The 66,680-nt window shown below is 61.1% G+C and overlaps 1 protein-coding gene and 1 long non-coding RNA gene across 4 annotated transcripts; both read right to left on the minus strand.

Annotated features, from left to right (window-relative positions):
* Window positions 1-19,215: 19,215 nt before the first annotated feature.
* Trim56 (tripartite motif containing 56) lies at window positions 19,216-33,625 on the minus strand. 3 transcript variants are annotated; one of them, XR_009586340.1, is made up of 5 exons: window positions 33,525-33,625; window positions 28,579-28,664; window positions 28,118-28,236; window positions 19,643-27,920; window positions 19,216-19,367 (listed from the first exon to the last, which is right to left on the minus strand). XR_009586340.1 is itself a non-coding variant. In XM_060367905.1 (5 exons), the coding sequence occupies exons 4-5, from the start codon at window positions 27,917-27,919 to the stop codon at window positions 19,302-19,304; spliced, it is 1,809 nt and encodes a 602-aa protein (XP_060223888.1). In that variant the 5' UTR covers window position 27,920; window positions 28,118-28,236; window positions 28,579-28,664; window positions 33,525-33,625; the 3' UTR covers window positions 19,216-19,301. The 3 variants fall into 3 exon arrangements, 2 of the variants coding, with proteins under 2 accessions (XP_060223888.1, XP_060223887.1); XM_060367905.1 differs by having other exon boundaries at window positions 26,177-27,920; XM_060367904.1 differs by having other exon boundaries at window positions 19,216-27,920.
* Window positions 33,626-38,830: 5,205 nt separating this feature from the next.
* LOC110544796 (uncharacterized) lies at window positions 38,831-39,734 on the minus strand. The gene is made up of 2 exons (XR_009586341.1): window positions 39,570-39,734; window positions 38,831-38,986 (listed from the first exon to the last, which is right to left on the minus strand). It is a non-coding gene; the product is annotated as an uncharacterized LOC110544796 (long non-coding RNA).
* Window positions 39,735-66,680: the final 26,946 nt, after the last annotated feature.

Raw genomic sequence — 66,680 nt, forward strand, 5'->3', positions numbered from 1 at the left:
TTCCGGGGTCATCGCCCAGGACTGAGGCTCCATCTGGCCTGTCTGCAGGGGTTCCGATCCCAGATTCATGTTTTCCACGCCTGCCCCTCCCCCAGCTCCCACCCTGACTCCGGGGCGGCGGGGGGTGGGGGGAGGGGAGGGTCCTTCTCTGAGCTTTGCGTGTTCAGGTCAGAGGACACTGACCGGGCCGCTCGCTCCCTCCACAGCGTAGAGGGGGATCGAACTCACCGCTGAGCTGCCCGGCCCGGCCTGCTCCTCTCCCCAGAGACTGCTTGCTCACTGCTTGTGCCGCTGAAGAGAAAGCATTTCCTCACTTCCTCTCTGGCTTCTCTCTTCAGTCCGGTCCCCTCGGTCTCCTCGTCCTCTGACTCAGCCCCCTTTCCTCCCTCTGTCTCCCGATCCTTTTACAGTCAAGCTCCTCGAATTCCCCTGGGAGGGGGTCAGCCCCCGGCTTACACAGGCTCCTCGGAATGCTGGGCCTCCCCCCATGGCCTCCCCCCATGGCCTCCCCCCATGGCCTCCCCCCATCACCTCCCCCCATGGCCTCCCCCCATGGCCTCCCCCCATGGCCTCCCCCCATCACCTCCCCCCATGGCCTCCCCCCATCACCTCCCCCCATGGCCTCCCCCCATGGCCTCCCCCCATCACCTCCCCCCATGGCCTCCCCCCATCACCTCCCCCCATGGCCTCCCCCCATGGCCTCCCCCCCATTACCTCCCCCCATCACCTCCCCCCATGGCCTCCCCCCATCGCCTCCCCCCATGGCCTCCCCCCATCACCTCCCCCCATGGCCTCCCCCCATGGCCTCCCCCCATCGCCTCCCCCCATGGCCTCCCCCCATCACCTCCCCCCATGGCCTCCCCCCATGGCCTCCCCCCATCACCTCCCCCCATGGCCTCCCCCATCACCTCCCCCCATTACCTCCCCCCATGGCCTCCCCCCATCACCTCCCCCCATGGCCTCCCCCCATCACCTCCCCCCATGGCCTCCCCCCATCACCTCCCCCCATGGCCTCCCCCCATGGCCTCCCCCATCACCTCCCCCCATCACCTCCCCCCATGGCCTCCCCCCATGGCCTCCCCCCATCACCTCCCCCCATGGCCTCCCCCCATGGCCTCCCCCCATCACCTCCCCCCATTACCTCCCCCCATGGCCTCCCCCCATCACCTCCCCCCATGGCCTCCCCCCATGGCCTCCCCCCATTACCTCCCCCCATCACCTCCCCCCATGGCCTCCCCCCATCACCTCCCCCCATGGCCTCCCCCCATCACCTCCCCCCATGGCCTCCCCCCATGGCCTCCCCCCATCACCTCCCCCCATGGCCTCCCCCCATGGCCTCCCCCCATCACCTCCCCCCATTACCTCCCCCCATGGCCTCCCCCCATCACCTCCCCCCATGGCCTCCCCCCATGGCCTCCCCCCATTACCTCCCCCCATCACCTCCCCCCATGGCCTCCCCCCATCACCTCCCCCCATGGCCTCCCCCCATCACCTCCCCCCATGGCCTCCCCCTATGGCCTCCCCCCATCACCTCCCCCCATTGCCTCCCCCCATGGCCTCCCCCCATCACCTCCCCCCATGGCCTCCCCCCATGGCCTCCCCCCATCACCTCCCCCCATGGCCTCCCCCCATGGCCTCCCCCCATGGCCTCCCCCCATCGCCTCCCCGCATGGCCTCCCCCCATGGCCATTGGCCTCCCCCCATCACCTCCCCCCATGGCCTCCCCCCATGGCCTCCCCCCATGGCCTCCCCCCATCACCTCCCCCCATGGCCTCCCCCCATGGCCTCCCCCCATGGCCTCCCCCCATCGCCTCCCCCCATGGCCTCCCCCCATCGCCTCCCCCCATGGCCTCCCCCCATCACCTCCCCCCATGGCCTCCCCCCATGGCCTCCCCCCATTACCTCCCCCCATCACCTCCCCCCATGGCCTCCCCCCATGGCCTCCCCCCATGGCCTCCCCCCATGGCCTCCCCCCATGGCCTCCCCCCATGGCCTCCCCCCATCACCTCCCCCCATGGCCTCCCCCCATGGCCTCCCCCCATGGCCTCCCCCCATCGCCTCCCCCCATGGCCTCCCCCCATCACCTCCCCCCATGGCCTCCCCCCATCACCTCCCCCCATGGCCTCCCCCCATCACCTCCCCCCATGGCCTCCCCCCATCACCTCCCCCCATGGCCTCCCCCCATTACCTCCCCCCATCACCTCCCCCCATGGCCTCCCCCCATCACCTCCCCCCATGGCCTCCCCCCATCACCTCCCCCCATGGCCTCCCCCCATCACCTCCCCCCATGGCCTCCCCCCATGGCCTCCCCCCATCACCTCCCCCCATCACCTCCCCCCATGGCCTCCCCCCATGGCCTCCCCCCATGGCCTCCCCCCATCACCTCCCCCCATCACCTTCCCCCATGGCCTCCCCCCATCACCTCCCCCCATGGCCTCCCCCCATGGCCTCCCCCCATCACCTCCCCCCATGGCCTCCCCCCATGGCCTCCCCCCATCACCTCCCCCCATGGCCTCCCCCCATCACCTCCCCCCATGGCCTCCCCCCATGGCCTCCCCCCATGGCCTCCCCCCATCACCTCCCCCCATGGCCTCCCCCCATCACCTCCCCCCATGGCCTCCCCCCATGGCCTCCCCCCATCACCTCCCCCCATGGCCTCCCCCCATCACCTCCCCCCATCACCTCCCCCCATGGCCTCCCCCCATCACCTCCCCCCATGGCCTCCCCCCATCACCTCCCCCCATGGCCTCCCCCCATCACCTCCCCCCATGGCCTCCCCCCATGGCCTCCCCCCATGGCCTGGTGACTTCACTGGGAGAGCCGGGGGTGGGAGAGGGCCTCGCTGCACTATTTCTGGCCTGGTGGCGCTCCTAAACCACACAGCTCTGAAAATAGCTCGCTGGGCGGCCCTGATGGTGAGCAGGCGGAGGGTCGGGCGGGCGCTGCCCTCTGCAGTCACGGCTCCGGCAGAGGGGGGGGGCCCGGGGTTCCCGCCGTCTGTCCACACCCTCCTGCCCTCCCCTGAGCTCTCAGCTCAGAGTCAACTCTGCTCCGGCCCCTACTATGTAGCTGTGCTTGTGGGAACAGACTTTAACAAAAGTGTGCGTGTGCGTGTGCGCTCGCGCGCGTGTGTGATGCGTGTACGTGTGGGCTGTGTTTCGAGGCACGTGTGCTCAGAGAACAACCTCAAAGTTGGTTCTCTCATTCACCCTGGGGATCAAACTCAGATCACCAGCCTCGTGAAGCTTCTAACCACTGAGCCATCTTGCCAGCCTCTGACAAACACACATGCGCACCCACACGTGCACACCCATGCACGTGTGTATGGACCTATAGCGTTTCAAAATGTGTCCATAAAAGTAAATCGACTCAGCGAGGCCACGAGGTGAACTGTAGTCACGCAGCAACTGCTCTATAAATGGAAGATGGCTGCGTCCCTCGGCCTGACGCAAGGGCAGCCCAGAGCGGATGACCAGGGTCACACAGCAACCAGCCACCAGCCACCGTAATGGGGGAATCCGACAATGACGTCAGCCGCCCGCAGGCCACGCCTGGGGCTGGACCTTGGGTCAGTCAGTCTGTCTGTCTGCTTTCAGGTCAGTCTTTCTGAGGACTTCAGGCTGGCCTGGGCTCTCGAGGTAGCTCAGGCTGGCCTTGAACTCTCCATCTTCCTGCCTCGGCCTCCCAAGTGCGTAGACTGAGGGTCCCACATCCAGCATAACGTCATCCTTCCGAGCGTCCGCTTTAAATACTTCTAATTCAGGCGGAGCTGAGTGTGAGCCCGGCCTGGTCTACAGAGCAGGGCAGGACGGTTAAGGCTACCCAGAGAAACCCTGATTTGTAAAACCCAAAGAAAATGAACAAATAAATAAAAGTTAAGAAGACGCGCTCGGGGCCTGGTGTTCACGCGCGAACACCTCCCGAGCCCTCCTCTCTCGCACGCTTACCACGGAGTGCCTGTGTCAGTGCGTGTCCTGTGTGGCTGAGCGTCCTCATCCCGTGTGGGCCCTGGGAGGGTCCCTGCGTCTCCGACAGGCTCCTGCTTTGCCGCTGCAGCCAGACTGGCCTTGAACCCACTGGCCCCCGTGCAGGACACCCCGGCCTGCCCCCAGGACCAGGCTCCAGCGCGAGGCCTCTCCTGGCTCCCTGCCTGGCCCCCAAGACCTCAGGTGGCCGAGGCCTCCGCCCGCCTCTAGAGTCCTGCTCCCTGCTCTGTGAGGTGCTGAGGCCTGAACGCAGCCTTCGCAAGGCTCTACCGACTGAGCCTCATCCCAGCCCCTGGGGCCTTTCTTCCTCCTTCTCTTCCTCCTCCTCCTCCTCTTCTTCAGAACGTTCTGCCCTGTTTGCGAACCCCAAAAGGCCAGGAATAAATGGACTCCGCTGTAAATGCATGAGGTTCTTTTTATTATAAATCATTACAAAGAAATAGTGTTGCTCGTCATGCTCCTGCCTCCTCTCCTGGGCCTGTCTGGCCTCTGTCCCCTGAGGGTGGCTCCTCTGGCCTCTGGGAGCCATGTAAACGAGCGTGAGCCCCTCCGCCCGGAAGGAGCCGCCGGGGGAGGGAGGGGCCTCCAGGCCCGGCTGTGAGCACAGACGCCACGTCAGCCGGCTGCCCCGGCGTCCGTCCGTCCCTCCGTCCATCTCTTCCCTGGAGTCTGGATGGCCTGGCCCTGACTCACCCTCCCCGGAGAGCCCGGGTTCCGCATTCCCCGCGTTCCCCGCGTTCCCAGGCTCCTTCCCTTCACCGGCTGAGGGATGACTCCCGGCTCCCCGGAATAAGCAAGACCTAGTTACCACGCAGGCTCCGGGCCATGACACGAGTCCCTTCCCGGCAGCAGTGGCCCGGGGTGCTGGGGCAGAGGCTGCCGGGCCCAGCCGTTACAGCGCGAGTGGGTGCGCGCGCGCGCGCGCGTGTGTGTGTGGTGTGTGTGTGTGTGTGTGTGTGTGTGTGCGCGTGCGCGCATGCGTAAGTGTGCGTGTGTGCGTGGCTCAGGGCAGTGTGCTCGCCGCAGGCACAGAGCTCTGGGCTCGGGTCCCTGCGTGTAGGAGCCATGTCTGCAGTCCCAGCTCTCAGCAGCCACCCGGGAGGGGCAGTTCAGCGTCCTTCTCAGCTACGTAGTGAGTTCAAGGCCAACCTGGGCCAGATGAGACCCTACCACAATAATCAGGAAAGAGAAGGAGAGGGAGCAGAGACAAAGAGAGAGAGAAAGAGAGAGAGAGAGAGAGAGGGAAAGGAAGGAAGGAGGAAGGAGGGGAAAAGAGGGAAGGAAGGAAGAAAGGAAAGGAAGGAAGGACAGCTGGGCGTAAGGACACACCCTTGATCCCAACACTATGGAGGCAGGTGAGTGTCTGTGAGTTCAAAGCCAGCGGTAACAGACCGGAGTGAGAGGCACAGGGAGAGGGGTCATGGCAGCCAAGGTGGCAGATTCCAAGCTGGGGGTCCTCCCTCAGCCTCCCAGCTCCGGCTGAGGGCTCCACAGGTGGCCAGGCCAGGGCTGCTCACTCCACCAATCACCATCCTGCCTTCAGACCCCGAGGGAGGGGAAGGCCTTTTCTCTGAGCGGGCAGCGGGCATGGTTCCTCAGGTCCAGAGCAGCCCCTCCTTAACTGTTGGCTCTGCCTCAGGCTTCAGCGGCCTCTGCTGCTGCCTGCGCTTGTTTTCCCTGCCCAGTCAAGACCCCTAGATAGATCACATCAGTGTGAGACCACACCAGCCTGGTCTACAGAGTGAGTTCCAGGACTGTGGAGACAGAGATAGAGAGAGAGGGAGAGACAGAGACAGAGAGAGACATGGAGAGAGAGGGAGAGAGACAGAGAGAGAGAGGGAGGGACACAGAGAGATGGAGAGGGAGAGAAACAGAGGGAGAGACAGACAGAGGAAGAGACACAGACACAGACAGAGAGACAGAGAGAAAGAGACAGAGGGAGATAGACAGAGAGACAGAGACAGAGAGAGAGACAGAGACAGAGAGAAGCAGGGAGAGACACAGAAAGGGAGTGAGACAGAGAGAGACAGAGAGGGAGAGGTAGAAAAACAGACAGAGAGACAGAGAGAGGGAAAGAGACGAAGAGAGGAAGAGGGAGGGAGAGAGACACAGACAACAGAGACAGAGAGAAAGAGACAGAGAGACACACACAGAGACACTGTCTCAAAAAACCAACAACAAACAGGCAAAGCTAATGGCACGCCCCCAGGACAAGGAAAGAGCGGAACTCTAAGGCCGCGCCTTGCGCCTTATCCTGAGGTCTGTCACGGCGTGAGCTCCCCGACCCAGCTAAGAAGCCGCTCAGGGCTGGGGTTACAGGCGTGAGGATTACACCGGGGCTGGGGATGTGAACTCAGGTCCTCATGTTTGTGTGTCAGTGACTGAGCGAGTCCCCGCTCCTTAAGTCACACTGTGAGGCCTGGGGCCGAGGAGAAAGGTCTGAGGAAGGCGTGGAAAGGGGGACTCCATGAGGGGCTGAGGCGGGAGCGCGGAGGGGAAGGAGCAGGAGGGCACTGGGATGCCTCAGGCGACAGTGAACAGAGAAGGCTGTGAGGGAGGGCGGCCCCGCGGGCGCCCTGGAGCCTCAGTCACCCGGTGGGGGCCCGGCCTTGCTGGAGGAAATGTGTCCCTGCGGGCGGGCGAGCCCGGGCACACCCACGCGCTGTGGTGACCACTGGGCTAACCCAATTAAATGCTTTTTTTTCTTTTTCAAATGAGAGCTGCCTCGGCCATGCTGTCTCCGCAGCAGCACCTGCACAACAGAGAGCGGCCGTTCTCTCGGGGCTGGAGCTCAGGGCAGATTGGCTGGCGAGCGGGCGAGCAGGTCCTCCGCGCAGCCTGGGTCCAGGGCCTCTGCTCCTCCCAGCCTCCCGCCCGCCCGCTGCCTCGGTCGCCCCGCTCTCTTCCAGCCGGGTGATGGGCGCAGAGACAGGGCAATCTCTGAGTTCAGGGCCAGTCTGGTCTCCTAGTGAGCTCCGCCGTAGCTGGAGCCACATCCAGAGACTTTGCCTTAGGAAAAGGAAGATTTGTTTTTCTGGTGTGGGCTGCGTGTGTGTGTGTGTGTGTGTGTGTGTGTGTGTGTGTGTGTGACATGATGGAAGGTGCCAGCAGGGGCCTGGAGACGGCACAGGAAGCCCCGGCTGGAGTTATGGGCAGCTCAGAGCCGTGGCCGCACGCCGTCACACCCGGGTCCTGACCACGGGGCTGTCTGTCTAGCTCACACCCCACTGTGTGTGTTTCCTGACGCCTCAGACCCTCTCTCTGCCCGAGGGCAGCGGAGCGGCCGGCCTCCTGCCACGCGCTGGCTCGCAGGCCTGCACCCTCACGTCGGGTTCGGGGTCCTTGGGCCGGGCCCCACGCCTGGCGTGAGCTCAGTGATGAGCGCACACCCTCCTGGACGCGCCTTTTTCTGAGGCCCCACGGAGCACATGCTGGGCGACCAGGGTCGGTGGGGTCAGGAGCTGTGGACATGCTCCAGAGCCGAACTCAGGCCATCGTGAGCCTCCCCTGCTCGCGGGGTCCGGCCTGCGCCCTCTGCAAGGCCGGTCTCCAGGTCCGCAGCCCCTGCGGGATGGAGGCCGAGGAAGGGCTGCCCGAGTCCTCCCGTGCTCCTCCCTGTTCCCTGCCCTGTGTCCCTCCCTGTCTCTTCCCCTGCCCCCTCCCGTGCCCTCCCGTGCTCCCGTTCCGTGCTCCTCCCTGTGCCCCTCCCCATGCCCCTGCCCTGTGCCCCTCCCCGTGCCCCTTTCCATGCCCCTCCCTGTGCCCCCGCTAACTCTGCCTGCGTCCAGCCACCCCGTCCCAGACCCCTCCCTTCCAGGGTCCTGCCCCGGCAGAGGCCGCCTCGTGTGAAGGGGGGGCACGGTGGCCGCCCTGGCCGTGGGGACTGGAGGCAGGAGGAGAAGCTCGAGGCTGTCCTGGCGGCGTGGGGACCGAGCGCAGGCTGGGCTGGCCACGTGTGTGCACGCGTGCTCCCGGAGAGGAGTGTGGACGGAGGGCAGAAGACAGCCTGGAGGAGTGGGCTCTCCTCCACGCGGGGGGACACGCCTGTAGCTGAGCCGCCCTCGCCCCTTCTCTTCTTCCTTTCTGAGGCTCTGGCGGGGCCCCTCCCAAGACGGAGATCCTCCTGCCTCCGCGTCCCGGTGGCACCTGACAGGATCCGCTCAGGGCTTCATGCGTGCACGCGGGTCCTCATGTGTGCATAGTGGGTGTGCACAGAAGGTGTGCATAGAGGGTCCTCATGCGTGCATAGTGGGTGTGCACAGAAGGTGTGCATAGAGGGTCCTCATGCGTGCTCGGCAGGCGCCTTGCCAATGCTCTCCTCAGCCCCGCCCGCTGGGCTCCGGCCCTGAAGAGACTGAGGCCGGTGGTGGTGGTCGGAGACCCCTAGTCTAGCTGGGTGCGAGAGTGAGGCGGAGCTGTGCGTCAGCGCAGCCGGGGAGGAGCCGTGTCCTGCCAGGAGGCCGCGCAGGCAGGTGTCCTGCCAGGAGGGCGCCGCGAACCACCCTTCGCCCCACCCTGTGGCTCGGCCGGCGGCCTCACCTGGAGGGGACTTGGCGAGAGGCTGAGGCGGCTGCACCCCGCGGGCCCGGGGCAGACAGGGTGAGTAAGGGCTGAGGAGGGAGCCAGCAACCGTTATTCACGTGGGAGCGGGGCCTCCGGGAGGGCGTGAGCTGGCGCTGAGGCAGCTCCGCCAGGGCTGGAGAGTGGGTTAGCCTGGGGTGCCCCCGGGCCAGGAGCCACCCTGGGATCCTCCTGAGATTAGCGTGTGAGAAGTGAGCGCAGGAGCCCAGAGGCTTGAGCACCCCACCCCCGTGGCCTTCACCCATGTCCCGAACACCCCAGGCTGAGGCAGGAACACGCAGGTTCAAGGCCAGCGAGGCCACAAAGCTCAACCTTGATCCACAAACTGAGAGGGAATGGAGCCGGGACGAGCTTTAGCACAGAGAATGGGGGTGGGGAGGAATGTCTGTAATCCTTGTGCTTAGAAGGCAGAGGCAGGGGATCAAGAGTCCAAGGGGTTAGAGCGCTGTCTGCTCTTCCAGACCCAGGTTCAATTCCCAGCTCCCACATGGCAGCTCACAACTGTCTGTAACGCCAGTTCCAGGGGATCTGACTCCCTCACACTAACACACAGAAAATAAAATTAAATAAATTAAAAATGCAAAGAGTTCAAGGTCATTCTCAGTTCTCTACAGAGGTGGAGGCCAGCCTGGGCTACGTGAGGCCATGTCTCAAATAAAGAGGACACCAGGGTCGGAGGGAGAAAGAGAGAAAGAAAAGGAGAGAGATGGAGAGAGGAAGGAGAGGGAGAGAGAGGGAGGGAGAAAGGGGGCAGAGGGGGAGAGGAAAAGAGATAGAGATGGAGGGAGAGCGGAAAGAGATGGAGAGAGATGGAGAGAGGAGAGAGAGAGAGACGGAGGGAGAGGAAAGGAAGAGGGGGGAGGAAGAGAGAGGGAGAGAGGGGAGGGGGAAGGGAAGCAGGAGAACAGGAAACACGGAGATTTGGAGCAGGGCCTGACACGCCCCGTCTGCCCGCCGGTGCCCTGGGTGCGGTCTGTGTTTGTCTGAGTGTGTGTCCTTCCGCTCAGGGTTCTTTAAATTAAGCACCAAACCAGCGGGAGGCTGGATCTGCGGGGGTGTGTGTGTGTGCTTGCCCTGTGTGTGTGTGTGTGTGTGCCCTGTGTGTGTGTGTGTGTGTGTGTGTGTGCGCGCGCACCCCCGCACTCCCCTGCTGCAGAGGGGTGGCTCTCTGTCCGTGGGCACACACCAGCCATGAACACACACCAGCCATGAACACACACCAGCCATGAACACACACCAGCCGTGGGCACACACCAGCCATGAACACACACCAGCCATGAACACACACCAGCCATGAACACACACCAGCTGTGGGCACACACCAGCCGTGGGCACACACCAGCCGTGGGCACACACCAGCCATGAACACACACCAGCCATGAACACACACCAGCCATGAACACACACCAGCCACCGTGGGCACACACCGGCCATGAACACACACCAGCCGTGAACACACACCAGCCGTGGGCACACACCAGCCATGAACACACACCAGCCACCGTGGGCACACACCAGCCATGAACACACACCAGCCATGAACACACACCGGCCGTGAACACACACCAGCCATGAACACACACCAGCCACCGTGGGCACACACCAGCCGTGAACACACACCAGCCATGAACACACACCAGCCATGAACACACACCAGCCATGAACACACACCAGCCGTGGGCACACACCAGCCATGAACACACACCAGCCACCGTGGGCACACACCAGCCATGAACACACACCAGCCATGAACACACACCAGCCATGAACACACACCGGCCGTGAACACACACCAGCCGTGAACACACACCAGCCATGAACACACACCAGCCATGAACACACACCAGCCATGAACACACACCAGCCATGAACACACACCAGCCATGAACACACACCAGCTGTGGGCACACACCAGCCATGAACACACACCAGCCATGAACACACACCAGCCATGAACACACACCAGCCATGAACACACACCAGCCATGAACACACACCAGCCGTGAACACACACCAGCCATGAACACACACCAGCCATGAACACACACCAGCCATGAACACACACCAGCTGTGGGCACACACCAGCCGTGGGCACACACCAGCTATGAACACACACCAGCTGTGGGCACACACCAGCCGTGGGCACACACCAGCCGTGGGCACACACCAGCCGTGGGCACACACCAGCCATGAACACACACCAGCCATGAACACACACCAGCCATGAACACACACCAGCTGTGGGCACACACCAGCCGTGGGCACACACCAGCCATGAACACACACCAGCTGTGGGCACACACCAGCCGTGGGCACACACCAGCCATGAACACACACCAGCCATGAACACACACCAGCCATGAACACACACCAGCTGTGGGCACACACCAGCCGTGGGCACACACCAGCCACCGTGGGCACACACCAGCCATGAACACACACCAGCTGTGGGCACACACCAGCCGTGGGCACACACCAGCTATGAACACACACCAGCTGTGGGCACACACCAGCCGTGGGCACACACCAGCCGTGGGCACACACCAGCTGTGGGCACACACCAGCCACCGTGGGCACACACCGGCCACCGTGACTCGAGGACGAGCCTGGAGGAAGTGCCGCTTGGCCGGCCAGCCCTGGCCCGGGGCCACTGCTGTCTGGGCAGCAGGAAAGCGGAGGAGCCCCACTCGCGTCCTCCGGAGCAGAAATTCCCCCGGAAACGAAACAATGCGGCGGGTCGGGAGACAGGCAGGGCCTTCCTGCCCTGGCGGTAAACAGCGCCGGGGCAGCCCAGCCACGCTCTGTCCCGCTGCCCTCCACGTGTGCAAACGGGAGCCTGAGCTGCGGCGGGCCGGCCTCCCACCCCCTGGGAACTCCCTCCTGCCCCTGTCCTGGCCGAGGCAACGCCAGCCAGGGAAGGAGCTGCCAGGCCTGAAACCCGGCACCCACTCCCCCTCTGACGCCTGCGCAAACGGCCCATCGCCAGGAGACAGTAAATACACCTACAGACACACGCACAGGGTGGAGGCGCAGAGGGGGAGCCGGCCACAGGAGTGCATGTGCGGAAGCCAGGACGGCCATGGACCCCGGCGGCTTCTAGGGACCAAGAAGACAGTTCCAGGCTTTAGGGCACGGTGGGTAGAGGAGGCTAGCCCAGAGTCTGCGGAACTAAGTGAGACGGCCATGAAATCTGGTCTCCGCCCTCCTCCTCTATCTCTCCCTTCCAGACAAGGTGAAGCATGGAGGCCAGGTAGACCATGAGCTCCTCTGATCCTCCTGCTTCGTCCTCCCCAGGGACAGCTGTGTCACAGGCCACCTCTTCTTCCTTCTCGGCTCAGACCAGCTTCCTTCAGGAAAGTGCAGAGTGAAGGAGGGAGAAGAGCCTCGAAGCTGAAGGAGGAATGGAGGAGGCTGCAGGCCACAGTGCCCGGGGTTCTGAACCAAGACTGCAAGGGGCTGGGTGTGGCTCAGTGGTAGAGCCCCTGCTTAGAATCCCCCAGTGAGGGGCTGGGGTGTGGCTCAGTGGTGGAGCCCCTGCCTAGAGCCCCCCAGTAAGGGGCTGGAGTGTGGCTCAGTGGTAGAGCACCTGCCTAGAATCCCCCAGTGAGGGGCTGGGTGTGGCTCGGTGGTCACTTGCCTAGAATCCCCCAGTGAGGGGCTGGGGTGTGACTCAGTGGTCACCTGCCTAGAGTGCCCCAGTGAGGGGCTGGCTGTGGCTCAGGGGCAGAGCCCACCTCACATTAATGGCGGAGGATGCAAAAGCTGAAGCAAGCACTGATCCCCAGAGTGAGAAAACTTGGGTTCCAAGTCTGCAGTGGTGTTTGGCCCTTTCGTTAGTGTGACCATTTTTAAGATTTGGGGTCCCCTCCCCCACAGCCCACCAGTGAGCACGGCTAAAGCATGTGACCAGTTGCTTTGTTGGAGCCCCACTTCATCACGGTCCTCAGGAGAGGCCGGGGCTCAGGAAGGGCAGAGTGACGTGGTGGAACTGAGAGGCCAGACCCTGAACTGGGAATTGTGAGGAGGTGGAGGCTCCGCAGAGACCGCTCACAGCTCAGTGCTCTTCCTTTTTTCTTTTTGATTTTCCAAGACAGGGTTTCTCTGTGTGGCCCTGGCTGTCCTGGACTCGCTCTGAGACCAGGCTGGCTTCGAACTCACAGAGATCCTCCTGCCTCGGCCTCCGGAGCGCTGGGGTCCCAGGCGCGCAGCACGGTGCCCAGCTGACATGCTTGCTTTCCAGGTGTGTGCAGAGCGCAAGGCCTGGCCCTAATGTGGGCCCAAGTCCGGGGCCTTTCCAGCGGCTTCGCCAACACTGGAGACCCACATCTGCCCTGATGGCTCAGGCCGCTAGGGCGGTGGGCTTGGTGGGGGCTGGGACACTGGGATGCTGGAGAGGCCCGGGGCACCCAGCTCGGCCCGGGGCACCCAGCTCGGCCCGGGGCACCAGCTCGGCTCGAGGCACCAGCTCGGAATTTCAGGCTCTGGCTGCCTGACGTCACAGTCCTGTCATGAGAGGCCCCGGGCCAGGCACAGACCAAGAGACTGGGCGGGATTCAGTCACTTCCGGTGACGTTAACGTGGCTTCATCCAGACGTTTTCCCTCCCCGGGGCCAGAGACGTGGAGCGAGGAGCGTGGGGGAGAGGGCGGACAGCGTGGCTTTGGCTGGAAACTTACTCTGCCTCTGTGATAGTCACTGTTCGCGCCGCTGTGTTTGGACTCGTGTGCACAAGTGCGCAAAGCCGGAGGTCGATGCTGGAGGCTACTGTGTTCTGAAAACCACATCTCATGAGCGGGTGCACGCCCAGCCCTGGGCGGCAGAGGCAGGCGGGTCTGTGAGCTCGAGGCCAGCCTGGTCCACAGAGCGAGCCCAGGTGGAGGCGGAGGTTCGCAGCCTCGCGAACTTTGCACTCTGAGGCGGGATCTCTCTTGCGCCCAGAGCTCTGGGATCTCTGGAGCCTCGCTGCCCCGCGCCCCGCACTCTGCTCCTGGGCCGCGCGCTGGACCCTCGAGCGCCCGCCCTCAGGGGCTGCGGGCCTCAGGGCTTCCAGGGAGCGGCCCACGGCCGCCGCCTGATTTCTCCCGGGTCCCTGTCAGCCCCGGCCTCACGGGGGCAGCCACGCCTGTGGGAAGCCCCACGACCCTCCGTGTTAGAGCTCCGTGTTAGGGACTCGAACTCACGCCCTCAAGCGTTTCGTTGGCAGGAATCTTGCCCACCCCTCGCTGTGCCCACCGGCCCCAAACGGAAGCCAGGGGCGTCTAGACTGTTAGTCCTCTAACGGGGCGCGGCAAGGAGCTGAGCGGGGGCTGCGGGCGGTGAGGGTGTGCAGCGGGGAGGCGAGCGGAGGGCGCGGGGGGGGGCGGGGAGGGCGCGGGGGGCGGGGGAGGGGGCGGGGGGCGGGGAGGGCGCGGGGAGGCGCGGGGAGGGCGCGGGGGGGGGGCGGGGAGGGCGCGCGGAGGGCGCGGGGGGAGCGGGGGAGGGCGCGGGGAGGCACGCGGGGAGGCGCGGGGGGGCGGGGGGGGCGCGGGGGAGGGCGTGGGGGGGGCGGGGGAGGGCGCGGGGGGGGCGGGGGAGGGCGCGGGGAGGCACGCGGAGGGCGCGGGGAGGCGCGGGGGAGGGCGCGGGGGGGCGGGGGAGGGCGCGGGGGAGGGGGCGGGGAGGGAGGGCGCGGGGGGGGGGCGGGGAAGGCGCGGGGGGGGGCGGGGAGGGCGCGCGGAGGGCGCGGGGAGCCTGGCAGAGCCTCGGCTGCTGCCCGTCCCTCGCCTGCCCTGCCCCGCGCCCTCCCCGCCCGTCAGGCGGCCGATGAGGCGCCCGTTATTCACACCCGAACCTCGACTCCCGAGTCGCTGGCACAAGAGCCAGACTCCCGGGGGTGCCGGGTGGGCCCCGGGGGTGCCGGGTGGGCCCCGGGGGTGCCGGGTGGGCCCCGGGGGTGCCGGGTGGGCCCCGGGGGCGCGGGCGTGCAGCGGCTGGAAGGAGCTGGCGGAGGAAGCTCGGCGAGCTGGGCTGGCTTGGGGGGCGCGCAGGCCTGCGCGGGGCACGGACACCGGGCTGGGGCGGCGCGGCAGGGTGGGGGCGGCGCGGGGTTCGGGACCCGGGCCCTCCTAGCCTCGGGGCCACCGCGCAGGCCCTCACACCCCACCGAGGCGGGAGCCGCCGGCCACTCGCCGGGGAGCGCCAGCGGCTGAATGGGCGGCGCCGGCCTGGCTCGGCTCCACGCGGGGCTGCGCTTCGCAGCGATTCCCGCCCTGTGAACCCGGCCGCCGGCTCCCCACGCCCTTTCTCTCCGTTTGAAGCGAGGCCTCGCAGTGTAGACGAGGCTGGCTTTGGAGCTATCCTCCGGCCTCTGCCTCCCGAAGCCTGGGGGCGCGCGCCCGGCGGCCCAGCTTCCCCGGAGCCGTCGCCCCGACGCCCACCGCTCCTGGGCCCGGCGCTGCCCTCTTCGGCTGCACAGACATTCTTCTTCACGTTGAGGAACTGAACACCGAAGGGGAGCGGAGGGGCTGAGGCTGAGTGGAGGAGGCTCAGGGACAGGCCGCGGCCTGAGGCGGCCGGAGCCTGGAACTCCGTTGGGCCGTGAGCTCAGGCCGCCAGGGTGAGCTCACACTCACTGTAATCCCCCGGCCCCGCACCCGCACCCTGAGCTGGGACCGCAGGTGTGAGCCGCGCAGACGCCTCTGTTGCTGGCCCCGGGCGGTTTGCTATAGCCACAGACGCAGCAGCCTCCGCTGCAAACACGGGTCGCCCAGAAAGTCCCGGTCCCCGCCAGCGCACGGTCAGCGGCCCTGGAAAGTCCCTGACGATGGCCGCCCCTGTGTCCCGGGAACAGGGGGGACGGGGGTGGGGGAGGAGGGACGGGTGTGAGGGGGAGGGGAGGTGGCATGGGGGAGAGGGGATGAGGTGACCCTGGGCCGGCCCAGCCTGTTGGGTGAGCCCAGGCCAGTGTGAGCACTCAGAGGAGGCCGTGTGGTTCCCGAGGACTGCTTCCGGCGATGACCTCTGACCTCCAATACATGTAGGTGCTTACACACGCAGTCACCCCAACACACACTGGTGCGCACGCACGAGCACACACACACACACACACACACACACACACACACACGAGCGCGCACGCACGAGCGCGCACGCACACGCCCTGGGGTTGGCCAGCTATGGGCCAGCTTTGCCTCCTGGGCCTGCAGTGCAGCCCCCTGGCTGGGCTGTGGCAATGGTTGGTCTCAGGAGGCCACGGAGGGCGCTGGCCGCAGCCCGGCTCCTGGGGGCTCGTGTCACGTAATTCTGTAGGCTTACTTTCTCAGCGTGCAAACTGGGCCAACCTTGTAGAACCAGGAAGGAGAGGCCCTGGGCAACACACGGCACAGAGGGGCTCAGATTACTGCTCCTAGACACCGTTGTCCTCCACCGTCCATCTGTCAATCTCTCCGTCCATCGTCCATCCATCATCCATCCATCCGTCCATCCATCTTCCATCATCCATCCGTCCATCCATCATCCATCCATCCATCATCCATCATCCATCCATCCATTCATCATCCATCCATTCATCATCCATCCATCCATCCATCCTTCTATCCATCCATCCATCCATTCATCCATCCATCCATCATCCATCCATTCATCATCCATCAATCTGTCCATCCATCCATCCATCATCCATCCATCCACCATCCGTCCATCCACCCATCTGTCCAATCATCCATCCACCCATCTGTCCATCCATCCATCCATCTGTCCATCCATCCACCCATCCATCATCCATCCATCCACCCACCTGTCCATCCATCCATCCACCCGTCTGCCCATCTGTAAACCCAATCCATCATCTGTCCATCCATCCATCTGTCCATCCTCCATCATCCATCCATCCGATATATTCTTTGTATATCCTAGGAACCATTCTTTTATGGCTTAGCGTGTTTTAACTACTTTCTGTGTGCCAGTGTCCTGCTCTGTCACCTGTCTCAGTCCTTAGAGACAGTCCCTGTCAGTACCCGGAGCTGGGCAGGAATGCCCCGTGACCCTGTGTCTCTGCCCGCTGTCCCACAGCACTACATCGTGTGTGTGTGCTCACGTGTGCATGTGTGCCAGACTCCTCGGGTGAGTGCTGGGACTCAAACCCAGGGCCTCAGGCTTCTGCCCCAGGTGACCTCACCTGCGGCACCATCCCCTCAGCCTGGGCTTCTGTGTTACTCAGAGGACTTAGCATTTGTCCGAGAGCGAGCAAAGTTCCTAGCTGGTGAGGTGGTCCAGCTCTGCCCCCAGCATTCAGGAGGCAGAGGCCGGAGGGTCTGGAGTTCCAGTCCAGCTCAGGCGACATAGCAAGGCCGGACTTCATAAAGCCAAAGCAGCCAGTGTGGAGGCTCCTATGTACAATCCCTGTGCTTGGGAGGCTGAGGCAGGAGGCTCAGAGTTCACAGTCACTCTCAGCTCCAGAGTGCGTGTGGGGCCAGCCTGGGCTGTCTAAAACTGCTGCAGACAAGGCACACGGCCAGCCATGCGGAAGAAGGCTCTCCAGGCCAGACTCCAGGTCCTCTGCCCCTCTCGTGGGCCTCACCTGGCCACAGAGCGCCCGCTCCTGAGATTGGTGAACGGGGTTTGTTTGGCCCAAACCTACCGGCGTTCCCTCGGCCTGCAGATCTTCAGAGCACCCGACGTGCTCAGCCGAGGAACCCTCTTCCTGATAGGCCAGAGAGGTGCAGGAGGGCCAGCAGGGCCAGGAGAGAGGACGCAGCCTGTGTGTGCTTCTCTCTGAATGACCACGCCATGGCCTCTCTCTCTCTCTCTCTCTCTGAGAATGCTATTTTCCTTTCTCCTCCCTCCTCTTATTCATGTGTCTGTTTGACCCAGAGCCTTGCTATGTAGCCCAGGCTGTCCCTTGGACTCCAGACCCATCACCTCCTCCTCCCTGCTCCTCCCCCTCCTCCCTGCTCCTCTTCTCCCTGCTCCTCCCCCTCCTCCCTCTCCCTTTTCCTCGGGGCTGGGTCATGGGTGTGGCCCACCAGTGGCAGGGTGCTTCTCCTCCCAGACAGTCCAGGGAGGGTTCCTGCGGCTCTGGGGAGGACGAGGACTCTTGACTCTGAGTGTGCAGAGGCGTTTTCAGGGCCCCAAGGACAGTGGTGCGGGGACAGCCCTCTGCCCAGGTCCTGGGGAGGACGGGAGCCTGGCCATCTGTGTGCAGCCCCTCGCTGGCTGTCACACACTTTCCCCGGAGCTAGGTGTGTGTGTGTGTGTGTGTGTGTGACTGGCTCTCCCTGTCACATGCTTCTTTCCCCAGAGCTGTGTGTGTGTGTGTGAGACTGGCTCTCCCTGTCACACGCTTTCCCCAGAGCTGTGTGTGTGTGTGTGTGTGAGTGTGTGTGTGTGACTGGCTCTCCCTGTCACATGCTTCTTTCCCCAGAGCTGTGTGTGTGTGTGTGTGTGTGTGTGACTGGCTCTCCCTGTCACATGCTTTCCCCAGAGCTGTGTGTGTGTGTGTGTGTGTGTGTGTGAGAGAGACAGAGACCCAGCTCTTGCTGTCACACACTTTCCCCAGAGCTGTGTGTGTGTGTGAAAGAAAAAGAGAGAGAGAGAGAGAGACCCGGCTCTCCCTGTCACATGCTTTCCCTGGAGCTGGCTTTTCCACAGCGGGAAAGTGTGGCTGTGGGAGGAGCCCTGGCTGGAGGAGCCCACGGCCCCTCAGGGCCCTGACCACGGAGGCAGGTGCTCCTGGGCGTGCAGCTGGGAAGCGCGGTCCTTGCTGTCATCCTGGCTCACGTGGGCCAGGCAGCCTCCTGCCGCTGCTCGGCTGCTGAGTCACATTCCCCAGGCTCGCCCGGGCGCCAGGTACAGATTAGTCATTGGAGGATGAATTGCAGAATTCTTCTGGGGGCCGTGGCTGCGGCCGAGCCCCTCCCAGCGCCCACCCCCGCCGCCCCCCTCTGTCCCTGGCCGGGTCCCGGCTGGAAGAACAAGGCCGTGTGGGAGCCCAGACTGGGAGCCTGTCAGAGCCAGGGAGGCAGAGCAGCCAGGCGGTGGGTCCTTGTATTTCTGGGCCTCTCCTTGGCGAGGCCTCGCAAAGTCGGGTGTGAGTAGCCAGAGACACCTCTTCAGAGCACTTGATTGAAAGCACACGCTGCCACAGCTCTCCCCACAATGTTTACTTAGAGTGTGTGCAGGGCGCACGCGTGTGCCGTGGCACCCCACCAAAGGTCTCCTGACATTCTCTGCTCTCAGAGTGCATAAACCGCCTCGAATGCCCACATGAACCTCAGAAGCACTTTTTCCTGCCTGTTTGGCTGCTCTAATTTCCCCAGGTAACTCTTTAGCTGTGAGATTAAATTTTTCCTTTTTCACTCTCATGCGGGGGTCCAGAGCGTCTCTGATGAGGGTCCACACTTTAACCTTTCTCCCCGCATCTTTAAAGCATCTCTTAATCCTTCCGCAAGGTCTCCAGTTACTGGTTTCTTGTCCCGTGATCGCTGCGCACGGGCCACACCTTGAGGCAGGCTCCCAGTCGCCCTTTTTTCCCGGGGCTCCTCTGCCAGCGTCTTCACCGAGTCCCTGCTCGGGCGCCACTTGACTCGTCCCGCGGGTCAGTCGAATGAGACCCTAAGAGAGGGGGCTGGGACAGTGTGGGCCACGGGGGCGAAGAACGGAGACAGGGCAGGTTTCTGATCGGTCTCGTTTATTGAGGCAAAGCGCACACCTCTAGAGCAGAGGGTCACAAATGGTCTCCCACACAGCAGCGTTCGCGTCATCTGAAGGCGTCCAGGGACCCAGCTGTGCAGTCCCCAGGCACAGAGCACAGCCAAGGCAGGTCCTGAGAAACCAACTTTAGATTAGACCGAATCTACCAAGGCCAGGAGCAGAACTCCGTCCAGACTCCCTCCCCACGGCGCCGGCCTGCCCGACTTCCGGATCGGCCCAGCAGCCAGAGAAACAGGCACTTGAGCGCGGTTGGTGGAGAGGGTAGCGACCTCTGACCCGGCTGAGCTAGAGCCAGCCAGAAGAGCGCGCCACAGCGGCTTCCCACCGGGTCCCTCCTCTCCCGCCACCGCCTGGGTGCCGAGGCCGGGCACCGCCATCTGCACCCACCTTCCCCGCCAGGCTCCTCGCCGGCTCGAGCCAGGCTCCGCGTGTGTTAGGGTTAGGCACCCACACGGCGGCTCACAAGCATCTGTAATTTGCGTCCTGGGACACTTGACTTGAGCCTCTGAGCGCACCGTCAGGAGGGCGCACACAGGGCGAAGGTCACACAGCACGCCAGTTCCTGCCTCCGTGGTTCCCGCCCCAAAAGCCTCTCTTTCCCATAATGCTTTCGGTCACGTGTAGGAAGCAGACAAGGCCACTCCACAGAAGTGGGGAGATGGGTCCAGAGAACTCTATTGAGAATCGGGGGCTCCGCACGCGCCGAGGCGTCACCGGGCCCCAGTCAATCACTGACCCCCCGCTGGCCACCCCGCGCTTCCCGCCAGGCCCGGGCTCCCCGCCCCCTCCTCGGATGCCACTGCCCCTCTGATCCGCCCAAAGCCCTTAGAGAGCTCACGCTCCCTCTTTCCTGGTGTGTTCTGGTAAACTAAGTCCAGAGTCGGCTGGGTGTGCCAGTCCGTGCCCTTGGCCACGCCCAGCGGTCCCGCCCCCACCCTCAGCCTCCAGACGCCCAGCACTCAGATCCTCAGCACCCAGCTCCTTATAACCGCCTTCGCCTCCCTCCTCCTCCGCACGGTGCCGCGGAGATGAAGGAAATGGCGCCCTCAACAACAAATCCCGCAATCCTGCTCTCTCTAGACCATGAAGGGCCACTCGCCGTTCAAAAAAGAACTTCTCTAAAACGTCGATGGTCAAGCGGGTCCTCAACCACCACAGCTGCGCCCCAACTCTCAGCCGCTGGCCCTGGTCCCTTTCGCTTCTGTGCTCACGTGTCCCCTGGTGAGTGGCTTGTCTGTGTGACTTCCTAAAAATCAAACAAACACTGAGTAAAACAAATCACAAGTTTAGCATGTCCCTTCATTGGCAGGGTCCCCGAGAAGCCCTTGGTTCTGTGTCTTAAGCATTTGTGGGTTCTCTTTCAGAATCAGGAGACCACCCCCTTTCTGGTATCCAACAAGGCCAACCTCTACCAGAGCCACACCCAGCCCCTCACTGGGGGACTCTAGGCAGGGGCTCTATCACTGAGCCACACCCCAGCCCCTCACTGGAGGATTCTAGGCAGGGGCTCTACCACTGAGCCACACCCCAGCCCCTCACTGGGGGATTCTAGGCAGGTGACCACTGAGCCACACCCAGCCCCTCACTGGGGGGGGTGTCTAGGCACACCCTCTACCCCCGAGCTCCAGCACAAGCCCTCTTCTACTTTTCATTTCTGGGATGCCAGGCAGGACTTGAATCTGCTGTCCCTCCGCCTCAGCCTCCCCATTTGCTGGGACCACAGCCTGCGCCACCAGGCCCAGCCTCATCTCTGAAGGCCTCTCTCACTGAGTTACCCTTGCTGCAGGTTCCGGAGACCTCTGCAGCTCTGCTGCTACCCCACCCCCACCGTCCCTTCTCCCCTTCTCCCTCTACTAAAGCAGAGGACGCCCCAATCCTCCAGTTTTTGAAATCGCTCCTTGGGAGGCACAACAGTGCCCCCTGCTGGAGACTTCCCACAACCAAGATTTCTGCAGTTTGGCTTATGGTTGCGGATCCTGAGTTAGGAAGCCTTTGGAGACAGAGCGACGTCTGATCCCTCTGCAGACATTAATTCACTTCACAGATGTTTCTTGAGCACTTACAACCAGCTATCAGGCACACATACATGCACACACACACACTCTCTCTCTCACACACATGCATTCTCTCTCTCACATACACACTCACACACACACGCACTCTCTCTCTCACACACACTCACACACTATCTAGGCCTCCGAACAATCCTCGGATCCCACTTAGCTCTGAAGCCCCCCCCCATGGTGGGAGAACTCCACAAGACTTCACACACATCCCTCACCCGTGGAGGCCACCTGGTCTCCAAGCTACAATCCTCCTGCCTCCCCCATGTGCCGAAGTTAACGGAGCGCACCAACCCCGGCAGGAGCCAGTTATTCCTAAAGATTACTTCCACAAGTACATTTCCTTGACCTATTCAAGCAGACCACACTAACGGAGAGAAATGCGCAGGCGTGAGTAGCGCCTAAAACCACCCAAGGACCGAACCGCGGACATCACTATTCACAGATCAGGGATCCCATCTGCCCGGCAGCTGCTCAGACAGTCTGCCTGCGGCTGGCGTGTGCGACCAGAGTCCATCCACCAGCCCGCTCGCCCGCCGCTCAGTCAGTCAGCTAGTCAGTCAGTCAGTCAACTAGTCAGTCAGTCAGCTAGTCAGTCAGTCAACCAGCTAGTCAGTCAGTCAACCGACCAACCAGCCAAATAGCCAACCAGCCAACCACCAGCCATCAACCAGGCTCTCCCTGCGCGTGCCCAGGGCCTGCAGATGCCATGCCCTTCGCTGCCACCCTTTACTGAGACACAGTCTCTCGGAGCCTGGCAGTAGCCTGGCCGCAAACAGGCCTTAGACCCTGGCCCAGCCTGCAGCGCGCTGTGCGTGGCCTGGCCTGGCTTCTGATGGTGCTGGGGATTCGAACTTGGGGCCTCCCGCGTGGAGAGTGAGTATTCTCACCCTCTGAGCCACCCCCAGCTCTGCGCCCCTCCTCCCTCACGACCGCGTCACACCCCATTCCTCCCAAACGTTGGCTCCTGGAGCAGACCGGCCGGCAGCCCGCGGAGCGGGTTCCAGCCGATGGCGGCAGCGCAGAGATCTCCGAATGTCCTTCCCGGAATATTCTCCCCAAAGCGGGACCCTCCGTTTCCAGTCTAAACTTCCAGTGGCGCCGCCTGTGATCCCAGCACTCGGGGAGGTAGGGCAGGGGCTCTCTCTGAGTTCAAGGCCAGCCTGGGCTACCGAGTGAGTCCAGGACAGCCAGGGCTACACGGAGACACCCTGCCTCAACAACAACCAAAAACATTCACATGTAATCACAGCTGACCATCTGGACACCGACGTCCTGCTCTGGTTTCCGCACACAGGAAATGACATCCTTCCTCTACCCTAAACCTGCATCTGGCCTGGTCCCCCAGGCCCCGGGTCCCGCCAGCACGAGTCACCACGGCCCTCTAACACACTCGCCCCCCGCTCCCCCTGCGCCGGGCCCCTCCCCGAGGCCCTGTCCCTCCATCCCCCACGCCCGCAGCGGACCTCAGCCTTCCGTGTCCCCCCCCCCGCCCCACGCAGGCGAGCAGAAGCCACGAGCAGCCTATGGAGGCCCTGGATGACGGGCCCCGAGGCCGCCGGCCCGCCCGCGTCTGGTGGCCCCCAGTTTTTACGTATACCCCCCCGCCTGCACCCCGGCGTCGCCGCTGCCTCCGCGCCGAGCCAGAGGCTGGGAGTCCCTCTCCAGAGAGAGCCAGGGCTCGACACCGGGGCGCGCCCTCGGCCCTGCGCTGGCGGCTGCGGCACGCGTGGGGCCGCTTCACCTGGCGAGTGGCTCGGCCGGCGCCAGGCAAGCTGGAGGTCACCGTCCTCTCGGCGATGGTGCCCGATCCCGCGGCCGGGGCAGGAGGCTGGGGTGGCCGGCGGCCGTGCCCGATCCCGCGGCCGGGGCAGGAGGCTGGGTGGCCGGCGGCCGTGCGCCACCCCACCATCCTCGCCCCCGCCGCTGCGAGGGCGGCGCGCGGAGCCCGCAGCGCCAGCTCCTCCCGGCCGCCGGCCAGCTGTCGGTCGCTGACCCCAGACCTCGGCCTGGGAGCTGCTGGCGTCTGTCTCTGGCAGGTCCAGCCCGGGAAGGCCCCGAGGCTCCCCCGCCGTCCTCCCCGACCTCTCCCTGGGGGCACAGGCGGCGTGGTGGGCCTCGGCCAGCCTGGCCCCCCGTCAGCTCGCTGGGCCTCCTGGGCATTTCGGGCGGCCGTGGACCATGCCGGTGTCAGGGTTCACGACAGCCGTAGCACACCTGCGGCTCCACCAGTCACGCCCACCAGCGTCACACCTTCGTGCTGGCTTCTCAGGCCCAACCTGGGAGGTGTCAGCTGGCGGCTGAGGCTGAGAACTGAGGGCTGGTGGCTGAGGCTGAGAACTGAGAGCTGAGGGCTGGTGGCTGAGGCTGAGAACTGAGAGCTGAGGGCTGAGGCTGGAGGTTGAGGCTGAGGCTGAGGGCTGAGGGCTGAGGATGAGGCTGGAGGTTGAGGCTGAGGCTGAGAACTGAGGGCTGAGGCTGAGAACTGAGAGCTGAGGGCTGGAGGCTGAGGCTGAGAACTGAGGGCTGGAGGCTGAGGCTAAGAACTGAGGGCTGAGGCTGAGAATTGAGGGCTGAGGGCTGGAGGCTGGTGGCTGAGAACTGAGGGCTGGAGGCTGAGAACTGAGGGCTGAGGCTGAGAACTGAGGGCTGAAAGCTGAGAACTGAGGGCTGAGGCTGATGGCTGAGAACTGAGGGCTGAGGCTGAGAACTGAGGGCTGGAGGCTGAGGCTAAGAACTGAGGGCTGAGGCTGAGAATTGAGGGCTGAGGGCTGGAGGCTGGTGGCTGAGAACTGAGGGCTGGAGGCTGAGAACTGAGGGCTGAAAGCTGAGAACTGAGGGCTGAGGCTGAGAACTGAGGGCTGAGAACTGAGGGCTGAGGGCTGGAGGCTGGTGGCTGAGGCTAAGAACTGATGTCTGAGGGCTGGAAGCTGAGAACTGAGGGCTGAGGCTGAGGGCTGGAGGCTGGTGGCTGAGGCTAAGAACTGAGGGCTGAGGGCTGGAGGCTGGTGGCTGAGTCTGAGAACTGAGGGCTGAGGGCTGGAGGCTGAGAACTGAGGGCTGAGGCTGAAGCTGAGGGCTGGAGGCTGGTGGCTGAGGCTAAGAACTGAGGGCTGAGGGCTAAGGGCTGGAGGCTGGTGGCTGAGGGCTGAGGGCTGAGGGCTGGAGGCTGGTGGCTGAGGCTGAGAACTGAGGGCTGAGGGCTGGAGGCTGGTGGCTGAGTCTGAGAACTGAGGGCTGAGGGCTGAGAACTGAGGGCTGAGGGCTGATGGCCGATGGGCTGAGGGCTGGCAGTCTGTCGGTCTGTGCCTTGGTCCTCCCCCGGGGGGAAGCACTACCCCGGGGGGAAGTCATGGGCCCCTTCTCGCCGGCGCTCTGCCCCTGCTGCAGGGCCCGAGTCGCAGGAGGCCACTTCTGAGAGGCGGCCGCCTCTGGGCTGCAGGGAGTTCAGCGTTGGCACGGCTTCTGCATGTAGCCCCGGTGAGGCTCACACATACAATCCTCCTGCCTCAGCTTCCCAAGTTCGGGTCACAGGTGTGTGAGGCCACGCCTGGCTTTAATGGCGCATCTGGGGGCTGAGTGTGCTGGCACTCCCTGACCCTCGACCCCTGGAGGCCCAGCCCACGCCTCACTGCGGGTGTGTCCCCGGTGAGCTGGCAGAACTGGTCAGTGTCATTGCTGTTCCGAGACCTCTGACCTTCCAGCCCCACCTTCCCCAGTGAGAAGGTTCAGTTCTCGCCCTGTTCCCACCCTGGTGACCATGGCATGATGTGCATGCTGGCTCTTCCTTTGCCTGGACAGTAACACGTGCCAGTCTCTGGGGACCCTCCACGGCTCCACGAAAAACACCCTTGTTCATTTGTTTTTCAGGGAGGACGGTGTGCTTAGGAATTGACTTCAGAACGTCACACAGGCTAGAAAATCCTCGACCACCGAGCCACAGCCCAGCCCCTCACTGGGAAACTCTAGGCAGGTATCACTGAGCCACACCCCAGCCCCTCACTGGGGGAATTCTAGGCAGGGGCTCTACCACCGAGCCACACCCAGCCCCTCACTGGGGGACTCTAGGCAGGGGCTCTACCACTGAGCCACACCCCAGCCCCTCCCTGGGGGGTTCTAGGCAGGTACCACTGAGCCACACCCAGCCCCTCACTGGGGGGTTCTAGGCAGGTACCACTGAGCCACACCCAGCCCCTCACTGGGGGATTCTAGGCAGGTACCACTGAGCCACACCCCAGCCCGTCACTGGGGGACTCTAGGCAGGGGCTCTACCAATGAGCCACACCCCAGCCCCTCACTGGGGGGTTCTAGGCAGGGGCTCTACCACTGAGCCACACCCCAGCCCCTCACTGGGGGACTCTAGGCAGGGGCTCTACATAGAATCAGGACTCCATCCTGGGAATGGATTTGAAGAATGTCAAGCAAGAATCGCAGATAAACCTCAAGACTCCTAAGCTCTACGGCGGTGGCCAGAGCAGTGGGAACCACATGAGAGCCAGCACGCGTGGGGGCGAGCCGAGGCCGAGGCGTCCACAGCACACGGGAGCACACGCTTTGCGGGCTGGAGGTCGCCGTGGCCCCTGGCCCTCTAGCTGTCGGGGAACTTGACCCTGAAGACGTGGATGGTGCCGTTGCTCAGCGAGACCACCAGGTACTCGCCGTCCACCATGGTGGTCACGCGCGGCTTCTCCAGGCCGTGGTAGGCCGTGAGGAAGTCCCCGAGCAGCGCGCCCCGGGGGTCCAGGACCACCACCTTGTTTACCTCGCGCAGGGTGAGGAACGTGAAGCCCCTCCCGTCCACGGACACGGAGCCTGGCTGGCAGCCGTGCAGGCCGGGGCCCGAGTACTCCCAGCTCACCTGCCCCTGCGCGTCGCAGGCCAGCACGCTGCCCCGCTGCCAGTCGGAAGCCACGAAGCCGCCGTCGGGGTGGGCGGCGAGGAAGACGAGCGCGCGCTGGCCGCGGCGGGCGCCGCCGCCGGGGAGGAAGCGCGTGGCCAGGCTGCCGTCGGCCTTGTAGACCTCCACGTGGCCGGCCACGCTCACCGCCACGCGCTCCCCGCACGGCAGCGCGGCCACAGCGTGGCTGGCCTGCGCCAGGCTGAGCGCGCGGCGCCAGCGCACGGCGCCGTCGGGGCCCGCGAGGTAGAGGCGCGCGCCCGCGGAGAAGGCCACGGCGCCGCGCAGGGCGGCCACGCTGCAGGGCGCGCAGCCGTCGGGCACGGGCACGGCGCCGCGGTAGTCGCCGCGGAGGGAGAAGCGCTTGAGCGCGCGGTTCTGCTCGTCTGCTACCAGCACCTCCTGCGGGCCGTGCGCGCACAGCCCGGTGATGCGCGGGGCGCGCCTGTCCCCGGGCATGCGCGTGGGGAAGCTCCAGGCGAAAGCGGGCCGCGGCAGCCCCGAGCCGTCAGGGGGCGGCCTGGGCACCGGGCTGGGCTCGCGGGCCTCGGCCGGCCTGCTCCGGCCCCGGGCCCGCCTCCTTCTGGCGGCGCGGCCGCCCCGCTCCACCCGGGCCTCGTGGTCCTCGTGCGCGTCCCGGGCCGTTGGAGGCCGCGCGGCGGGGCTGGGGGTGTCTCCTCGCGCGCTGTGAGCGCCGTCCAGGTCCTGGTCCTCATCCTCTGAAGCGCCATTATCCTCCTTGTCCTTTCCATCCTCGTCCTTGTCCTCCTTGTCCTCTGCGCCGTCCTCCCCACGCTTCTGCCCCTCCTCCCCTTCCTCGTCCTCCTCGTCGAAGGCCAGCCGCAGCAGCAGCAGCGAGCCGTCCTCGACGCCCGGGTGCAGCTCCAGGCGGGGCAGGCGGGGCGGGCGCGCGGGGCTGCGGGGCCGGTCCTGCAGCTGGCGCAGGCGGCGCGCCACGGCGTCCTCCAGCGCGGGGACCTCGGCCTCCGGGCCTAGGGCGAGCACGCGGCGCGCCAGGGCGGCCGCCTCCCGGGCCACCCGCTCGCGGCGCTCCAGGGCCGCCAGCCGCTCCCGCGCCTCCGCCTCGGCCGCCTCGACGTGCGCGCTCAGCCGGCTCAGCGCCTCCCGCTTCTGCGCCGCCAGCGCCCGGGCCAGGCGCTCGGCCGCCGCCTCCGCCCGGGCCCCCGCGTCCGCCGCGCGCTCCCGCAGCAGCGCCAGCGCCGCCCGCTCCTCCTCGCCGCGCGCCGCCAGCGCCGCCAGCTCGCCGTCCGCGCCCGCCAGCAGCGCCGCCAGCGCCGGCCGCGGCGCGCACGCCTGTTCCCGGGGCGCGCCCCGGCTCGGGCCGTCGGTGCTCAGGCCGTCGGTGCGCGCCCGAGACGCGTCGGCGGCGCACAGCCGGCCCTCCGCGCCCTCGCTCGACGGCGCGTCCCCGGCGGCGCGGGCGCGCACCAGGTCCAGCAGGCCGCTGACGAAGAAGTTGGTCTTGAAGGCGCCCACGCCGCCCGCGGGCACCGCCGCCGCCTCCCGGCACTCGGGGCAGCGCACGCGGCCGCCCGCCGCCAGCCGCGCCAGGCACTCCCGGCAGTACGTGTGCAGGCACGGCAGCGTCTTGGGCGCGCGCAGCTGCTCCAGGCAGATCTTGCAGGCCAGGAAGTCGCCGCTCAGCGCCTCCAGCAGGCTCGGCGGGGACCAGGGCGCCGCCATGCTGCGGGAGGGCGCGCGTCAGGGCCACCCGGGGCCGCGCCCTCTGCACGCGCACCCCTGTCCTGTCACCCCTCCGCACCCCACCACACCCCCACACACTCCCCCACCCCACACCTCCCCAGACCCTCCAGACCCCACACTACACACCCACACACCTCACCCCCCCCACACACCCACGCACCCCCCCACGTCTCTCACCTAGGAGTGCTCGGCTGTGGCTGCCAGGCGCCCGGGGACGGCCGCTCCGCGCCTCTGCGTCCTCTGCGTCTCTTCACTTGCACCGGCCTTGGGCGTGGGGAGCTTCGCGCGGCGCCGGCCTGTGGGAAGCGAGGCTGAGCGAGGAAGGCCCGAGGCCAGGGCGACCCCAGCAGCTCGGGGCCCAGCAGGGAGCCCGGGCCCGCGCCCGGCGTGGCCTCCCCGGCCAGGGCGACCCCAGCGAGGGGTCCTCCACCTCCCGGGCCCGGCACGGCGGGTGTGCCAGCCTAGGGGCCTCGCGCACGCCAGCGGGACGGAGCCCTCAGGGCCGCAGGCCATGCCCGCCCCCCCCCCCCCCCGGCCTCCACCCCGGCCCCCGGTCCTCACCACGGCAACAACGACTCCCCCGCCCCCCGGCCCCCACCCCGCCCCCACACCACCCTGGCCCTCCCCTCCGTGCTTACCGAGACCAGGCGAGCAGCGGAAAGACCTGGTGGCAGGTCAGGGCGACACAGTGAGTTCTGGCCCAGCCTGCGCTACCGAGGAGAAGCTGCCACAGAGAGACAAACAGACATTGCTCTCTCCCTTCCCCAGTGTTGGGAGGGGACATCAGGGTTCGTGCGTGCGTGTGTGTGTGTGGGGGGATCTGTTGTCTACACTCAGGCTGTGTGTGTGGGTCTGTTGTCTACACTCAGGCTGTGTGTGTGTGGGGGGTCTGTTGTCTACACTCAGGCTGTGTGTGTGTGGGGGGGGTCTGTTGTCTACACTCAGGCTGTGCATGTGTGTGTGTGGGGTCTGTTGTCTACACTCAGGCTGTGCGTGTGGGGGGGGGGTCTGTTGTCTACACTCAGGCTGTGCGTGTGTGTGTGGGGGGGGGTCTGTTGTCTACACTCAGGCTGTGTGTGTGTGGGGGGGTCTGTTGTCTACACTCAGGCTGTGTGTGTGTGTGTGTGGTCTGTTGTCTACACTCAGGCTGTGTGTGTGGGGTCTGTTGTCTACACTCAGGCTGTGTGTGTGGGTCTGTTGTCTACACTCAGGCTGTGTGTGTGTGGGGGGGTCTGTTGTCTACACTCAGGCTGTGTGTGTGTGTGTGGGGTCTGTTGTCTACACTCAGGCTGTGCGTGTGGGGGGGGGTCTGTTGTCTACACTCAGGCTGTGTGTGTGGGGGGGGGTCTGTTGTCTACACTCAGGCTGTGTGTGTGTGTCTGTGTGGGTCTGTTGTCTACACTCAGGCTGTGTGTGTGGGGGGGGGTCTGTTGTCTACACTCAGGCTGTGTGTGTGGGGGGGGTCTGTTGTCTACACTCAGGCTGTGTGTGTGGGGGGGGTCTGTTGTCTACACTCAGGCTGTGCGTGTGGGGGGGGGTCTGTTGTCTACACTCAGGCTGCTGTGTGTGTGGGGGGGGGTCTGTTGTCTACACTCAGGCTGTGTGTGTGTGTGTGGGGTCTGTTGTCTACACTCAGGCTGTGCATGTGTGGGGGGGTCTGTTGTCTACACTCAGGCTGTGTGTGTGTGTCTGTGTGGGTCTGTTGTCTACACTCAGGCTGTGTGTGTGTGTGTGTGTGGTCTGTTGTCTACACTCAGGCTGTGTGTGTGTGGGGGGTCTGTTGTCTACACTCAGGCTGTGTGTGTGTGTGGGGGGTCTGTTGTCTACACTCAGGCTGTGTGTGTGTCTGTGTGGGTCTGTTGTCTACACTCAGGCTGTGTGTGTGTGGGGGGGGTCTGTTGTCTACACTCAGGCTGTGTGTGTGTGTGGGGGGGTCTGTTGTCTACACTCAGGCTGTGTGTGGGGGGGGTCTGTTGTCTACACTCAGGCTGTGTGTGGGGGGGTCTGTTGTCTACACTCAGGCTGTGTGTGTGTGTGGGGGGGGTCTGTTGTCTACACGCAGGCTGTGTGTGTGTGGGGGGTCTGTTGTCTACACTCAGGCTGTGTGTGTGTGGGGGGGTCTGTTGTCTACACTCAGGCTGTGTGTGTGTGGGGGGTCTGTTGTCTACACTCAGGCTGTGTGTGTGGGGGGGGTCTGTTGTCTACACTCAGGCTGTGTGTGTCTGTGTGGGTCTGTTGTCTACACTCAGGCTGTGTGTGTGTGTGGGGGGGTCTATTGTCTACACTCAGGCTGTGTGTGTGTGTGTGGTCTGTTGTCTACACTCAGGCTGTGTGTGTGGGGGGGGTCTGTTGTCTACACTCAGGCTGTGTGTGTCTGTGTGGTCTGTTGTCTACACTCAGGCTGTGTGTGTGTGGGAGGGTCTGTTGTCTACACTCAGGCTGTGCATGTGTGTGTGTGGGGTCTGTTGTCTACACTCAGGCTGTGTGTGTGTGGGGGGGGTCTATTGTCTACACTCAGGCTGTGTGTGTGTGGGGGGGGTCTGTTGTCTACACTCAGGCTGTGTGTGTGTGTGGGGGGGTCTGTTGTCTACACTCAGGCTGTGTGTGTGTGGGGGGGGGGTCTGTTGTCTACACGCAGGCTGTGTGTGTGTGGGGGGTCTGTTGTCTACACTCAGGCTGTGTGTGTCTGTGTGTGTCTGTTGTCTACACTCAGGCTGTGTGTGTGTGTGGGGGGGTCTATTGTCTACACTCAGGCTGTGTGTGTGTGTGTGGTCTGTTGTCTACACTCAGGCTGTGTGTGTGGGGGGGGGTCTGTTGTCTACACTCAGGCTGTGCATGTGTGTGTGTGGGGTCTGTTGTCTACACTCAGGCTGTGTGTGTGTGTGTGGGGGTCTGTTGTCTACACTCAGGCTGTGTGTGTGTGTGTGGGGGGTCTGTTGTCTACACTCAGGCTGTGTGTGTGTGTGGGGGGGTCTGTTGTCTACACTCAGGCTGTGTGTGTGTGGGGGGGGTCTGTTGTCTACACTCAGGCTGTGCATGTGTGGGGGGGTCTGTTGTCTACACTCAGGCTGTGTGTGTGGGGGGGGTCTATTGTCTACACTCAGGCTGTGTGTGTCTGTGTGGGTCTGTTGTCTACACTCAGGCTGTGTGTGTGTGGGGGGGGTCTGTTGTCTACACTCAGGCTGTGTGTGTCTGTGTGGGTCTGTTGCCTACACTCAGGCTGTGTGTGTGTGTGGGGGGTCTATTGTCTACACTCAGGCTGTGTGTGTGTGTGTGGTCTGTTGTCTACACTCAGGCTGTGTGTGTGTGTGGGGGGGGTCTGTTGTCTACACTCAGGCTGTGTGTGTGTGGGGGGGGGGGTCTGTTGTCTACACTCAGGCTGTGTGTGTCTGTGTGGGTCTGTTGTCTACACTCAGGCTGTGTGTGTGGGGGGGTCTATTGTCTACACTCAGGCTGTGTGTGTGTGTGTGGTCTGTTGTCTACACTCAGGCTGTGTGTGTGTGGGGGGTCTGTTGTCTACACTCAGGCTGTGCATGTGTGTGTGTGGGGTCTGTTGTCTACACTCAGGCTGTGTGTGTGTGGGGGGGTCTGTTGTCTACACTCAGGCTGTGTGTGTGTGTGTGGGGTCTGTTGTCTACACTCAGGCTGTGTGTGTGTGGGGGGGGGTCTGTTGTCTACACTCAGGCTGTGTGTGTGTGTGTGGGGGGGTCTGTTGTCTACACTCAGGCTGTGTGTGGGGGGTCTGTTGTCTACACTCAGGCTGTGTGTGTGTGGGGGGGGGTCTGTTGTCTACACGCAGGCTGTGTGTGTGTGGGGGGTCTGTTGTCTACACTCAGGCTGTGTGTGTCTGTGTGTGTCTGTTGTCTACACTCAGGCTGTGTGTGTGTGGGGGGGGGTCTATTGTCTACACTCAGGCTGTGTGTGTGTGTGTGGTCTGTTGTCTACACTCAGGCTGTGTGTGTGTGGGGGGGGGGTCTATTGTCTACACTCAGGCTGTGTGTGTGTGTGTGGTCTGTTGTCTACACTCAGGCTGTGTGTGTGGGGGGGGGTCTGTTGTCTACACTCAGGCTGTGCATGTGTGTGTGTGGGGTCTGTTGTCTACACTCAGGCTGTGTGTGTGTGGGGGGGTCTGTTGTCTACACTCAGGCTGTGTGTGTGTGTGTGGGGTCTGTTGTCTACACTCAGGCTGTGTGTGTGTGGGGGGGGTCTGTTGTCTACACTCAGGCTGTGTGTGTGTGTGTGGGGTCTGTTGTCTACACTCAGGCTGTGTGTGTGTGTGGGGGGGTCTGTTGTCTACACTCAGGCTGTGTGTGTGTGTGTGTGGGGTCTGTTGTCTACACTCAGGCTGTGTGTGTGTGGGGGGGGTCTGTTGTCTACACTCAGTCTGTGTGTGTGTGGGGGGGGGGTCTGTTGTCTACACTCAGGCTGTGTGTGTGTGGGGGGGGGGTCTGTTGTCTACACGCAGGCTGTGTGTGTGGGGGGGGTCTGTTGTCTACACTCAGGCTGTGTGTGTCTGTGTGTGTCTGTTGTCTACACTCAGGCTGTGTGTGTGTGGGGGGGTCTATTGTCTACACTCAGGCTGTGTGTGTGTGTGTGTGGTCTGTTGTCTACACTCAGGCTGTGTGTGTGTGGGGGGGGGTCTGTTGTCTACACTCAGGCTGTGCATGTGTGTGTGTGGGGTCTGTTGTCTACACTCAGGCTGTGTGTGTGTGGGGGGGTCTGTTGTCTACACTCAGGCTGTGTGTGTGTCTGTGTGGGTCTGTTGTCTACACTCAGGCTGTGTGTGTGTGGGGGGGGGTCTGTTGTCTACACTCAGGCTGTGTGTGTGTGGGGGGGGTCTGTTGTCTACACTCAGGCTGTGCATGTGTGGGGGGGTCTGTTGTCTACACTCAGGCTGTGTGTGGGGGGGGGTCTGTTGTCTACACTCAGGCTGTGTGTGTGTGGGGGGTCTGTTGTCTACACTCAGGCTGTGTGTGTCTGTGTGGGTCTGTTGTCTACACTCAGGCTGTGTGTGTGGGGGGGGTCTGTTGTCTACACTCAGGCTGTGTGTGTGTGTGGGGGGGGTCTGTTGTCTACACTCAGGCTGTGTGTGTGGGTCTGTTGTCTACACTCAGGCTGTGTGTGTGTGTGTGTGGGGTCTGTTGTCTACACGCAGGCTGTGTGTGTGTGTGTGGGGTCTGTTGTCTACACTCAGGCTGTGCATGTGTGTGTGTGGGGTCTGTTGTCTACACTCAGGCTGTGCATGTGTGTGTGGGGGTCTGTTGTCTACACTCAGGCTGTGTGTGTGTGTGTGTGGGGTCTGTTGTCTACACTCAGGCTGTGTGTGTGTGTGTGTGGGGTCTGTTGTCTACACTCAGGCTGTGTGTGTGGGGTCTGTTGTCTACACTCAGGCTGTGTGTGTGTGTGTGTGGGGTCTGTTGTCTACACGCAGGCTGTGCGGGGGCTCCAGACCGGAGGCTGAGGGACGGGCCTGGACCTGCTTGTCTTCTCTCCCTTCCTCTCACTCTCCCGGGCTTCTCCCCTCCCTCTCCCTCCCCCCAGGCTGTCCCCCCACCGCTGTCCCCCCACCGCTGTCCCCCCTTACCCACGACCTCCTGTCCCAGCAGGGCCGAGGAGCCCGGAATCCTCTAGGGCAGCGCGGACCTGAGGAGAAACAAAACTGAAAGTGCTCCAGGCAACTTCCGCCAGGGCGGGGCTCCAGCCCACCTCCGCCAGGCCTCGCCGCCAGCTCAGGGCCCTCCCAGGCCACAGGCGGGGCGGGACCGCCATGGGGACAGTGGGGGACAGTGAGGGGGACAGTGGGGGGGACAGTAAGGGGGACAGTGGGGAACAATGCGGGGGACAGTGGGGACGATGAGGGGGACTGTGGGGGATGGCGAGGGGGACAATAGGGAGACCGCCAGGGGACAGTGGGGGACGATGAGGGGGATAGTGAGGGAGACAGTGGTGGGGACAGTAAGGGGGACAGTGGGGGATGGTGAGGGAACAGTGGGGGACAGTAAGGAGGACAGTAAGGGGGACAGTGGGGGGACAGATGGTAAGAGTGGACAGTGGGGGGACGATGAGGGGGACAGTGGGGGACGGTTAGGGGGAGGGTTAGGGGTCACAGGCCGGGGCAGCCCCAGCCGTCAGCAAGCACGCCACCCCGGGCCTGGTCTCTGAGCCACACACCCGTCTTCCGAGCTTGGAGCTCAGAAAACCAAAGGAGAGAAGCAGCCATTCTCGGGAGAAACCAGGTGTCCCGGAAGGGGCGCGGGCAGCCGGCTCGCGAGGGCAGAGGTGCGGGCAGCACCACACCCGGCCCACCCCGCCCACTGGCACGTTCGCACCAGCCACCGCTGGGACGCGGAGGTTGCAAACCCACGAGTTCAAAGCCAACCTCAGGATGCGGCAAGTTCCAGGCCTGAGGTACCGAGTTTCTAACAGAGGAGAAAGGTGTGCGCCTTGGAGAACGGCCCCTGCGGAGCACAGGGCGGGTGTGCCCCCCAGACACACACACAGACACACACAAACTGACAACACACAGACACACACTGACAATACACACACACAGACACACACACACTGACAACACACAGACAATGACACACACACACACACTGACACACACAGACACACACACTGAATACACACACAGAGACACACAAACTGACAACACATACACACTGACAACACACAGACAATGACTGACACACGCAGACAATGACGCACACACACACTGACACACGCAGACCCCCCCACACCCACACTGAGAAGAGAGCCTGCAGAGCGGGCCCCCGCCGGACGCCGGCCAGCAGGAAGACCGTCCTCGCAGCTGCCCCAAAGGCGGGCTGGGCACGGCCTCCACACCAGCCGGGCACTGTGCACACAGGCCACCAAGCTCAGCTCTCAGAGCCGCGCGGTCGCCATCTTGATTAGTTAAGGCCCGGCTCCCCTCGGCTTCCCCTCTCACACTTGGGTACCCGCCCGGGGCTCTGCACTGAAGGTCGGCAGGAGCCGGCGGCAGTGTGGCTTCCTGCGCCTGCTTGTGGGCTGCCGCGCTGTGGTCGTCGCTGTCAGCTGCTGCTCCTGGTCGCAGCCCGATGCCCGTGTGGCTCCCGAGGCCACCTGTGTCCTCGTCAGGTCGGGCTTGGGTGTGACCTTCAGGGAGCGCCCACGTGTGCCTGAGGCAGTGACTGAGGCTCCACGTGGGATGGAGACAAGATGGCGGCCCAGCAGGCTTAGGACGAGACAGGAGCTGGAGCAGAGTCCTCAGTGGCCTGCTGAGAGTGTGGCTTCACCCCTGCCGCAAGTGCAGAGAGCCACGGCCGGGGAGCCACGGCTGGGGAGCCACGGCTGCAGGGGCATGGCTGCGGGGGCATGGCTGCGGGGGGCATGGCCGGGGGACCACGGCTGCAGAGCCACGGCCGCGGGGGCACAGCTGCGGGGGCCACGGCCAGGGAGCCACGGCTGCGGGACCACGGCTGTGGGACCACGGCTGCAGAGCCACGGCCAGGGAGCCACGGCTGCGGGACCACGGCTGCGGGACCACGGCTGCAGAGCCACGGCTGCGGGACCACGGCTGCGGGACCACGGCTGCAGAGCCACGGCTGCGGGACCACGGCTGCAGAGCCACGGCCAGGGAGCCACGGCTGCGGGACCACGGCTGCAGAGCCACGGCCAGGGAGCCACGGCTGCAGAGCCACGGCCAGGGAGCCACGGCTGCGGGACCACGGCTGCAGAGCCACGGCCAGGGAGCCACGGCTGCGGGACCACGGCTGCGGGACCACGGCTGCAGAGCCACGGCCAGGGAGCCACGGCTGTGGGACCACGGCTGCGGGGCCACGGCCAGGGAGCCACGGCTGCGGGACCACGGCTGCAGAGCCACGGCTGCGGGACCACGGCTGCAGAGCCACGGCTGCGGGACCACGGCTGCGGGACCACGGCTGCAGAGCCACGGCTGCGGGACCACGGCTGCAGAGCCACGGCTGCGGGACCACGGCTGCAGAGCCACGGCTGCGGGACCACGGCTGCAGAGCCACGGCCAGGGAGCCACGGCTGCGGGACCACGGCTGCAGAGCCACGGCCAGGGAGCCACGGCTGCGGGACCACGGCCAGGGAGCCACGGCTGCAGAGCCACGGCTGCGGGGCCACGGCCGCGGGGGACCACGGCTGCAGAGCCACGGCTGCGGGACCACGGCCGCGGGACCACGGCCAGGGAGCCACGGCTGCAGAGCCACGGCTGCGGGGCCACGGCCGCGGGGGACCACGGCCGCGGGGGCATGGCTGCGGGGGCATGGCCGGGGAGCCATGCTTTACCTTGTTGGCCCAGGAGCCCCCCCCACAGTCCCCACAGCCACTCACAGTCCCCCACAGCCAGCTCGTCATCCCGTTTCCTGTAAGGGTCTAGGGTTTGGGTGGCTCTGCAGATGCCATTCCAGACCAGGAGGGGCCCAGGGCATCTCTGCAGACCTCCACTACTCCCTTTTCCCTTCTTTCCTCCTTCCTTCCTTCCTTCCTCTTTTTCCTTCCTTCCTCTCCCTTCCTTCCTCCCTCTCCTTCCTTCCTTCCTTCCTTCCTTCCTTCCTTCCTTCCTCTCCTTCCTTCCTCCCTCTCCTTCCTCTTCTTCCTTCCTCTCCTTTCTTCCTTCCTTCCTTCCTCCCTCTTCTTCCTCTCCTTCCTCTTCTTCCTTCCTCTCCTTCCTCTTTCTTTCTTCCTTCCTTCCTCTCCTTCCTTCCTTTCCTTCCTCTTCTTCCTTCCTTCCTTCCTCCCTCTCCTTCCTCTCCTTCTTTCCTCTCCTTCCTCTTCTTCCTTCCTCTCCTTTCTTCCTTCCTTCCTTCTTTCCTCTCCTTCCTTCCTTCCTCTCCTTTTTCCTTCCTTCCTCCCTCTCTTTCCTTCCTCCCTCTCGTTCCTTCCTTCCTCCCTCTCTTTCCTTCCTTCCTCTCCTTCCTTTCTTCCTTCCTCCCTCTCCTTCCTTCCTTCCTCTCCTTCCTTTCTTCCTTCCTCCCTCTCCTTCCTTCCTTCCTCTCCTTCCTTTCTTCCTTCCTTCCTCCCTCTCCTTCCTCTTCTTCTTTCCTCTCCTTCCTTCCTCCCTCTCCTTCCTCTTCTTCCTTCCTTCCTTCCTTCCTTCCTTCCTTCCTTCCTTCCTTCCTCTCCTTCCTTTCTTTCTCTCCTTCCTCCCTCCCTTCCTTCCTCCTTCATTCTTTCTTCTTCTTTTCCCCCTGAGACAGGGTTTCTCTGTGTAGCCCTGGCTGTCCTGGACTCACTCTGTAGACCAGGCTGGGGTCACAGGCATCGCCCCCACTACCGGCTTCCAGGTTTTTCTTTTCTGTCCTGTCCCCTCCTCGACCCTCTAACCCTTCCATCCCTGCCCTTTTCTGACAGTTTGTACACCCCAGGCTAGCCCAGGCCTAAAACCCGGTTACAGAGGCCCCACGGCTCCCGACTCTCACTCATGCGCCCCGCCCCGCCGAGGCTTCCTTTGGTTCAATCTCCCCCTTTCTGTTGAGCACCAGAGGTGCAGCAGGAGCCGCGGGCCGGGCGAGCCAGCCGCCTGGTGGCGCCGCGACAGCCGCCTCTTTGCGCTCTCTCCCGAGCTCTGTGCTGACGGAGGCCACGGCTAGGGCGCAGGACCACAACTGTGGACGCTCACCTTCACCGACACGGGCACGTGTTGAGAGCCGCGTGATCGTCTGGCCCGCAGGAACGCACGCGGACACAAGGACCCTTCTGCAACAGGCTTTATTACAGTCAAGCGATGAAAGGAGGAGCGAGCCGCGGGCCCGGCCACCTCGCGGGCGCGGGCGACCCCCGGGCAGGGGCGCTGTTTATATAAGCCCTGGTCCTAAGTGACGTGTCATCCCCTGATTGGCTGCTCACTCTTCACCCCGTCTGACGGCCCGGGCCTGGGCAGGGGCTTGGCGCACTTTCGCAACCCGCACGCGCCCTGGAGGTCTTTACAGTTCTGAGGGCGGATGTCAGCGCCACTAGATGGCGTCCGAGTCTCTACGTGTGCTGCCTGGCCTCAGGCAGGGTCTCCCGGCAGGCCTCACCCACGGGGTGGCAGGGTGTGAGCAGAGGGGTGACCCGGGGTGTGGCGTGTGGCATGTGGCGGGTGAGCGGCGCCCAGAGGCTCACTGCCCTCGAGCGGCGGCAGCGCAAGGGCTCGCCTGGATTGGGCGGTGTAGCCGGAGGCGGGAGTCCGTGCACTCGGGGAAGAGCGGAAACCGACAGGGGGAGCAGCCGTTCCGCGGGGCCACGAGTTCAAGGACAGCACACAGGAGGCTGCCTGGTGCTCCCGGCCACGCTGACACGCTGGCTGTAAACACACACCACACACAGCACACACACACATACATCACACAGACCACACCAGACACACACACACACACACACACACAGGGTTCGGGGCTGGAGACGCGGCCCGGTGGTTATTGGGCCCCCACGAGGCAGCTCACAACGGTGTGTGACCCCAGTCCCGGGTGTGTGACCCCTCCTGTCCCGGGTGTGTGTGTGTGTGTGTGTGACCCCTCCCGCCCCAGGTGTGTGTGTGTGTGTGTGTGTGTGTGTGTGTGACCCCTCCCGCCCCAGGTGTGTGTGTGTGTGTGTGTGTGTGTGACCCCGTCCCGCCCCCTCTCACAGATGGGCGAGGGGGGGGCAGCGCACAGGAAATCCAGACTCACTCGGGCGACCCCGGGGCCCGGGCGTGAGGCGCTCGCTGCCCCCGTGTGAGGCGCGGACGGGCGGACCCCGGGGGCCCTCGGCCGGGGCTCGGGCACAGCGCAGCGGGCTGACGCGGACGCGCGGGGAAGCCGGAGGGGGCGGGGTCTGGGGCGGGGCCTCGCGGGCGGGGGCGGGGCCCCGGCGTTGGGCGCTCGGACGCGGCGCGCAGGGTTAAAGCGAGACACAGCCTAACAGTGAGCGACACCGTTTACTCGGGCTCCGCAGCGGCTTCTCTCAGTTAAGCTGGGCCGAGGCGCGCGCTGTCCGCGGGTTCGCGGCCCGCCCTGGGGAGTCCCCGGCAGCTCACAGCGACGTCATGACCACCTGGGGCCTCGCGATCTGGATCTGGGGAGAGAAGCCGGGGGGGGGGGGGTGAGGGGGTCACGGGGGGAATGAGGGGGGGTGAGGGGGGGGCGAGGGGGGCACGGGGGAGCACGGGGGTGGGGGGGCACGGGGGGTGGGGGGGCACGGGGGGTCACGGGGAGATGAGGGGGCGAGGGGGGCACGGGGGAGCACGGGGGTGGGGGGGGTACGGGGGGTGGGGGGGTCACGGGGGGTGAGGGGGGGCGCGGGGAGGGGCACGGGGGGGGGCGCGGGGCACCCGGGAACGGGCTCACGGAAGCTGCTTCCCGCGCGGCCGGGTGTCGGGGAGGCGCAGCCGATCTCCCACTCTCAGGCCTCCTCGGCCTCGGTGCTGGGCCACGGCCATGGGACGCCATCACCGACCTCCCCGACCCCGGCTGTAGCTCAGGCTAGCCCGGCCCTCACTCGCGGGCCTACACTGCCGGCAAACGCCCGGGGCTCGGGGCACGCCGGACCCGGTCAGAATCTGGGTTCTCAGGGCAGAGCGAGCGTTCGCCCGCGCGTGTGCCCGCGCCGTGCGTGTGCCCGCGGCCCTGGGGCCCGGCGGGGGGGGCTGCGCGCTCACCTTTCTGGCGGGGTTCACGCGCGTGAGCGTGGGCTGGAAGGTGCTGTACACGGAGCCCAGCGGGATGTCGCTCTCCTCGCTCTGCGGGCGGGGGAGGCGCGTGTCAGGGGCCTCGAGGGTCAGGGGGCGCGTGTCAGGGGCCTCGAGGGTCAGGGGGCGCGTGTCAGGGGCCTCGAGGGTCAGGGGGGCGCGTGTCAGGGGCCTCGAGGGTCAGGGGGCGCGTGTCAGGGGCCTCGAGGGTCAGGGGCCCCGTGTCAGGGGCCTCGAGGGTCAGGGGGCGCGTGTCAGGGGCCTCGAGGGTCAGGGGGGCGCGTGTCAGGGGCCTCGAGGGTCAGGGGGCGCGTGTCAGGGGCCTCGAGGGTCAGGGGGCGCGTGTCAGGGGCCTCGAGGGTCAGGGGGCGCGTGTCAGGGGCCTCGAGGGTCAGGGGCCACGCGTGTCCGGGGGCCGCGCTCCACGGCCCAGCCCTCCCGGAGCGCACCCCGCGGGGGCCTCGGGGCATCGCCAGCCTCTGTCACAGGCGTGCGCCCCGACACGGGAAGGTGCGGGAGGAGGGTGCCCGGATGGTGCCAGGCGATTCCCGAGCGGCTGCCCTCCCGCCCTCCCGCCCTCCCCCCGGCCGTGTACCTTCGCTGCGCTCAAAGCCGACGTTGTGGTAGGCCCCCGCGGGCTCGCTGCCGTCCTCGCCCCACGCGCACATCTCGGACACGCGGGGACCGTTGCCTGGAGGCGAGCAGGCGAGTCAGGACCCCGAGAGCCGCCCCCGGGGAGGAGGGAGGGGAGCACGCGCGTGCGGAGGAGCCGCCTCACCTTCGAGCCTCCCGCCGGAAGCGCACGGAGAGCACCAGCAGGATGACGGTGATGACCAGGAGCACGGCCGCCGCGGCGCCCCCGAGCCCGAAGACCAGGCTCTTCTGCACGGCCTGGCTGCACGCGGGGCCCGTGTACCAGTGCGTGTCGGTGCTCAGGCAGCTGCCAGGGAGGGAGCGAGGGAGGGAGCACTCACGCTGTGCCCCGTGTGCCCCGTGTGCCCGACCCCCGTGTGCCCGTGCCCCGTGTGCCCCGGCCCCGTGTGCCCCGGCCCCGTGTGCCCCGTGTGCCCGGCCCCGTGTGCCCGATCCCGTGGGCCCCGTGTGCCCGGCCCCGTGTGCCCCGTGTGCCCGGCCCCGTGTGCCCCGTGTGCCCGATCCCGTGTGCCCCGGCCCCGTGTGCCCCGTGTGCCCGATCCCGTGTGCCCCGTGTGCCCGGCCCCGTGTGCCCCGTGTGCCCGATCCCGTGTGCCCCGTGTGCCCCGGCCCCGTGTGCCCCGTGTGCCCGATCCCGTGTGCCCCGTGTGCCCCGGCCCCGTGTGCCCCGTGTGCCCCGTGTGCCCGATCCCGTGGGCCCCGTGTGCCCGGCCCCGTGTGCCCCGTGTGCCCGATCCCGTGTGCCCCGTGTGCCCGATCCCGTGTGCCCCGTGTGCCCGGCCCCGTGTGCCCCGTGTGCCCGGCCCCGTGTGCCCCGTGTGCCCGGCCCCGTGTGCCCCGTGTGCCCGGCCCCGTGTGCCCCGTGTGCCCGATCCCGTGTGCCCCGTGTGCCCCGGCCCCGTGTGCCCCGTGTGCCCCGGCCCCGTGTGCCCCGTGTGCCCCGGCCCCGTGTGCCCCGTGTGCCCCGGCCCCGTGTGCCCGATCCCGTGTGCCCGGCCCCGTGTGCCCCGTGTGCCCGATCCCGTGTGCCCCGTGTGCCCCGGCCCCGTGTGCCCCGGCCCCGTGTGCCCCGTGTGCCCGGCCCCGTGTGCCCCGTGTGCCCGATCCCGTGTGCCCCGTGTGCCCGATCCCGTGTGCCCCGGCCCCGTGTGCCCCGGTCCCGTGTGCCCCGTGTGCCCCGGCCCCGTGTGCCCCGTGTGCCCCGGCCCCGTGTGCCCCGTGTGCCCCGGCCCCGTGTGCCCGGCCCCCCCTCGCTCAGCCGGCTTCTCACTTCTGCCCCTGCTGTGACCCCACGGTGACCCCGTGCTCCCCGCCCCCCTGGGGCGTCCGCCCCGCCGGCGCCCAAGCCCCGCACTCACAGGCACTGGGGGCCGCCTCGCTGCAGCTGGCACTTGCCGTGTCTGCACGCCATGGAGGCCTTGTAGCCCGCGGAGCACGGCGTGACGCACGCCCACGTGCCCTCCTTCTCCTCCAGCGTGACGAACTGAGCAAAGTCCTCGCCAGCCTTCCTCCGGCATTCCTCTGCGGGCGGGCGGACAGCCAGGGTCAGGAGAGCGGGAGCACCGCCGGGCTCCTCCCCTCCCTCCTCCTCCCTGCCCCCCCTCCCCCTCCTCCCCCCTCCCTGCCCCGCTCCCGTCAGCTCACGCACCTTCCGGGCTGGCGGAAACGGAAAGGTTTTGCACGTGGGTGGCACTCGGGTTGAAGCACAGGGAAACTGAGGAGGGAGCACAGGAGGCCGGGTTACCGTGTACCTGTCCATGTGCGTGTGTGTGCGCGTGTGTGTGTGTCTGTGTGTGCTGTGCTGTGTGCTGTGCTGTGCTGTGCTGTGCTGTGTGCTGTGCTGTGTGCTGTGCTGTGCTGTGCTGTGTGCTGTGCTGTGTGCTGTGCTGTGTGCTGTGCTGTGTGCTGTGCTGTGCTGTGTGCTGTGCTGTGCTGTGTGCTGTGTGCTGTGTGCTGTGCTGTGCTGTGTGCTGTGCTGTGCTGTGCTGTGTGCTGTGTGCTGTGCTGTGCTGTGTGCTGTGCTGTGTGCTGTGTGCTGTGTGCTGTGTGCTGTGTGCTGTGCTGTGCTGTGCTGTGTGCTGTGTGCTGTGTGCTGTGCTGTGCTGTGCTGTGTGCTGTGTGCTGTGTGCTGTGTGCTGTGCTGTGTGCTGTGCTGTGTGCTGTGCTGTGTGCTGTGCTGTGTGCTGTGCTGTGTGCTGTGCTGTGTGCTGTGTGCTGTGTGCTGTGTGCTGTGCTGTGCTGTGTGCTGTGTGCTGTGTGCTGTGCTGTGTGCTGTGTGCTGTGTGCTGTGCTGTGTGCTGTGCTGTGTGCTGTGCTGTGTGCTGTGTGCTGTGCTGTGTGCTGTGCTGTGTGCTGTGTGCTGTGTGCTGTGCTGTGTGCTGTGTGCTGTGTGCTGTGCTGTGTGCTGTGCTGTGCTGTGTGCTGTGCTGTGCTGTGTGCTGTGCTGTGTGCTGTGCTGTGCTGTGTGCTGTGCTGTGCTGTGTGCTGTGCTGTGTGCTGTGCTGTGCTGTGTGCTGTGCTGTGCTGTGCTGTGTGCTGTGCTGTGTGCTGTGTGCTGTGCTGTGTGCTGTGCTGTGTGCTGTGCTGTGTGCTGTGCTGTGTGCTGTGCTGTGCTGTGTGCTGTGCTGTGTGCTGTGTGCTGTGCTGTGTGCTGTGCTGTGTGCTGTGCTGTGCTGTGTGCTGTGCTGTGTGCTGTGCTGTGTGCTGTGCTGTGTGCTGTGCTGTGCTGTGTGCTGTGCTGTGTGCTGTGCTGTGTGCTGTGTGCTGTGTGCTGTGCTGTGCTGTGCTGTGCTGTGTGCTGTGCTGTGTGCTGTGCTGTGTGCTGTGTGCTGTGTGCTGTGCTGTGTGCTGTGCTGTGCTGTGTGCTGTGTGCTGTGTGCTGTGCTGTGTGCTGTGCTGTGTGCTGTGTGCTGTGTGCTGTGCTGTGTGCTGTGTGCTGTGCTGTGTGCTGTGTGCTGTGCTGTGCTGTGTGCTGTGTGCTGTGTGCTGTGCTGTGCTGTGTGCTGTGCTGTGTGCTGTGCTGTGCTGTGCTGTGTGCTGTGCTGTGTGCTGTGCTGTGCTGTGCTGTGCTGTGTGCTGTGCTGTGTGCTGTGTGCTGTGTGCTGTGTGCTGTGCTGTGTGCTGTGCTGTGTGCTGTGCTGTGCTGTGTGCTGCGCTGTGCTGTGTGCTGTGCTGTGCTGTGTGCTGTGTGCTGTGCTGTGTGCTGTGCTGTGCTGTGTGCTGTGCTGTGTGCTGTGTGCTGTGCTGTGTGCTGTGTGCTGTGTGCTGTGCTGTGTGCTGTGTGCTGTGCTGTGTGCTGTGTGCTGTGTGCTGTGCTGTGTGCTGTGCTGTGCTGTGCTGTGTGCTGTGTGCTGTGCTGTGTGCTGTGCTGTGTGCTGTGCTGTGTGCTGTGTGCTGTGCTGTGTGCTGTGCTGTGTGCTGTGTGCTGTGCTGTGTGCTGTGTGCTGTGTGCTGTGCTGTGTGCTGTGTGCTGTGCTGTGCTGTGTGCTGTGCTGTGTGCTGTGTGCTGTGCTGTGCTGTGTGCTGTGCTGTGTGCTGTGCTGTGTGCTGTGTGCTGTGTGCTGTGCTGTGTGCTGTGCTGTGCTGTGTGCTGTGCTGTGTGCTGTGCTGTGTGCTGTGTGCTGTGTGCTGTGCTGTGTGCTGTGCTGTGCTGTGTGCTGTGCTGTGTGCTGTGCTGTGTGCTGTGCTGTGCTGTGCTGTGCTGTGTGCTGTGCTGTGTGCTGTGTGCTGTGTGCTGTGCTGTGCTGTGCTGTGTGCTGTGCTGTGTGCTGTGCTGTGTGCTGTGCTGTGTGCTGTGTGCTGTGTGCTGTGCTGTGCTGTGCTGTGTGCTGTGCTGTGTGCTGTGCTGTGTGCTGTGCTGTGCTGTGCTGTGCTGTGTGCTGTGCTGTGTGCTGTGCTGTGCTGTGTGCTGTGTGCTGTGCTGTGCTGTGTGCTGTGTGCTGTGCTGTGTGCTGTGTGCTGTGTGCTGTGTGCTGTGTGCTGTGTGCTGTGCTGTGTGCTGTGTGCTGTGCTGTGCTGTGTGCTGTGTGCTGTGCTGTGTGCTGTGTGCTGTGTGCTGTGTGCTGTGCTGTGTGCTGTGTGCTGTGCTGTGTGCTGTGTGCTGTGCTGTGTGCTGTGTGCTGTGCTGTGTGCTGTGCTGTGTGCTGTGCTGTGTGCTGTGTGCTGTGCTGTGTGCTGTGCTGTGCTGTGTGCTGTGTGCTGTGTGCTGTGCTGTGTGCTGTGTGCTGTGTGCTGTGTGCTGTGCTGTGCTGTGTGCTGTGTGCTGTGCTGTGTGCTGTGTGCTGTGTGCTGTGCTGTGCTGTGTGCTGTGTGCTGTGCTGTGTGCTGTGTGCTGTGTGCTGTGTGCTGTGCTGTGCTGTGTGCTGTGTGCTGTGCTGTGTGCTGTGTGCTGTGTGCTGTGCTGTGTGCTGTGTGCTGTGTGCTGTGTGCTGTGCTGTGTGCTGTGTGCTGTGTGCTGTGTGCTGTGCTGTGCTGTGTGCTGTGCTGTGTGCTGTGCTGTGCTGTGTGCTGTGTGCTGTGTGCTGTGCTGTGCTGTGTGCTGTGTGCTGTGCTGTGTGCTGTGCTGTGTGCTGTGTGCTGTGCTGTGCTGTGTGCTGTGTGCTGTGTGCTGTGTGCTGTGCTGTGTGCTGTGTGCTGTGTGCTGTGTGCTGTGCTGTGTGCTGTGTGCTGTGCTGTGTGCTGTGTGCTGTGTGCTGTGCTGTGTGCTGTGCTGTGCTGTGTGCTGTGCTGTGTGCTGTGCTGTGTGCTGTGCTGTGTGCTGTGCTGTGTGCTGTGCTGTGTGCTGTGCTGTGTGCTGTGTGCTGTGTGCTGTGTGCTGTGCTGTGTGCTGTGTGCTGTGCTGTGTGCTGTGCTGTGCTGTGTGCTGTGCTGTGTGCTGTGCTGTGCTGTGTGCTGTGTGCTGTGTGCTGTGCTGTGTGCTGTGTGCTGTGTGCTGTGTGCTGTGCTGTGCTGTGTGCTGTGCTGTGTGCTGTGCTGTGTGCTGTGTGCTGTGCTGTGTGCTGTGCTGTGTGCTGTGCTGTGCTGTGTGCTGTGCTGTGCTGTGCTGTGTGCTGTGTGCTGTGTGCTGTGTGCTGTGCTGTGTGCTGTGCTGTGTGCTGTGCTGTGCTGTGTGCTGTGTGCTGTGCTGTGCTGTGTGCTGTGTGCTGTGTGCTGTGTGCTGTGCTGTGTGCTGTGTGCTGTGCTGTGTGCTGTGCTGTGTGCTGTGTGCTGTGCTGTGTGCTGTGCTGTGCTGTGTGCTGTGTGCTGTGTGCTGTGCTGTGTGCTGTGCTGTGCTGTGTGCTGTGCTGTGCTGTGCTGTGTGCTGTGCTGTGTGCTGTGTGCTGTGCTGTGCTGTGCTGTGCTGTGCTGTGTGCTGTGTGCTGTGTGCTGTGTGCTGTGTGCTGTGTGCTGTGCTGTGCTGTGCTGTGTGCTGTGTGCTGTGTGCTGTGTGCTGTGCTGTGTGCTGTGTGCTGTGTGCTGTGCTGTGTGCTGTGTGCTGTGTGCTGTGCTGTGCTGTGTGCTGTGTGCTGTGTGCTGTGTGCTGTGTGCTGTGCTGTGCTGTGCTGTGTGCTGTGCTGTGCTGTGTGCTGTGTGCTGTGCTGTGTGCTGTGTGCTGTGCTGTGTGCTGTGCTGTGCTGTGCTGTGTGCTGTGTGCTGTGCTGTGTGCTGTGCTGTGCTGTGTGCTGTGCTGTGCTGTGCTGTGTGCTGTGCTGTGTGCTGTGTGCTGTGCTGTGCTGTGCTGTGCTGTGCTGTGTGCTGTGTGCTGTGTGCTGTGTGCTGTGTGCTGTGTGCTGTGCTGTGCTGTGCTGTGTGCTGTGTGCTGTGTGCTGTGTGCTGTGCTGTGTGCTGTGTGCTGTGTGCTGTGCTGTGTGCTGTGTGCTGTGTGCTGTGCTGTGCTGTGTGCTGTGTGCTGTGTGCTGTGTGCTGTGTGCTGTGCTGTGCTGTGCTGTGTGCTGTGCTGTGCTGTGTGCTGTGTGCTGTGCTGTGTGCTGTGTGCTGTGCTGTGTGCTGTGCTGTGCTGTGCTGTGTGCTGTGTGCTGTGCTGTGTGCTGTGTGCTGTGTGCTGTGCTGTGTGCTGTGCTGTGCTGTGTGCTGTGTGCTGTGTGCTGTGCTGTGCTGTGTGCTGTGTGCTGTGCTGTGTGCTGTGTGCTGTGTGCTGTGCTGTGTGCTGTGCTGTGTGCTGTGTGCTGTGTGCTGTGTGCTGTGCTGTGCTGTGTGCTGTGTGCTGTGTGCTGTGTGCTGTGCTGTGTGCTGTGTGCTGTGCTGTGTGCTGTGCTGTGTGCTGTGCTGTGTGCTGTGCTGTGTGCTGTGCTGTGTGCTGTGTGCTGTGCTGTGTGCTGTGCTGTGTGCTGTGCTGTGTGCTGTGTGCTGTGCTGTGTGCTGTGCTGTGTGCTGTGCTGTGTGCTGTGCTGTGCTGTGCTGTGTGCTGTGCTGTGTGCTGTGTGCTGTGCTGTGTGCTGTGCTGTGTGCTGTGCTGTGTGCTGTGCTGTGCTGTGCTGTGCTGTGTGCTGTGCTGTGTGCTGTGCTGTGTGCTGTGCTGTGCTGTGTGCTGTGTGCTGTGCTGTGTGCTGTGCTGTGTGCTGTGTGCTGTGCTGTGTGCTGTGTGCTGTGCTGTGCTGTGCTGTGCTGTGTGCTGTGCTGTGTGCTGTGCTGTGTGCTGTGCTGTGTGCTGTGTGCTGTGCTGTGTGCTGTGCTGTGTGCTGTGTGCTGTGCTGTGTGCTGTGCTGTGTGCTGTGCTGTGTGCTGTGTGCTGTGCTGTGTGCTGTGTGCTGTGCTGTGTGCTGTGCTGTGTGCTGTGTGCTGTGTGCTGTGTGCTGTGTGCTGTGTGCTGTGTGCTGTGCTGTGTGCTGTGTGCTGTGCTGTGCTGTGCTGTGTGCTGTGTGCTGTGTGCTGTGCTGTGTGCTGTGCTGTGCTGTGCTGTGCTGTGTGCTGTGCTGTGTGCTGTGCTGTGCTGTGTGCTGTGTGCTGTGTGCTGTGCTGTGTGCTGTGTGCTGTGTGCTGTGCTGTGTGCTGTGTGCTGTGCTGTGTGCTGTGTGCTGTGCTGTGCTGTGTGCTGTGCTGTGTGCTGTGTGCTGTGCTGTGTGCTGTGCTGTGCTGTGTGCTGTGCTGTGCTGTGTGCTGTGCTGTGCTGTGTGCTGTGCTGTGTGCTGTGTGCTGTGCTGTGTGCTGTGCTGTGCTGTGCTGTGCTGTGCTGTGTGCTGTGTGCTGTGCTGTGTGCTGTGTGCTGTGCTGTGCTGTGTGCTGTGCTGTGCTGTGTGCTGTGCTGTGCTGTGTGCTGTGCTGTGTGCTGTGCTGTGCTGTGTGCTGTGTGCTGTGCTGTGTGCTGTGTGCTGTGTGCTGTGTGCTGTGCTGTGCTGTGCTGTGTGCTGTGCTGTGTGCTGTGCTGTGTGCTGTGCTGTGCTGTGTGCTGTGCTGTGTGCTGTGCTGTGTGCTGTGCTGTGCTGTGCTGTGTGCTGTGCTGTGTGCTGTGCTGTGTGCTGTGCTGTGCTGTGCTGTGCTGTGTGCTGTGTGCTGTGCTGTGCTGTGTGCTGTGTGCTGTGCTGTGTGCTGTGCTGTGTGCTGTGCTGTGTGCTGTGTGCTGTGCTGTGCTGTGCTGTGCTGTGCTGTGTGCTGTGCTGTGTGCTGTGTGCTGTGCTGTGTGCTGTGCTGTGTGCTGTGCTGTGTGCTGTGTGCTGTGCTGTGCTGTGTGCTGTGCTGTGCTGTGCTGTGTGCTGTGCTGTGCTGTGCTGTGTGCTGTGTGCTGTGCTGTGCTGTGCTGTGCTGTGTGCTGTGCTGTGTGCTGTGTGCTGTGTGCTGTGCTGTGTGCTGTGCTGTGTGCTGTGTGCTGTGCTGTGTGCTGTGCTGTGCTGTGCTGTGCTGTGTGCTGTGTGCTGTGCTGTGCTGTGTGCTGTGTGCTGTGCTGTGTGCTGTGCTGTGTGCTGTGCTGTGTGCTGTGTGCTGTGCTGTGCTGTGCTGTGCTGTGCTGTGTGCTGTGCTGTGTGCTGTGTGCTGTGCTGTGTGCTGTGCTGTGTGCTGTGCTGTGTGCTGTGCTGTGCTGTGTGCTGTGTGCTGTGCTGTGTGCTGTGTGCTGTGCTGTGCTGTGCTGTGTGCTGTGCTGTGTGCTGTGTGCTGTGCTGTGTGCTGTGCTGTGCTGTGCTGTGCTGTGCTGTGCTGTGCTGTGTGCTGTGCTGTGCTGTGTGCTGTGCTGTGCTGTGTGCTGTGCTGTGCTGTGCTGTGCTGTGCTGTGCTGTGCTGTGTGCTGTGCTGTGTGCTGTGTGCTGTGCTGTGCTGTGTGCTGTGCTGTGTGCTGTGTGCTGTGTGCTGTGCTGTGTGCTGTGTGCTGTGTGCTGTGCTGTGCTGTGCTGTGTGCTGTGTGCTGTGCTGTGCTGTGCTGTGCTGTGTGCTGTGTGCTGTGCTGTGCTGTGCTGTGTGCTGTGTGCTGTGCTGTGTGCTGTGCTGTGTGCTGTGTGCTGTGTGCTGTGCTGTGTGCTGTGCTGTGCTGTGTGCTGTGTGCTGTGCTGTGCTGTGTGCTGTGCTGTGTGCTGTGTGCTGTGCTGTGCTGTGTGCTGTGCTGTGCTGTGTGCTGTGCTGTGCTGTGTGCTGTGTGCTGTGCTGTGCTGTGTGCTGTGTGCTGTGCTGTGCTGTGTGCTGTGCTGTGCTGTGTGCTGTGTGCTGTGCTGTGTGCTGTGCTGTGTGCTGTGCTGTGCTGTGTGCTGTGCTGTGTGCTGTGCTGTGTGCTGTGCTGTGTGCTGTGTGCTGTGCTGTGTGCTGTGCTGTGCTGTGTGCTGTGTGCTGTGTGCTGTGCTGTGTGCTGTGTGCTGTGCTGTGTGCTGTGTGCTGTGTGCTGTGCTGTGTGCTGTGTGCTGTGTGCTGTGCTGTGCTGTGTACTGTGCTGTGTGCTGTGCTGTGCTGTGCTGTGTGCTGTGCTGTGTGCTGTGCTGTGCTGTGCTGTGCTGTGTGCTGTGCTGTGTGCTGTGTGCTGTGTGCTGTGCTGTGTGCTGTGCTGTGTGCTGTGTGCTGTGCTGTGTGCTGTGCTGTGTGCTGTGCTGTGCTGTGTGCTGTGCTGTGTGCTGTGCTGTGTGCTGTGCTGTGCTGTGTGCTGTGTGCTGTGTGCTGTGCTGTGCTGTGTGCTGCGCTGTGCTGTGTGCTGTGCTGTGCTGTGTGCTGTGTGCTGTGCTGTGTGCTGTGCTGTGCTGTGTGCTGTGCTGTGTGCTGTGTGCTGTGCTGTGTGCTGTGTGCTGTGTGCTGTGTGCTGTGCTGTGTGCTGTGTGCTGTGCTGTGTGCTGTGCTGTGTGCTGTGTGCTGTGCTGTGCTGTGCTGTGTGCTGTGCTGTGCTGTGTGCTGTGCTGTGTGCTGTGCTGTGTGCTGTGTGCTGTGCTGTGTGCTGTGTGCTGTGCTGTGTGCTGTGCTGTGTGCTGTGCTGTGTGCTGTGTGCTGTGCTGTGTGCTGTGTGCTGTGTGCTGTGCTGTGTGCTGTGCTGTGTGCTGTGTGCTGTGCTGTGCTGTGTGCTGTGCTGTGCTGTGTGCTGTGCTGTGTGCTGTGTGCTGTGCTGTGCTGTGTGCTGTGCTGTGTGCTGTGCTGTGTGCTGTGTGCTGTGTGCTGTGCTGTGTGCTGTGCTGTGCTGTGTGCTGTGCTGTGTGCTGTGCTGTGTGCTGTGTGCTGTGTGCTGTGCTGTGTGCTGTGCTGTGCTGTGTGCTGTGCTGTGTGCTGTGCTGTGTGCTGTGCTGTGCTGTGCTGTGTGCTGTGCTGTGTGCTGTGCTGTGCTGTGTGCTGTGTGCTGTGCTGTGCTGTGTGCTGTGTGCTGTGCTGTGTGCTGTGTGCTGTGTGCTGTGTGCTGTGTGCTGTGTGCTGTGCTGTGTGCTGTGCTGTGTGCTGTGTGCTGTGTGCTGTGTGCTGTGTGCTGTGTGCTGTGCTGTGTGCTGTGCTGTGTGCTGTGTGCTGTGTGCTGTGCTGTGCTGTGTGCTGTGTGCTGTGCTGTGTGCTGTGTGCTGTGTGCTGTGTGCTGTGCTGTGCTGTGTGCTGTGTGCTGTGCTGTGTGCTGTGTGCTGTGTGCTGTGTGCTGTGCTGTGTGCTGTGTGCTGTGTGCTGTGTGCTGTGCTGTGCTGTGTGCTGTGTGCTGTGTGCTGTGCTGTGCTGTGTGCTGTGTGCTGTGTGCTGTGTGCTGTGCTGTGTGCTGTGTGCTGTGTGCTGTGTGCTGTGCTGTGTGCTGTGTGCTGTGTGCTGTGCTGTGTGCTGTGTGCTGTGTGCTGTGCTGTGTGCTGTGCTGTGTGCTGTGCTGTGCTGTGTGCTGTGTGCTGTGTGCTGTGCTGTGCTGTGTGCTGTGCTGTGCTGTGTGCTGTGCTGTGTGCTGTGCTGTGCTGTGTGCTGTGTGCTGTGTGCTGTGCTGTGTGCTGTGTGCTGTGCTGTGCTGTGTGCTGTGTGCTGTGTGCTGTGTGCTGTGCTGTGTGCTGTGTGCTGTGTGCTGTGTGCTGTGCTGTGTGCTGTGTGCTGTGCTGTGTGCTGTGTGCTGTGTGCTGTGCTGTGTGCTGTGCTGTGCTGTGTGCTGTGCTGTGTGCTGTGCTGTGTGCTGTGCTGTGTGCTGTGCTGTGTGCTGTGCTGTGTGCTGTGTGCTGTGTGCTGTGTGCTGTGCTGTGTGCTGTGCTGTGCTGTGTGCTGTGCTGTGTGCTGTGCTGTGCTGTGTGCTGTGTGCTGTGCTGTGTGCTGTGCTGTGTGCTGTGTGCTGTGCTGTGCTGTGTGCTGTGCTGTGTGCTGTGCTGTGTGCTGTGTGCTGTGCTGTGTGCTGTGCTGTGTGTTGTGTGCTGTGCTGTGTGCTGTGTGCTGTGTGCTGTGCTGTGTGCTGTGCTGTGTGCTGTGTGCTGTGCTGTGTGCTGTGTGCTGTGCTGTGTGCTGTGTGCTGTGCTGTGCTGTGTGCTGTGTGCTGTGCTGTGTGCTGTGCTGTGTGCTGTGTGCTGTGCTGTGTGCTGTGTGCTGTGTGCTGTGTGCTGTGCTGTGTGCTGTGTGCTGTGTGCTGTGCTGTGTGCTGTGCTGTGTGCTGTGTGCTGTGCTGTGTGCTGTGCTGTGTGCTGTGTGCTGTGCTGTGTGCTGTGTGCTGTGTGCTGTGCTGTGCTGTGCTGTGTGCTGTGCTGTGCTGTGTGCTGTGCTGTGCTGTGCTGTGTGCTGTGTGCTGTGCTGTGTGCTGTGCTGTGTGCTGTGTGCTGTGCTGTGTGCTGTGCTGTGCTGTGTGCTGTGCTGTGTGCTGTGCTGTGCTGTGTGCTGTGCTGTGCTGTGCTGTGTGCTGTGTGCTGTGTGCTGTGTGCTGTGTGCTGTGCTGTGTGCTGTGTGCTGTGCTGTGTGCTGTGCTGTGTGCTGTGCTGTGCTGTGTGCTGTGTGCTGTGCTGTGCTGTGTGCTGTGTGCTGTGTGCTGTGTGCTGTGCTGTGTGCTGTGTGCTGTGCTGTGTGCTGTGCTGTGTGCTGTGTGCTGTGCTGTGTGCTGTGTGCTGTGCTGTGCTGTGTGCTGTGCTGTGTGCTGTGCTGTGTGCTGTGTGCTGTGCTGTGTGCTGTGTGCTGTGTGCTGTGTGCTGTGCTGTGTGCTGTGCTGTGTGCTGTGTGCTGTGCTGTGTGCTGTGCTGTGTGCTGTGCTGTGTGCTGTGCTGTGTGCTGTGTGCTGTGCTGTGTGCTGTGTGCTGTGCTGTGTGCTGTGTGCTGTGTGCTGTGCTGTGTGCTGTGTGCTGTGCTGTGTGCTGTGCTGTGTGCTGTGCTGTGTGCTGTGCTGTGCTGTGCTGTGTGCTGTGCTGTGCTGTGTGCTGTGCTGTGCTGTGTGCTGTGCTGTGTGCTGTGCTGTGTGCTGTGCTGTGCTGTGTGCTGTGCTGTGCTGTGTGCTGTGCTGTGTGCTGTGCTGTGCTGTGTGCTGTGCTGTGTGCTGTGCTGTGTGCTGTGCTGTGCTGTGTGCTGTGTGCTGTGCTGTGTGCTGTGTGCTGTGCTGTGTGCTGTGTGCTGTGCTGTGTGCTGTGTGCTGTGTGCTGTGCTGTGTGCTGTGTGCTGTGCTGTGTGCTGTGCTGTGTGCTGTGCTGTGCTGTGTGCTGTGCTGTGTGCTGTGTGCTGTGCTGTGTGCTGTGTGCTGTGTGCTGTGCTGTGTGCTGTGTGCTGTGCTGTGCTGTGTGCTGTGCTGTGTGCTGTGCTGTGCTGTGCTGTGCTGTGTGCTGTGCTGTGTGCTGTGCTGTGCTGTGTGCTGTGCTGTGTGCTGTGCTGTGTGCTGTGCTGTGTGCTGTGTGCTGTGCTGTGTGCTGTGCTGTGTGCTGTGTGCTGTGCTGTGTGCTGTGCTGTGCTGTGCTGTGTGCTGTGCTGTGCTGTGTGCTGTGCTGTGCTGTGTGCTGTGCTGTGCTGTGTGCTGTGCTGTGCTGTGTGCTGTGTGCTGTGTGCTGTGCTGTGTGCTGTGCTGTGTGCTGTGCTGTGCTGTGCTGTGCTGTGTGCTGTGCTGTGCTGTGCTGTGCTGTGCTGTGTGCTGTGCTGTGTGCTGTGCTGTGCTGTGTGCTGTGCTGTGCTGTGTGCTGTGTGCTGTGCTGTGCTGTGCTGTGTGCTGTGCTGTGCTGTGTGCTGTGTGCTGTGCTGTGCTGTGCCCGCGCCCCGCGCCCCGTGGCTGTACCCGAGCAGTTGACGGTGGGGTCGTGCCTGGTCCCGGTCTCGCTGGCCGCCATCACGCTGCCCCTCAGCTCCTCCAGCTGGAGTCCCGGCGCGTAGGGCACGCTCAGGATGACGTCATAGTCCACCACGATGCTGCCCCTCCTGGGGCGGGCGAGTGTGAGCTGCCACAGTCCCCGCCCCCGTCCCCGCCCCCACAGTCCCGCGGGCCAGGCTAACCTGGGCTACGTGCTGCGCTCGGGCTAGCCCAGAGCACGGAGCGGGAGACACAAACACGAGCACGTGTGGACAAGGGAGCCCAGCTAGGAAGTCTCTGTCGTGTGAGGCCTGGGAGTGGGGACCCCTTCCTCCCCGCTTCCACACGCGGGGCACACGCGCACACACACACACACACATACACTCGCACACACACACACACACATACACTCGCACACACACACACATACACTCGCACACACACAAACACACATGCACACACTCGCACACACACAAACTCACACACACACTCACTCGCACACACTCACGCACACGCACACACCTCTGGACAGAGGCAGCAAGGGAGGCACCCAGCAGCGCGCCCGCCCGGACTCACGTGAGCTTCCTGATGCGCACACCTCGGTACCCCGGGACGCCCTGGTACACCTGCGCCATCTGCGGGCGAGGGGCGTGTGACACGCGTGTGCGGCCCCGCGGGAACCAGCGCTCTGCCACCGCCCGTGACTCCGGGGGCCGGGAGGCCGAGAGCCCTTCGGGGCCCAGCCCCCCGCACACCTGTCCCCCCGCACACCTGCCTCCCGCACACCTGTCCCCCCCCACCTGTCCCCCCACACCTGTCCCCCCACACCTGTCCCCCCGCACCTGTCCCCCCCCGCACACCTGCCTCCCGCACACCTGTCCCCCCCGCACACCTGTCCCCCCACACCTGTCCCCCCGCACACCTGTCCCCGCACACCTGTCCCCCCCGCACACCTGTCCCCCCCACACCTGTCCCCCCCCACACCTGTCCCCCACACCTGCCTCCCTCACACCTGTCCCCCCCCACACCTGCCGGCTGAAGGTGTGGTTGAACCTCTTGAAGGCCTCGGTGGAGAAGTTCGCCACCTCCTTGCTGAAGTTGAGGCTGGTCACTGTCACGCTCACGTCCACCGCCGCGGAGACGGTCTGCGCTGCGGGGACACACGGAGCCTCAGCGGCGCCCCGACCCCCGGCACGGGCGCGGGCACACAGTCCCCTCCGGCTGGCGACGACCCGCCCAGGCACAGCGACACTCCGGGCACACCCACACCGCCCAGACGAAAGTACGTGGACGGGGGCTGGGGGCTAGCCCAGCTGGCACAGGGCGGGCCCGGGCCCCCCCCCGCGCTCACCGATCTCGATGGTGTCCACCACGTCCTCACACCTCGGCCCGTAGAAGAGGCTCGGGCACTGACACTTGAGCCCGTCCCAGCTGCCGCCGTTCTGGCACTCCACGACGGGCACGCGGTCCTCACACCGGGGGCCGGTGTAGCCGTTGGGGCACTGGCAGGATTGCCCGTCCCAGAAGCCCCCGTTCAGGCAGGTCACTGCAGGGGAGGAGCCGAGGCTAGCACACGTGTGCACAGCTGCAGCTCAGCTCACACACTGTCCCCCGACACGCTCCCTTCCTGGCCTCAACTTCCCCGTTTCCCAATCCTCACTGTGCAGCTCGGGGAGATTCAAATTCACAATCCTCCACGTGTCCATCATCATCATCATCATCATCATTCATCATCATCACCATCACCATCATCATTCATCATCATTCACCATCATCACCATCATCATCACCATCATCACCATCATCATCATCATCACCATCATCACCATCATCACCATCATCATTCACCATCATCACCATCATCACCATCACCATCATCATTCATCATCATTCACCATCATCACCATCATCATCACCATCATCACCATCATCATCATCATCACCACCATCACCATCATCATCACCATCATCATTCACCATCATCACCATCATCACCATCACCATCATCATTCATCATCATTCACCATCATCACCATCATCATTCATCATCATCACCATCACCATCATCATTCATCATCATTCACCATCATCACCATCATCATCACCATCATCATCATCATCACCACCATCACCATCATCATCACCATCATCACCATCATCATCATCATCACCACCATCACCATCATCACCATCTCATCATCTGTCCGCCCCACCATTCCTGGTCTCCCTCCCTGTGTCTGCACACAGTCGCACACGCTGTAGCCAGGCTGTCCTCCGCCAACCCCCTGCCCACGGTGTGCGGCTTGCACACTCAGCTGCGTGTCCAGTTGACGGTGAGCGCGAGGGCGGTGTGCGGGCGCGCCGGAGCGCCCTCCTGCTGGAGCGGGAGCCTAAGAGCCGCACACCAAGGCCTGGGACCTCAGCACTGGGGAGGCGGAGGCAGGGGGAGGGCCGTGAGGGACAGGCCGCCTGGCTACAGAGCGAGGCCAGGACGGCCGGGCTCCACGCAGAAACCCTGACTCAAAAACACAAAAGGTTTACAGTTATCAGACCGCCAGCAGGAAGAAAAGGAGAGGAGACACAGAGACAACACAGGACACAAACACGCACACACATGACGGGAGGGGAGTGCAGAGCACAGATGTGACCGAAGATGCGGGCGCTGAGACAAGAGAAAAGGCAGAAAATCGAGGACCAGGGTCTCCTCACACACACGAGGACGAGCAGGTGTGCAAAGCCGCATGCGACACAGGACACCGGAAGAGCAACACGCGAGGCAAGGGCGGGTGGAAAGAAGGACAGGAAAGGGAACACACACGCGAAAGGACGCGGAACTTGCCTGGGCTGGGAGTGGGTCCCGCGGTGGTTGTTCGAGGAGTTGTGGTTGCAGGAGTTGTGGTTGCAGGAGTTGTGGTTGCAGGAGTTGTGGTTCCAGGAGTTGTTGTTCCTGGGGTTGTGGTTCCTGGAGTTGTTGTTCCTGGAGTTGTGGTTCCAGGAGTTGTGGTTCCAGGAGTTGTGGTATCAGGAGTTGTTGTAGCAGGAGTTGTTGTTCCAGGAGATGTTGTTCCAGGAGTTGTTGTTCCAGGAGTTGTTGTTCCAGGAGTTGTTGTTCCAGGAGTTGTTGTACCAGGAGTTGTTGTTCCAGGAGTTGTTGTAGCAGGAGTTGTTGTTCCAGGAGTTGTTGTAGCAGGAGTTGTTGTTCCAGGAGTTGTTGTTCCAGGAGTTGTTGTTCCAGGAGTTGTTGTTCCAGGAGTTGTGGTAGCAGGAGTTGTGGTAGCAGGAGTTGTTGTAGCAGGAGTTGTTGTTCCAGGAGTTGTTGTTCCAGGAGTTGTTGTAGCAGGAGTTGTTGTTCCAGGAGTTGTTGTTCCAGGAGTTGTTGTTCCAGGAGTTGTTGTTCCAGGAGTTGTTGTAGCAGGAGTTGTTGTTCCAGGAGTTGTGGTTCCAGGAGTTGTGGTTCCAGGAGTTTTTGTAGCAGGAGTTGTTGTAGCAGGAGTTGTTGTTCCAGGAGTTGTTGTAGCAGGAGTTGTTGTTCCAGGAGTTGTTGTAGCAGGAGTTGTTGTTCCAGGAGTTGTTGTTCCAGGAGTTGTTGTTCCAGGAGTTGTTGTAGCAGGAGTTGTTGTTCCAGGAGTTGTTGTAGCAGGAGTTGTTGTAGCAGGAGTTGTTGTTCCAGGAGTTGTGGTTCCAGGAGTTGTTGTAGCAGGAGTTGTTGTAGCAGGAGTTGTTGTAGCAGGAGTTGTTGTTCCAGGAGTTGTGGTTCCAGGAGTTGTTGTAGCAGGAGTTGTTGTTCCAGGAGTTGTGGTTCCAGGAGTTGTTGTTCCAGGAGTTGTTGTTCCAGGAGTTGTGGTAGCAGGAGTTGTTGTAGCAGGAGTTGTTGTATCAGGAGTTGTTGTAGCAGGAGTTGTTGTTCCAGGAGTTGTTGTTCCAGGAGTTGTGGTAGCAGGAGTTGTTGTAGCAGGAGTTCTTGTAGCAGGAGTTGTGGTTCCAGGAGTTGTTGTTCCAGGAGTTGTTGTAGCAGGAGTTGTTGTTCCAGGAGTTGTTGTTCCAGGAGTTGTTGTTCCAGGAGTTGTTGTTCCAGGAGTTGTGGTAGCAGGAGTTGTTGTTCCAGGAGTTGTTGTAGCAGGAGTTGTTGTAGCAGGAGTTGTTGTTCCAGGAGTTGTGGTTGCAGGAGTTGTTGTAGCAGGAGTTGTTGTTCCAGGAGTTGTTGTTCCAGGAGTTGTGGTAGCAGGAGTTGTTGTAGCAGGAGTTGTTCTTCCAGGAGTTGTTGTTCCAGGAGTTGTTGTACCAGGAGTTGTTGTTCCAGGAGTTGTTGTTCCAGGAGTTGTTGTTCCAGGAGTTGTTGTTCCAGGAGTTGTTGTAGCAGGAGTTGTGGTAGCAGGAGTTGTTGTTCCAGGAGTTGTTGTTCCAGGAGTTGTTGTAGCAGGAGTTGTGGTAGCAGGAGTTGTTGTTCCAGGAGTTGTTGTTCCAGGAGTTGTTGTTCCAGGAGTTGTTGTTCCAGGAGTTGTTGTAGCAGGAGTTGTGGTAGCAGGAGTTGTTGTTCCAGGAGTTGTGGTAGCAGGAGTTGTTGTAGCAGGAGTTGTTGTAGCAGGAGTTGTTGTAGCAGGAGTTGTTGTTCCAGGAGTTGTGGTTCCAGGAGTTGTTGTAGCAGGAGTTGTTGTAGCAGGAGTTGTTGTTCCAGGAGTTGTTGTATCAGGAGTTGTTGTATCAGGAGTTGTTGTTCCAGGAGTTGTTGTATCAGGAGTTGTGGTTCCAGGAGTTGTTGTTCCAGGAGTTGTTGTACCAGGAGTTGTTGTATCAGGAGTTGTTGTTCCAGGAGTTGTTGTTCCAGGAGTTGTTGTATCAGGAGTTGTTGTTCCAGGAGTTGTTGTTCCAGGAGTTGTTGTACCAGGAGTTGTTGTTCCAGGAGTTGTTGTAGCAGGAGTTGTGGTAGCAGGAGTTGTTGTTCCAGGAGTTGTTGTTCCAGGAGTTGTTGTTCCAGGAGTTGTTGTTCCAGGAGTTGTTGTAGCAGGAGTTGTGGTAGCAGGAGTTGTTGTTCCAGGAGTTGTGGTAGCAGGAGTTGTTGTAGCAGGAGTTGTTGTAGCAGGAGTTGTTGTAGCAGGAGTTGTTGTTCCAGGAGTTGTGGTTCCAGGAGTTGTTGTAGCAGGAGTTGTTGTAGCAGGAGTTGTTGTATCAGGAGTTGTTGTTCCAGGAGTTGTGGTTCCAGGAGTTGTTGTATCAGGAGTTGTGGTTCCAGGAGTTGTTGTTCCAGGAGTTGTTGTACCAGGAGTTGTTGTTCCAGGAGTTGTTGTATCAGGAGTTGTTGTTCCAGGAGTTGTTGTTCCAGGAGTTGTTGTATCAGGAGTTGTTGTTCCAGGAGTTGTTGTTCCAGGAGTTGTTGTACCAGGAGTTGTTGTTCCAGGAGTTGTTGTAGCAGGAGTTGTTGTTCCAGGAGTTGTTGTAGCAGGAGTTGTTGTACCAGGAGTTGTGGTTCCAGGAGTTGTGGTTCCAGGAGTTGTTGTAGCAGGAGTTGTGTTTCCAGGAGTTGTGGTTCCAGGAGTTGTGGTTCCAGGAGTTGTTGTATCAGGAGTTGTGGTTCCAGGAGTTGTTGTAGCAGGAGTTGTGGTAGCAGGAGTTGTGGTAGCAGGAGTTGTTGTTCCAGGAGTTGTTGTAGCAGGAGTTGTTGTAGCAGGAGTTGTTGTAGCAGGAGTTGTTGTAGCAGGAGTTGTGGTTCCAGGAGTTGTTGTTCCAGGAGTTGTGGTAGCAGGAGTTGTGGTTCCAGGAGTTGTTGTTCCAGGAGTTGTGGTTGCAGGAGTTGTTGTAGCAGGAGTTGTTGTAGCAGGAGTTGTTGTTCCAGGAGTTGTTGTATCAGGAGTTGTTGTTCCAGGAGTTGTTGTTCCAGGAGTTGTTGTACCAGGAGTTGTGGTACCAGGAGTTGTTGTTCCAGGAGTTGTTGTAGCAGGAGTTGTTGTTCCAGGAGTTGTTGTAGCAGGAGTTGTGGTTCCAGGAGTTGTGGTTGCAGGAGTTGTTGTATCAGGAGTTGTTGTTCCAGGAGTTGTTGTAGCAGGAGTTGTTGTTCCAGGAGTTGTTGTTCCAGGAGTTGTGGTAGCAGGAGTTGTTGTATCAGGAGTTGTGGTTCCAGGAGTTGTTGTAGCAGGAGTTGTTGTTCCAGGAGTTGTTGTAGCAGGAGTTGTTGTAGCAGGAGTTGTTGTAGCAGGAGTTGTGGTTCCAGGAGTTGTGGTTCCAGGAGTTGTGGTTGCAGGAGTTGTTGTAGCAGGAGTTGTTGTTCCAGGAGTTGTTGTAGCAGGAGTTGTTGTTCCAGGAGTTGTGGTAGCAGGAGTTGTTGTAGCAGGAGTTGTTGTTCCAGGAGTTGTTGTTCCAGGAGTTGTTGTACCAGGAGTTGTTGTACCAGGAGTTGTTGTAGCAGGAGTTGTGGTTCCAGGAGTTGTGGTTCCAGGAGTTGTTGTAGCAGGAGTTGTGGTTCCAGGAGTTGTTGTTCCAGGAGTTGTTGTAGCAGGAGTTGTGGTTCCAGGAGTTGTTGTTCCAGGAGTTGTGGTTCCAGGAGTTGTTGTATCAGGAGTTGTTGTTCCAGGAGTTGTTGTAGCAGGAGTTGTTGTTCCAGGAGTTGTTGTTCCAGGAGTTGTTGTAGCAGGAGTTGTTGTAGCAGGAGTTGTTGTAGCAGGAGTTGTGGTTCCAGGAGTTGTGGTTGCAGGAGTTGTTGTAGCAGGAGTTGTTGTAGCAGGAGTTGTGGTTGCAGGAGTTGTTGTTCCAGGAGTTGTTGTAGCAGGAGTTGTTGTAGCAGGAGTTGTTGTTCCAGGAGTTGTTGTTCCAGGAGTTGTTGTAGCAGGAGTTGTTGTAGCAGGAGTTGTTGTTCCAGGAGTTGTTGTAGCAGGAGTTGTTGTTCCAGGAGTTGTTGTAGCAGGAGTTGTTGTTCCAGGAGTTGTTGTAGCAGGAGTTGTTGTTCCAGGAGTTGTTGTAGCAGGAGTTGTTGTTCCAGGAGTTGTTGTTCCAGGAGTTGTGGTTCCAGGAGTTGTGGTTCCAGGAGTTGTTGTAGCAGGAGTTGTGGTTCCAGGAGTTGTTGTAGCAGGAGTTGTTGTTCCAGGAGTTGTTGTTCCAGGAGTTGTTGTTCCAGGAGTTGTTGTAGCAGGAGTTGTTGTAGCAGGAGTTGTGGTTCCAGGAGTTGTTGTATCAGGAGTTGTGGTTCCAGGAGTTGTTGTAGCAGGAGTTGTTGTATCAGGAGTTGTTGTATCAGGAGTTGTTGTTCCAGGAGTTGTTGTTCCAGGAGTTGTTGTTCCAGGAGTTGTAGTTCCAGGAGTTGTTGTAGCAGGAGTTGTTGTAGCAGGAGTTGTGGTTCCAGGAGTTGTGGTTGCAGGAGTTGTTGTAGCAGGAGTTGTTGTAGCAGGAGTTGTGGTTCCAGGAGTTGTTGTATCAGGAGTTGTGGTTCCAGGAGTTGTTGTATCAGGAGTTGTTGTTCCAGGAGTTGTGGTTGCAGGAGTTGTTGTTCCAGGAGTTGTTGTAGCAGGAGTTGTTGTAGCAGGAGTTGTGGTTCCAGGAGTTGTTGTATCAGGAGTTGTGGTTCCAGGAGTTGTTGTGTCAGGAGTTGTTGTTCCAGGAGTTGTTGTGTCAGGAGTTGTGGTTCCAGGAGTTGTTGTGTCAGGAGTTGTGGTTCCAGGAGTTGTTGTTCCAGGAGTTGTTGTTCCAGGAGTTGTGGTTCCAGGAGTTGTGGTAGCAGGAGTTGTTGTAGCAGGAGTTGTTGTAGCAGGAGTTGTTGTTCCAGGAGTTGTTGTAGCAGGAGTTGTGGTTCCAGGAGTTGTGGTTCCAGGCGTTGTTGTTCCAGGAGTTGTTGTAGCAGGAGTTGTGGTTCCAGGAGTTGTTGTTCCAGGAGTTGTTGTTCCAGGAGTTGTGGTTCCAGGAGTTGTTGTTCCAGGAGTTGTTGTAGCAGGAGTTGTTGTTCCAGGAGTTGTTGTAGCAGGAGTTGTTGTTCCAGGAGTTGTTGTTCCAGGAGTTGTTGTTCCAGGAGTTGTTGTTCCAGGAGTTGTTGTTCCAGGAGTTGTTGTTCCAGGAGTTGTTGTAGCAGGAGTTGTTGTTCCAGGAGTTGTTGTTCCAGGTGTTGTTGTACCAGGAGTTGTTGTTCCAGGAGTTGTTGTTCCAGGAGTTGTTGTTCCAGGAGTTGTTGTAGCAGGAGTTGTGGTTGCAGGAGTTGTTGTTCCAGGAGTTGTTGTTCCAGGAGTTGTTGTTCCAGGAGTTGTTGTAGCAGGAGTTGTTGTTCCAGGAGTTGTTGTAGCAGGAGTTGTTGTTCCAGGAGTTGTTGTAGCAGGAGTTGTTGTTGCAGGAGTTGTTGTAGCAGGAGTTGTTGTAGCAGGAGTTGTGGTTCCAGGAGTTGTTGTTCCAGGAGTTGTTGTAGCAGGAGTTGTTGTAGCAGGAGTTGTGGTTCCAGGAGTTGTTGTTCCAGGAGTTGTTGTTCCAGGTGTTGTGGTTCCAGGAGTTGTTGTTCCAGGAGTTGTTGTAGCAGGAGTTGTGGTTGCAGGAGTTGTTGTTCCAGGAGTTGTTGTAGCAGGAGTTGTGGTTGCAGGAGTTGTTGTTCCAGGAGTTGTTGTTCCAGGAGTTGTTGTTCCAGGAGTTGTTGTAGCAGGAGTTGTTGTTCCAGGAGTTGTTGTAGCAGGAGTTGTTGTTCCAGGAGTTGTTGTAGCAGGAGTTGTTGTTGCAGGAGTTGTTGTAGCAGGAGTTGTTGTAGCAGGAGTTGTGGTTCCAGGAGTTGTTGTTCCAGGAGTTGTTGTAGCAGGAGTTGTTGTAGCAGGAGTTGTGGTTCCAGGAGTTGTTGTTCCAGGAGTTGTTGTTCCAGGTGTTGTGGTTCCAGGAGTTGTTGTTCCAGGAGTTGTTGTAGCAGGAGTTGTGGTTCCAGGAGTTGTTGTAGCAGGAGTTGTGGTAGCAGGAGTTGTTGTAGCAGGAGTTGTTGTTCCAGGAGTTGTTGTAGCAGGAGTTGTGGTTCCAGGAGTTGTTGTAGCAGGAGTTGTTGTTCCAGGAGTTGTTGTACCAGGAGTTGTGGTTCCAGGAGTTGTTGTAGCAGGAGTTGTTGTTCCAGGAGTTGTTGTAGCAGGAGTTGTGGTTCCAGGAGTTGTTGTTCCAGGAGTTGTTGTGTCAGGAGTTGTTGTAGCAGGAGTTGTTGTAGCAGGAGTTGTTGTTCCAGGAGTTGTGGTTCCAGGAGTTGTTGTAGCAGGAGTTGTGGTTCCAGGAGTTGTTGTTCCAGGAGTTGTTGTAGCAGGAGTTGTGGTTCCAGGAGTTGTGGTTCCAGGAGTTGTTGTAGCAGGAGTTGTGGTTCCAGGAGTTGTTGTTCCAGGAGTTGTTGTAGCAGGAGTTGTTGTTCCAGGAGTTGTTGTAGCAGGAGTTGTTGTAGCAGGAGTTGTGGTTCCAGGAGTTGTTGTTCCAGGAGTTGTTGTAGCAGGAGTTGTGGTTCCAGGAGTTGTGGTTCCAGGAGTTGTTGTTCCAGGAGTTGTTGTTCCAGGAGTTGTGGTTCCAGGAGTTGTTGTAGCAGGAGTTGTTGTTCCAGGAGTTGTGGTTCCAGGAGTTGTTGTTCCAGGAGTTGTTGTTCCAGGAGTTGTTGTAGCAGGAGTTGTTGTTGCAGGAGTTGTGGTTCCAGGAGTTGTTGTTCCAGGAGTTGTTGTTCCAGGAGTTGTTGTTCCAGGAGTTGTGGTTCCAGGAGTTGTTGTAGCAGGAGTTGTGGTAGCAGGAGTTGTTGTAGCAGGAGTTGTTGTAGCAGGAGTTGTTGTAGCAGGAGTTGTGGTTCCAGGAGTTGTTGTTCCAGGAGTTGTTGTAGCAGGAGTTGTTGTTCCAGGAGTTGTTGTTCCAGGAGTTGTTGTAGCAGGAGTTGTTGTTCCAGGAGTTGTGGTTCCAGGAGTTGTTGTTCCAGGAGTTGTTGTTCCAGGAGTTGTTTTTCCAGGAGTTGTTGTAGCAGGAGTTGTTGTTCCAGGAGTTGTTGTAGCAGGAGTTGTTGTAGCAGGAGTTGTGGTTCCAGGAGTTGTTGTTCCAGGAGTTGTGGTATCAGGAGTTGTTGTAGCAGGAGTTGTGGTTCCAGGAGTTGTGGTTCCAGGAGTTGTTGTAGCAGGAGTTGTTGTTCCAGGAGTTGTTGTTCCAGGAGTTGTGGTTCCAGGAGTTGTGGTAGCAGGAGTTGTGGTTCCAGGAGTTGTTGTTCCAGGAGTTGTTGTTCCAGGAGTTGTTGTAGCAGGAGTTGTTGTAGCAGGAGTTGTTGTTCCAGGAGTTGTTGTTCCAGGAGTTGTTGTTCCAGGAGTTGTTTTTCCAGGAGTTGTGGTTCCAGGAGTTGTTGTTCCAGGAGTTGTTGTAGCAGGAGTTGTTGTAGCAGGAGTTGTTGTAGCAGGAGTTGTTGTAGCAGGAGTTGTTGTAGCAGGAGTTGTTGTTCCAGGAGTTGTTGTTCCAGGAGTTGTTGTTCCAGGAGTTGTGGTTCCAGGAGTTGTTGTAGCAGGAGTTGTTGTAGCAGGAGTTGTTGTTCCAGGAGTTGTTGTTCCAGGAGTTGTTGTTCCAGGAGTTGTTGTTCCAGGAGTTGTGGTTGCAGGAGTTGTTGTAGCAGGAGTTGTGGTTGCAGGAGTTGTTGTTCCAGGAGTTGTTGTTCCAGGAGTTGTTGTAGCAGGAGTTGTTGTAGCAGGAGTTGTTGTAGCAGGAGTTGTTGTAGCAGGAGTTGTGGTTCCAGGAGTTGTTGTTCCAGGAGTTGTGGTTCCAGGAGTTGTTGTTCCAGGAGTTGTTGTTCCAGGAGTTGTGGTTGCAGGAGTTGTTTTAGCAGGAGTTGTTGTTCCAGGAGTTGTTGTAGCAGGAGTTGTTGTTGCAGGAGTTGTGGTTCCAGGAGTTGTTGTTCCAGGAGTTGTGGTTCCAGGAGTTGTTGTTCCAGGAGTTGTTTTAGCAGGAGTTGTTGTTCCAGGAGTTGTTGTAGCAGGAGTTGTTGTTGCAGGAGTTGTTTTAGCAGGAGTTGTGGTTCCAGGAGTTGTTGTTCCAGGAGTTGTTGTTCCAGGAGTTGTTGTTCCAGGAGTTGTTGTTCCAGGAGTTGTGGTTCCAGGAGTTGTGGTTCCAGGAGTTGTTGTAGCAGGAGTTGTTGTAGCAGGAGTTGTTGTTCCAGGAGTTGTTGTTCCAGGAGTTGTTGTAGCAGGAGTTGTGGTTCCAGGAGTTGTTGTTCCAGGAGTTGTGGTTCCAGGAGTTGTTGTTCCAGGAGTTGTTGTTCCAGGAGTTGTGGTTGCAGGAGTTGTTTTAGCAGGAGTTGTTGTTCCAGGAGTTGTTGTAGCAGGAGTTGTTGTTGCAGGAGTTGTGGTTCCAGGAGTTGTTGTTCCAGGAGTTGTGGTTCCAGGAGTTGTTGTTCCAGGAGTTGTTTTAGCAGGAGTTGTTGTTCCAGGAGTTGTTGTAGCAGGAGTTGTTGTTGCAGGAGTTGTTTTAGCAGGAGTTGTGGTTCCAGGAGTTGTTGTTCCAGGAGTTGTTGTTCCAGGAGTTGTTGTTCCAGGAGTTGTTGTTCCAGGAGTTGTGGTTCCAGGAGTTGTTGTAGCAGGAGTTGTTGTAGCAGGAGTTGTTGTTCCAGGAGTTGTTGTTCCAGGAGTTGTTGTAGCAGGAGTTGTGGTAGCAGGAGTTGTTGTAGCAGGAGTTGTGGTTCCAGGAGTTGTTGTAGCAGGAGTTGTTGTTCCAGGAGTTGTTGTAGCAGGAGTTGTTGTTCCAGGAGTTGTGGTTCCAGGAGTTGTTGTTCCAGGAGTTGTTGTTCCAGGAGTTGTGGTTCCAGGAGTTGTGGTAGCAGGAGTTGTTGTAGCAGGAGTTGTTGTTCCAGGAGTTGTGGTTCCAGGAGTTGTTGTTCCAGGAGTTGTGGTTCCAGGAGTTGTTGTTCCAGGAGTTGTTGTAGCAGGAGTTGTTGTAGCAGGAGTTGTTGTTCCAGGAGTTGTTGTTCCAGGAGTTGTTGTTCCAGGAGTTGTTGTAGCAGGAGTTGTTGTTCCAGGAGTTGTTGTTCCAGGAGTTGTTGTTCCAGGAGTTGTTGTAGCAGGAGTTGTGGTTCCAGGAGTTGTTGTTCCAGGAGTTGTTGTAGCAGGAGTTGTGGTTCCAGGAGTTGTTGTTCCAGGAGTTGTTGTTCCAGGAGTTGTTTTTCCAGGAGTTGTGGTAGCAGGAGTTGTGGTAGCAGGGGTTGTGGTAGCAGGAGTTGTTGTAGCAGGAGTTGTGGTTCCAGGAGTTGTTGTTCCAGGAGTTGTTGTTCCAGGAGTTGTTTTTCCAGGAGTTGTGGTAGCAGGAGTTGTGGTAGCAGGAGTTGTGGTAGCAGGAGTTGTGGTAGCAGGAGTTGTTGTAGCAGGAGTTGTTGTTCCAGGAGTTGTTGTAGCAGGAGTTGTGGTTCCAGGAGTTGTTGTTCCAGGAGTTGTGGTATCAGGAGTTGTTGTAGCAGGAGTTGTGGTTCCAGGAGTTGTGGTAGCAGGAGTTGTTGTTCCAGGAGTTGTTGTTCCAGGAGTTGTTGTTCCAGGAGTTGTGGTAGCAGGAGTTGTTGTAGCAGGAGTTGTGGTTCCAGGAGTTGTGGTTCCAGGAGTTGTTGTTCCAGGAGTTGTTGTTCCAGGAGTTGTTGTTCCAGGAGTTGTTATTCCAGGAGTTGTGGTAGCAGGAGTTGTTGTAGCAGGAGTTGTTGTTCCAGGAGTTGTTGTTCCAGGAGTTGTTGTTCCAGGAGTTGTTGTAGCAGGAGTTGTGGTTCCAGGAGTTGTTGTTGCAGGAGTTGTTGTAGCAGGAGTTGTTGTTCCAGGAGTTGTTGTTCCAGGAGTTGTTGTTCCAGGAGTTGTTGTTCCAGGAGTTGTGGTTCCAGGAGTTGTTGTAGCAGGAGTTGTTATTCCAGGAGTTGTGGTAGCAGGAGTTGTTGTAGCAGGAGTTGTTGTTCCAGGAGTTGTTGTTCCAGGAGTTGTTGTAGCAGGAGTTGTTATTCCAGGAGTTGTTGTTCCAGGAGTTGTGGTTCCAGGAGTTGTTGTAGCAGGAGTTGTTGTTCCAGGAGTTGTTGTTCCAGGAGTTGTTGTTCCAGGAGTTGTTCCAGGAGTTGTGGTTCCAGGAGTTGTTGTAGCAGGAGTTGTTATTCCAGGAGTTGTGGTAGCAGGAGTTGTTGTAGCAGGAGTTGTTGTTCCAGGAGTTGTTGTTCCAGGAGTTGTTGTTCCAGGAGTTGTTGTTCCAGGAGTTGTTGTTCCAGGAGTTGTGGTTCCAGGAGTTGTTGTAGCAGGAGTTGTTATTCCAGGAGTTGTGGTAGCAGGAGTTGTTGTAGCAGGAGTTGTTGTTCCAGGAGTTGTTGTAGCAGGAGTTGTTGTTCCAGGAGTTGTTGTTCCAGGAGTTGTTGTTCCAGGAGTTGTTGTAGCAGGAGTTGTTGTTCCAGGAGTTGTGGTAGCAGGAGTTGTTGTTCCAGGAGTTGTTGTAGCAGGAGTTGTTGTTCCAGGAGTTGTTGTAGCAGGAGTTGTTGTAGCAGGAGTTGTTGTTCCAGGAGTTGTTGTTGCAGGAGTTGTTGTAGCAGGAGTTGTTGTTCCAGGAGTTGTTGTTCCAGGAGTTGTTGTTCCAGGAGTTGTTGTATCAGGAGTTGTTATTCCAGGAGTTGTGGTAGCAGGAGTTGTTGTAGCAGGAGTTGTTGTTCCAGGAGTTGTTGTTCCAGGAGTTGTGGTTCCAGGAGTTGTTGTAGCAGGAGTTGTGGTTCCAGGAGTTGTTGTTCCAGGAGTTGTTGTAGCAGGAGTTGTTGTAGCAGGAGTTGTTGTAGCAGGAGTTGTGGTTCCAGGAGTTGTTGTTCCAGGAGTTGTTGTAGCAGGAGTTGTTGTTCCAGGAGTTGTTGTTCCAGGAGTTGTTGTAGCAGGAGTTGTTGTAGCAGGAGTTGTTGTAGCAGG

The sequence above is a fragment of the Meriones unguiculatus genome, chromosome 15 (assembly GCF_030254825.1).
Source record: "Meriones unguiculatus strain TT.TT164.6M chromosome 15, Bangor_MerUng_6.1, whole genome shotgun sequence".
In the NCBI taxonomy this organism is placed as follows: domain Eukaryota; kingdom Metazoa; phylum Chordata; class Mammalia; order Rodentia; family Muridae; genus Meriones; species Meriones unguiculatus.

Bases quoted from the DNA above. Each gene is read 5' to 3' on its own strand.
- Trim56 (XM_060367904.1), bottom strand. From the start codon at position 27,919: ATGGCGGCGCCCTGGTCCCCGCCGAGCCTGCTGGAGGCGCTGAGCGGC.